This window comes from Triplophysa dalaica, chromosome 17 (genome assembly GCF_015846415.1).
Source record: "Triplophysa dalaica isolate WHDGS20190420 chromosome 17, ASM1584641v1, whole genome shotgun sequence".
Taxonomy (NCBI): Eukaryota; Metazoa; Chordata; class Actinopteri; order Cypriniformes; family Nemacheilidae; genus Triplophysa; species Triplophysa dalaica.
The window spans coordinates 18,134,406-18,195,353 of NC_079558.1; the positions used below are offsets into that span (position 1 = coordinate 18,134,406).

General features: G+C 38.5%; 6 protein-coding genes across 8 annotated transcripts; 3 read left to right on the plus strand and 3 right to left on the minus strand.

The window, feature by feature from the left end:
- The first annotated feature begins 29,626 nt into the window (after positions 1–29,626).
- Positions 29,627–32,021, plus strand: si:ch211-131k2.2 (uncharacterized). 2 transcript variants are annotated; one of them, XM_056772109.1, is made up of 6 exons: positions 29,627–30,400; positions 30,601–30,697; positions 31,410–31,442; positions 31,576–31,626; positions 31,738–31,809; positions 31,892–32,021. In XM_056772109.1, the coding sequence occupies exons 1-6, from the start codon at positions 30,116–30,118 to the stop codon at positions 31,930–31,932; spliced, it is 579 nt and encodes a 192-aa protein (XP_056628087.1). In that variant the 5' UTR covers positions 29,627–30,115; the 3' UTR covers positions 31,933–32,021. The 2 variants fall into 2 exon arrangements, with proteins under 2 accessions (XP_056628087.1, XP_056628085.1); XM_056772107.1 differs by having other exon boundaries at positions 31,738–31,900.
- A 123-nt stretch (positions 32,022–32,144) lies between these two features.
- kat7b (K(lysine) acetyltransferase 7b) lies at positions 32,145–38,086 on the minus strand. Of its 2 annotated transcripts, none has more exons than XM_056772106.1 (14): positions 37,893–38,086; positions 37,225–37,372; positions 35,598–35,843; positions 35,344–35,426; positions 35,030–35,113; positions 34,703–34,801; positions 34,417–34,527; positions 34,044–34,235; positions 33,616–33,705; positions 33,396–33,536; positions 33,145–33,238; positions 32,907–33,053; positions 32,715–32,821; positions 32,145–32,575 (listed from the first exon to the last, which is right to left on the minus strand). In XM_056772106.1, exons 1-14 carry the CDS (start codon positions 37,905–37,907, stop codon positions 32,474–32,476), a joined length of 1,659 nt encoding a protein of 552 aa, XP_056628084.1. In that variant the 5' UTR covers positions 37,908–38,086; the 3' UTR covers positions 32,145–32,473. The 2 variants fall into 2 exon arrangements, with proteins under 2 accessions (XP_056628084.1, XP_056628083.1); XM_056772105.1 differs by having other exon boundaries at positions 34,360–34,527.
- Positions 38,087–39,140: 1,054 nt separating this feature from the next.
- Positions 39,141–41,623, plus strand: ptges3l (prostaglandin E synthase 3 like). Its single transcript, XM_056771595.1, has 7 exons — positions 39,141–39,350; positions 39,491–39,604; positions 40,261–40,327; positions 40,493–40,591; positions 40,828–40,917; positions 41,062–41,124; positions 41,215–41,623. The coding sequence occupies exons 1-7, from the start codon at positions 39,322–39,324 to the stop codon at positions 41,221–41,223; spliced, it is 471 nt and encodes a 156-aa protein (XP_056627573.1). The 5' UTR covers positions 39,141–39,321; the 3' UTR covers positions 41,224–41,623.
- Positions 41,624–44,659: 3,036 nt separating this feature from the next.
- g6pc1a.1 (glucose-6-phosphatase catalytic subunit 1a, tandem duplicate 1) lies at positions 44,660–49,024 on the minus strand. The gene is made up of 5 exons (XM_056772055.1): positions 48,643–49,024; positions 48,090–48,199; positions 46,943–47,048; positions 46,699–46,814; positions 44,660–46,615 (listed from the first exon to the last, which is right to left on the minus strand). The coding sequence occupies exons 1-5, from the start codon at positions 48,858–48,860 to the stop codon at positions 46,119–46,121; spliced, it is 1,047 nt and encodes a 348-aa protein (XP_056628033.1). The 5' UTR covers positions 48,861–49,024; the 3' UTR covers positions 44,660–46,118.
- A 1,989-nt stretch (positions 49,025–51,013) lies between these two features.
- On the plus strand, positions 51,014–53,340 carry g6pc1a.2 (glucose-6-phosphatase catalytic subunit 1a, tandem duplicate 2). The gene is made up of 5 exons (XM_056772184.1): positions 51,014–51,290; positions 51,368–51,477; positions 51,551–51,659; positions 51,739–51,854; positions 52,587–53,340. Exons 1-5 carry the CDS (start codon positions 51,061–51,063, stop codon positions 53,087–53,089), a joined length of 1,068 nt encoding a protein of 355 aa, XP_056628162.1. The 5' UTR covers positions 51,014–51,060; the 3' UTR covers positions 53,090–53,340.
- Positions 53,341–54,199: 859 nt separating this feature from the next.
- Positions 54,200–58,922, minus strand: aarsd1 (alanyl-tRNA synthetase domain containing 1). The gene is made up of 12 exons (XM_056771393.1): positions 58,798–58,922; positions 57,719–57,847; positions 57,478–57,637; positions 57,190–57,247; positions 56,954–57,110; positions 56,711–56,827; positions 56,486–56,616; positions 56,345–56,411; positions 56,184–56,275; positions 55,979–56,033; positions 54,759–54,853; positions 54,200–54,595 (listed from the first exon to the last, which is right to left on the minus strand). Exons 1-12 carry the CDS (start codon positions 58,834–58,836, stop codon positions 54,457–54,459), a joined length of 1,239 nt encoding a protein of 412 aa, XP_056627371.1. The 5' UTR covers positions 58,837–58,922; the 3' UTR covers positions 54,200–54,456.
- Between the last annotated feature and the right edge of the window lie 2,026 nt (positions 58,923–60,948).

Consider the following 60,948-nt stretch of genomic DNA (forward strand, 5'->3'; position numbering starts at 1 on the left):
TCTTTACACCTTTCTATTAATTTTAATGACCTGATGAAACCTAGCACACATAGTCTGAAACTATTAATAGTAAATAGTTTTACTCTTTCAGCATAGATTATCTATCAGGCCACAGTAGAGGAAGGCGGTCAATGCGTTGATGTGATTTAATGCCCAGAAGTCTTCTTCCTGTTGTCAAAAACTAATTTCACGCCTCTGTGACCTGTTGCGTAAAATCTATTGTCTGCATTATGTACTAGATTAAACAGTGTTCACATGCCTCTTTTCACAATACACCATTATTTGTAGAAGCACAAATGCAATGACTTTGTTGTAAAATGTAATATGTCATGTACACTATGAAAAGCAATAATGTCAACAATAAGTAGCACATTGACACACATAATTAAGACCTCTTCTACAGCATAATAGATTAACAATGGAATAATAATTTCCCTAAATAATGTCATTATAGTGTAATTAATGTAATATATATGGGTAAAAAAAATTTAAGTTCAAATAACACTCCATAAATCTTGGCCATTGGCCCTATCCACGTTTCACAGGAAGAACCCTATAGGCAATTTAAAGTTGGGGAGACTTAAAGCAGAAAGAAATGGAAAATAGTTCAATATAGCAGATGCTGTAGATTGCGACAACAGCAGTGGTGTAAAGAAGTACTTTTCTAATGTATTAAATGATACTTTCAGAAGTTAACATTTCGTTATAACATTAAATTGGGTAGAAACCCACTTCTATATACCACTGCTGTGCTCCGCAATATACAGCTTCAGCTAAATTGAACTATTTTTCCATTTCTCTCTGCTTTAAATCTCCCCAACCGGAAACTGCCGCGGGTTCCGACCGTGAAACGTAGAAGTCACGCATGCAACCAGCCCACTGCGAGTACACAACTAAGCAACAACAGAGCACAAGATGAAATGATCAAGATTAAATCCAATTTACCGCCGAGTTCTTGATTTACTCGTTTTGTAGGACAATGTTTGCACCGGTGCATACAATTTCCATCACAAGCTGCTTTTCGAAATCAGAATGTCACAAGTTATTTCAGAACGGCTCCAAAAGAGAGAATCTAGAAGTTTTGTGACATTCTTCTGATTTTAATCCAACAATAATATTAGATTAGATGATTAGATTCAACTTTATTGTCATTACACATATACAAGTACAGTGCAACGAAATGTAGTTTAGGTCTAACCAGAAGTGCAATTAGTAAGTGCAGGATATACAGTGTGAATAAATACAGAATACAATTTTAGGAACATACTATACAATGGGTATGTACTATGAAAATATGACAGTCATATATGATGTAAAAATATGACAGTGGATGGTAATATAAACCATTCTTTAGTGTTGTTGGACTAAAAATAAGAATCTCTTTGATTTATATATTGCGTTTTGTTTTCACTAACCATAAACACTGTATTGTCTCTATTATTTGTGAACTCGTCTCAATGTTTGACATGCTGTAATTATTCAGTCAATATTAAAGATATGTTCTCTATATTGTGTAGGATGATTTATGTAAAAAACAGAAAATGACAAAAATGACTTTAGCTAGCATTTTGAAACTTATTTTTTAGAAATTAATCTAGCTTGGTCAAACTGCTTCTGCTTGTGAGCTTTAAATGACATTCTTTAATCCATCTGGCAACAACAATGCTCTACCAATTGAGCTAAACAATTAATTTCTGTGTTTAGAATGGCACAACAACCTACGTGGAAAACATACAAAGTATGTACTGAAGAAAATGCACTGCGTGCTATTCTGTGCAAAACCTGCTATCTCGTCGCTTGGGTGATGTGGATGGTTCCTAGAATTGTTAGGGTTGTCACTAGATATGCCTGAAGTCCATACTATAATGCAAGTCTTTAGAATTGCGAAGCACGTTTAACATCAACTGGTCAAAAATTGGAGATTCACTTAGATATCACTTAGAAAAGCAAAAGCACAAATATCTTCATGAAGAGCCCTGTGTGAAGTTTAATGGTGCTGAATGAGTTTACACCACATGGTTCAGAATCACAAAACTGGTCAAGCATAACCTTATCCCAAGATATCTGTAGCATATCTCCTCATCCACACAAATCTGATATTTGTAGACAAAAAGGAACCTAAGACAATATATAAGAGAAAAGTATGATGTAAGTATTATATAATAAGCATGTGTTTTCTACAATTACATGTTAATATTTGATCAAATATCAGATGTCTGTATGGGCAGAAATGTTTTTTTTCTACACTTTCACGTGTTTGAAGAGCAGGATGAAAACAGTGCTTTATGTTCTGTTATTGTGCGAAGCAGAAGGTGTTGATAAGAATGCTGCGAGTCGTGTTGACGGGACGTCTTCTTTGATCTTACGTTTGAGGTGTAGAACTATGCCACGCCTGTGAAGCTTCATAGCCCACACACCTGCGGCATGTGTGTACTACACACGCACACACAACCTGTACACCTTCACCACAGGAACTTCGCTTAAGTCACCATATCTTTTATAGTCGGTTTCATTAAGTTAATTATAAACCTCATGCACAATGAGTTTCTAAACATATTCACAGCAATACCATACTGCAGATTTCCTTGAAATGTCTTTTTTGAATTGTGTTTGTTGACATGTTGTTTGCCCCAATGCACTATAATGCAACACAAACTAATGTGTTTGTGGTTTCTTACTAAAATGTATTAACTTGTCATACTCCAAATCTCTAAGCCCTATTTGTCATCCCTTCGAACACCTGCTCCAATCCGGTTTGGAATGTCAACTTTTCACAATCAGGTCAGTTCATGCTAAATCTCATTACCTTGTGACCTTTACGTTTTCTTGGTAACATCTCGCTTCATTCTAATGTGTCCAATTATGAAAGTAAAAGGACTTGCAAATCCGGTTACACACAGATTTTTTTGAAGTATTTCCTTCTGTACGGTCCTAAGAAATAAGCAATAGAATTCAAGCATGACTAGATTTTAATTCCACAAAGAGACAATTCCACGTACATACAGTCATCAAAGACAGGCAGGTCCAGAAGAATGAATACACATGCACGCACAATATGAGAAAACATGCACACCTGGATGCCAAAGCACACCCATACAAACGCACTCACAGAAACACAGAGTCTGGCGTGTGGTACAGCTGGGAAGGGCTGGATGGTGGGAGGAGGGTTATGTGTGGAATGCTCCAAACCCGGGCTGGTGTTGCGACTCGTCCCAGACTCTGTGCCGTCACCACTGGGCTCTGTGGCCAGACCTCCCTGTGCCAGACCTACTGGCTCCAGAGACCGCCCAGGCCAGTAGAACTGAGCACAGGGCCCATAATTACACAAACCTACCCACCCTCTCGCTCGATCACTGCAGCAGAGAATTAGGCGAGATGTATGTGCTGTCCCAATTCAGCAGCCTCCGTAGGCAGCCTTTTAAGACATCACAGACAAGTTCCTGATGGCTGTTTTTTGAAACGTGGACCGTGGTTATCATAAGTCTACTGTCTCATCAAACACACGAACCGTTCACACTACAATTTGGTAAAATGTTCACTAAAACAACTGCTGTGAGCTACGACTTTTTTTATTGCATAACTATTTATTAGAATTGTTACACTGCATATTATCGACAAAAGATAATGTTTAATAAATACAAAACAAAAAGAGTATTCAATGCCCAAAATAGTGCATCAATATTCAACAGAAGCTGCATTACGGCACAAAAGGTACTTCTAAAGTCGACAGCTGTACCCCGTGGCCTACTATATAGACGCTTTAAAACAACATAAACAAACGTTACTGCTTATGCGCATGTTTGTGGACTGCCCTTAATTTCCGGTACACATTCGCAAAAAATAGAGCGCATGTAGATTATTTCACTTACATTTACATTTACATTTAGCAGACGCTTTTATCCAAAGCGACTTACAGTGCACTTATTACAGGGACAATCCCCCTGGAGCAACATGGAGTAAAGTGTCTTGCTCAAGGACACACTGGTGGTGGCTGCTGGGATCAAACCAGCAACCTTTGATTTACCAGTTCAGTGGTTTAACCCACTAGACCACCATCTCCAACATCTCCACTTAACAAGCAAACTGAGAAGAACCGTTACTTGGCTAAACTTGCCTCTCTTATATTTTGAATTTAGAATGCGATACCAAGCTCAACCACTAGATGGCAATGTATCATACGGTTTCTTTAAATGCGACAAAGTTACACGACCCATTCAACAAATCATTTATTTAATACAATTATTTTGGAATACAATAAAATAATAATATTTTTTATTTTAAAATAAACTAAATCAAATATAAATTCTTATATTATTAGACACTAGCCAGACCGATAAACACTCTAGGCGCGAGCGTCTGGTGACATGTCTGTATGGTAGAAATACCATACAAAAAACACTGTTCACCGCTGTAGATAGGCTGATAGTTTGTCCAAATTTTAAAATAACATTTTTTACAAACCAATCCCATAATTCTTTGCAACAGGCACCGTGAAATCTAGATTTTACGTTAGGACGCTTCTGGGCGTTTCCACTACTGTCGATGCTCACTGCAGGTGCTGAGCAGGGAAGAATGATGTTAGCTCCCATCTTCTACATTGGCTGTTGCTCCCAAAAGTCACTCCTCAATTGCATAAAGTTAAACATTTCTCAACTTTGTCATTTTTTGTTAAAATTACTGGGATCATGCTTTGTCGTTTGTAATCTGAACTAGGCATTAGGCAGATCATGTGACAGTGTGTGCCACTGGCAGCTTGACAAATATTTGTAAAAAAAATAAGTCCTTGTTGTTAATGTCATTTACTGCTACTTCATTAAAGATTCACATTCTTTTCTGTCTTTGTCGTTTTGTTATTGAAAGTGAAGACATGCGACAGAAATTATTCAGAAGGGAAATGGGACGACACTGAGCTGAGCTGCACCAAGGCTCAAAGTGTGAAAAGCGTGCGAACCGCTGTACCCCGTCTCTGACTTGTCTTTCAGATAATTGAAGAAATATGTGCTTCATTCTGCAGAGTGAATTTAAACGATTAAAGAATCTGATTACAGCTGTCACGTAGATCAAAGCAAGACAATGAGAAAATCTGAGCGTCTCCACCCAGAAGATGCTTGTACAGTACAATTACTGTCAAAGAAACAAAGTGAATCCAGTGAAAGCCGAAATAGACATGATGATACTATTGTTGTCACATTTATGTCTGTTTCCCTGTTTAGTTTTCTCTGGTTTTTTTTCCCTTGGACTACATTTTGCCACGATCCCTCACCTGTACCTCGTTTGTTGCACCGGCACCTAATGATCATTCCCTGGAAACTATTTATACCCCGTGTTTTGTCACGTTCTTTGTCTAATATTAACGTCAATATTGTTATTTTGCGTGTCTCATTTCCGTTCTGGATTATACCTGCTTTAGTGGATACCTGTTTTTTCCCATTTTTTTTCCCGGACTTTATTAAAGTCTGTTCACTGGAACTTTGAGGTGTGCTCTCTTTTGACCCGAAGTGTGACAATTGTATGGTGTGGAATGTTCCCAGTTCAGTGAAAGTAAAGCTATACTGTGTATCAACAGCACTTTTGAGTTCTGTGACAACTGAAAATAAATTTTGACAGTCAGTTGTTTGGCTTTATAGCAAACTCAAAAAAGGGGAAGAAATGTATTTAGCAGTAAATTGATTGATATATTTCAGAAATGTCATGCTTTTTGTTAGATCATGCAAGTGTATACAGCCACAGAAAAAATTAGGATAGCATTTGAATTTTCATTTTAATTAGCCTTTCTAGATGTATCGTGGTCATTCAAGTACAAGGTCTGTTGAATTTTAACAAAATCAAACCTCAAGAACGAAAAAAGTCATTTCTTAAAAGTGAATATGAACTTTTTTTCTTTGAAATATTTGAGGTCTGAAAAAATACAGAGCATCTTTTCTGTTATTTCACCTCCTTTTCATTTTCTCCAAATAAAACAAATTAGGTTGAAAAATATTCTAAGTAGTTCACAAAATGGAAAAAATTACAAAAAAAAAGAAATAGTAAATTTTAAAAACAAATTAAAATGATTTTGAAACGTCCTCTCACTCTTTTCTGCGGCTGCGTACATACATATAATACCTAAAACCAAATAGTTTACGTATATACAGTATATATACATATACAGTATATATACATAAACACACATACATAATATACACACATACATAATATACATTGATGATTCATCATGTCTGTAACCAGTTATGAGATTACTTGATCACACAGATTTGCTAAAAAATTTATGCAAAGATATGACAAAGAATTTTAACATGACATTAACAGTGTTAACTGTTGATTTGAGGCCTTCAAGCTAAAATAACTTCACTGGTGAGTAGTGTTACGAGGAGAAGGAAAACCTCATCCTCTAACAGAGAAACAAGAAAATGATACACCCCTCTCTCTCTCTCTCTCTCTTTTCATTTTACCACTACGGCTGTAATTTTCTCCAAGCAAAGCTACCTAAAATAACTTTAAGCTAAAAATCTCCATTCAGAGGCTTAAAGGGCTTCCTGGAGGTCTTTCTGGGTGGCTGGACGGTTTCATTCAGCTTCTAGGTGGCTTCAGGATGAACTTACAAATGCTTTAAAACAATAAAAGGGAACAGGTTCATAATTTAAGATTCATTTATAAATATTTGATGAGATTAATTATTAAGATCTTATTATTGTTGATTTCTTAATAATATGGTAAAGGGGTTATAAGATTATAGTGAGAACTGGGGTGTTTCTAATTCAGTTATGAATTTCCAGCTGAGATTATCTGAACCCATTATTATTTTTGTATGATTTCAGATTTTGTTGTCTTTGAAGCATGCATTAAGGTAGTGATATAATGAGCATAACATGCAGTCATACAGCAGTCAGTTTTGAAACACCCCTTAACACCCGTCACTGAATTCCTTCAAATGGATCACAATCTCAAGTAACCATTGTCTTGTTTCTTCAAGAGCTGTCAAACTTTATTAATCGTGATTAATCGCATCCAGAATACAAGTTTAGGTAACACTTTATTTGTGCCCTTGTTAAACACGTTACATGTATTTACTATAGTATTAACTATAAATTATGCATAATTGCATGTAACTAACCCTGAACCAAACCCTAATCCTAACCCAATAGTAAGTGCCCGTAGTTAATTTTTATAACTCAGTATTTACCTATAATTACACCGTAAAACGGTCACTGTAAAATAACTTGTATCCCAAGTTTTTGTTTACATAATACTGTCTATATATGTTCCCTTTCTGTGTACTTTGCATAATAATTTAGTATCTATAAACGCATACATGAACACTTATTTTGGAAGTATATACATTTATTTATATTTACCAACCGTTTAATTTATATATAAATGTTTATATTTTATTTTTCTTAAATATATGAATGTCACATCAAACTCAATATTTGCATTGCCGCTTTACAATTTTTCCATTACTCAGATTTATTCTTTAGAATAATATTTTTAGTTATCTATTATCCTATAATAGATTAATCACTCAATATTGAACAACAACAACAACTCAACAATATTGAATTAACACATTTTAGATTAAAATTAACTATTTTGTTCATATTTGCCAAGATAGCCTGGTCTTTAGTTGTTCAAATGGCACGTCATTTTAGAATATGCCAAATATAGCGGTAATGATTTAAGTCCACTCAAAAAAGCACATTCAGCCTTTCTCTAAAGCAACATCAGAGTCTCACTCCCTCCGATTATAAAAGGTAGTTCTTAGAAGTAACCACCAAACCACAGAGTACGATTGATGTCTGTTGAAACAGAGATGCCCATGAGCTCATTGGAAGCAAGTGCTCATTCAGTCTCTCTCTCTGTAAAATAAGTCTCAAATTTCTCGTCACCATCTCCCTCTATGCACATCCATCAACAATACAGCCCAGCGACTGCTTATACAGTCGTGGAAAAGAAAATACAAACCTACAAATTTTGGTTAAGGTATACAGACTTAAACGTGGCGTCAAAAACGTTCGCCTATGATTTATGCTTTATTTGCTGAGACACACTTTGCGGTTTTGTTGTTACGGCATGTGAGTTTTGTAAGGGAGTGAAATACAGGGAATACAGTCTCAGTATACTTTGTACAGAAACCATGGCAAATGTTAGCACGCCGCCTTTCAAACTCTAAAGTGGGTCACAGGTCTGTTCTGATAGAGCGGAAGGCAGCAGGGAAAAATGTGATAAAACTCAACTAACTAAACAGATGTAAATAGTAAGGCCAGCACATACAATTATTTTGGTAAGATTTTCATAATAATAATAATAATTGCATAAATCAGTAAATGTAAATGCATTTTCAAATATTTTAAGGAACCCATATTCTCGCCCAGCTGCACACTCCCACCTTTGTAATATACATCATCCCGTACAAATTCAATAATCATATATTGAAATTAGATGTCGGGTAAAAAGAAAAATAACAGAAAATTGTGGTATTTAAACGTTTGTGTATGTAAAGGCGTGAGTGCTCTTGGCTTTCACACACTGTCTGGTGGTTTTGATCCGCTCATTTCATTATTTAATCTGACTGCTGTTATTACCTGTTTTTGTAATTTATGATGCGAAAGTGTCTCTGAGTGAGAGGGCAGATGAACTGATAATCGACCTTGCCTAGAAGTTTGTTGTTATGGTAAGGGGCTTAACATTTTTGCCACACGCTTATGGTATTGAGCCAATCACAACGCACTGCTCAACTGGCCAATCAGAGAACAATGTGTTCTATATAATAATAAATAATTTCATTTTTCCTCCTTAAAACGTTGTATTGCACCAAAAATACAAATTAATGATGTTTTTAATCATGTCATATTGCCCCTTTAATTTGTACAAAACCGTATGATTATTCGATTAAAGCAATACTGAAGCCCCTCCACAAAGCACACATCTTATCCGAACCTCACTGGTGTGAAAGCAAATCTTACTACAACGTACGAATAGGATTGTAAGAATTTATACTAATTACCCAGCTAGTTAATTAGGTTTTTATGAAGATATTTGGAAGAATGCTTTTAATCAAGCAGATCTTGGCCACGATTGACAACTATAGTAGGGAAAATGTCTTTGTTCTGTGGAACACAAAAGAAAATATTTTGAAGAAAGTAGGACAGCAAACCGTTCTGGGTTCCTTCTGACTGCCATTTTCATTTTTCCTACTATTATAGACAATGGTGGCCAAGAGCTGGAAGGCGAGTAAATGACGAAGGAATTTTCGTTTTTGGATGAACTTGCCCTTAAAATGTGTTGCATTGCCACTTGATATTAAATGTAAAATCCTGACATAAAACGTTGGGGAAATGTTGCGGAATTACAGTAAAGAATAAACGTATTTAAGTAAAATAATTTACTCTCTTTTCCAACTCCATGACCGTGTGATCAACACAAGTAATTTGAAATTGACACTAAATTAAGAGAACAGAATGAACTAGAGCATTTTTATAACGCAAGTATAACACACACACATATATGCGTTGTCATATGGATTCTCGTGGGTGGCTCTGGAGAAGCAGAACGTTCTGGAAATAGCTCAGGAACAACCCATCTGATTCTCCAACCAAGATTTCCTTTTCTGAGGTCAGAGCGAGGGCTGGAAGTGCTGTGTTGCAAGCCTTCAGTCGCCATGGCCGACCGCAGTGGCTTCTCTCACAGCACTTCAAGGGCCCGGCGGCAGTGACCAGATGGGCCCACCTCACTGGAGCTTCTCTCTAGACTCCACACTCATTCACCAAGACTGTAAGACATTCTCAATATAGATGGGAACACAGAACTGGGCTATAAGCCACATGTGATGTTTGTATGTGAGAGAGGAAGCGCGTATGAGAGGCCAAAGAAAAAAATGGTGCCTTAAGTCAATGGAACAATTTACTCCACAATGAAAAATCTGTCATTGTCTCGAGACCACAGCTGTCTGGTCCCTATCCACAGCAGTTCTGACATTCTGCTTAACATCTTCTTTTGTGTTTGACAGAATTAAGATTATTAAATTGGAACAATATGAGGGTGAATAAATGATGGTCTGGCCCTTTAAGACTTCATATTGTTAGGACTCAAAATGACAAACAAACCAAAATATGTCAATCCATATAAGTGTTCAAATGTAAAAAGGTAAGAAAGTAAGTACAAACTGGATATTTCCATTTTTACAGCTATTTTTCCTGAGGCTAGTGTTTTTTTTTAGTTTTCCGAGGGCTTTACGTTTCCTTTTCCTGTGGTTTTCGGAGGCAGAAACAGCCAAACCCAAATGTAGATGCTAAACTTGGCATGCTGAGGTCTTGACTTGCTGGACAGACAAAGACTCAGAAGACAGATCAAGCCCATTTATTCGTATTTATTTCTTTTTTCTCGGCGGTTTCACATTTTGTGGCCCAGACATATGGACCCCGGGAGGATATTCCTGCAAGAGATGAGGACAGCTGATGGCTGAATGATGTCGGGATGAAGATACAGCACACTGATGTCATTCCCGCATGTTCAAAGCCTTATGTTAAAAACTGACTTTACTTCTTGTTTTAAAGCTGCAGTATTTGATAAATCAGGTCTTAGAAGCCAAATATTAACTGCAAAATTGTTTTTGCACATTAAGCTGAGAAAGGTATTTTAAAGAAAAAGATCACAGTATATTAAATATTTACTCTTTTTTTTTTCTCGTATAACAACCATGAGAAGTAAGGGGAATCCTTAAGGTGTTCTTTTATACACATTAACAGGAAAACGTGGGCAGACACAGTCAAGATCCTAAAATAATATAAAATGATTCATATATGGAACGCTGATGCCATAACCAGGAATGCTTGTCAAATTAAGTCAATTTAGAGAACACAGGTTAGAGAACAGCAAGCATAGTGGAGATGATTTTCTCTGTACCACAAAATAAAAAAAGTGACACAAATTAGAAGGTAAGCAAGTAGATGATTTTTAGGTGAACTACTCCTTTTAAATATAAAAAAATTGACACACTTTAGCTGCTTTCCATTACCCTTCAAGATGCGCAAATTGAAATACCGCACTGAAAAGATGCCCATTGGAAACACGTCAATTTCCCCCCAAAAAACTATCATTTTCCACAAAAAGGTTTTCACGCTTGCATGAGGTATGTTTCCAGGCAATACAATAAAGGAGTATTTTGTAAAACAGCAATGTAAACCCTTTTTGTTGCATTTCTGAATCACGTGGCATACAAAAAAGTCACATGATCATTCGAAGTGTGCTTGGAAAGATAGGATATAAGGAATTCACATCATATATGATGGCACCAATGTAGGAAATGGTGCATTAAAGGGATGTATTGGGAACAGTGGGTTCATATAAAAAATATAGGGAAATATAGACATTTCTCTTAACTCTTTCATCACAGAAGGTGGCATTATGCAACACTAAAGTTATTTCACAACCCCCCATAAAACCTAAAGAAGAAGAAGTTTTGCCATATGACTTCTCGCGAGAAGAAAATCCACTGCAGTCGCATAACATCGCCTAATGTAAACGCTGTCATTTTAACCGACATTTACAAAATATCGCTTAATTTTTGTGCAAATCTGTAATGGAAACCCGGCTTGTGTTACATCACACAAGCCTTCTGAAGCTCCCACACGTCTCCTGAAGCGGATGTGCCCACCCACCCTATAACTGTAACAGCCCATGTAAAGCATCGTAATGACCTCACTGTCAGCTCAACATATGGAACTAATTCCACACGCTCCCTTCTTCTCTTCCTGTGTGGATCTGTGCACATCTGGGCCGTCCTTCAGCGTTACGACTACCAGAGCCTCAGTATCAAGAAGAGCCGAGATGAAACATCAAAAAACAGAGAAACCACAACAGCGTGACGCAGCCAGCAAATATGCAAAGTCTGCACAAAAACTCACGGGAACGCCTCACAAACGGATGAAATTCCAGGCGTGCATTTTCATACACGTCATTACGTTTTTAGACAATTATAAGTGTTTCACAGAAAATTGTGCTGGGCAAAGTTTTAAAGAGTCACTCGGTCTAAATGCTGAACTTGTAACGCATAAACACACACACATGTAAATCAAGGACAGGCAGGTTGTGCTGTTTGGCACGCCTTAGATGAAGCTCTTGCCCTGAGGTAGATTCCCTTTCGCTGTCTCACACATCTCATTCTTTGGCCTGCTCTCACATGCTGTGGGGTTTGCTGGCTGCCTGGCCTCTCCGGTCAGGTCTGTTGCCAAGCCTCAGCGCTGGAACAGAGAGGCCCATGTTTGCCACACGGAGCCTGAACGCTCTCCATCAACCCCGTTTCTAAATACACTGCGGCTTTGGGGAAGAGCTTTCTCAGCAGCTGGGACAGCAGCCATGGAAAATGCAGGCGCAACAAAAAGGGCAGAAGAGACGTGTTTTGTGTTCCTGTTTTCGTACAACCTTGTGACTGGATTCATTTTATTGTTGATTGGCATTCTGACAGCATTTGATTTAAAGGGCTAAACACGCTATTATGGCCTGACTAGACTCAAGAAGATGTCACTCTTCTGGAACTTAGTAAATAACTGTTACTTATTTTGTACATGTGAGCTGATACATATATATTTTTTTTAAATAGATAAGAAAAGAAACAGAAACAACAGCTAAGAGTCAATCTAAGGTTTGATTTACTGCGAGTGTCGAACCCAGGAATCGAAACCATGACACATTGTTCTACTGTTCATAACTTTCTCATCTAAAAACTATAACATAAAAAAGCACATGGAGGGAACCATACATTTATTATGCTAAATTATTTTGTTATTAATGTTTTGATACAAAACGCTTTTGAAAAAGAACCATGGCTTTATAGTTTGATATCTGCATTATTATAGTTTTGTTACAAATTCCGATGTTAAACTAGGGTTTCTGTAGTAAAGTTATAGTGTTCATATTGATAGAAGTGAAATTGTGTTTAATGATGAACACATAATTACAGAGACTGACCTGCACTTGAACCCTGAACGTGTCAGTAATGTCGATACATTTCGAAGCTTCTTCTCGGAGGTTTGCAGCGTGTTTTTCTCTCAGTGATCCACTTGAAGCTTCCCCTCAGGGGCGTCACGCGGTAATACGATCGACGTCTCGGGGTGTCGAATCAAACTTCCGTCGTGCACCTCTGCGCAACGTCGAATGCGCTCGTGAGCCGCATACTATTGATAACTTTTTAAACAAAACGTGATTTCAACTCAACAATCCAGCAGTTTCACAAACTGCATATCTTGCCTGCGTTTCACAGAGATTAGCTGTTGCCCAGTAACTTTTGCTAGATAACTCTGGGCCTCTCAAGGCTGTCAGCTCAACAATGCACCACGTGAGAGAGAGTGAACCTCAATTTTCCTTCGTTTCACGGTTACCGCCGGAGGTGAGGTGAATTTTAGCTTTTTTATAGACCGTTTCATAGCGTGCGCGCGCGACTGAACTTCCGGTTTGTATTTGGCTGGTGTCTACGGAGCCCGTAACCTGTCACACGAAATTTTTTATATATATCGTTGCCACAAATTAAGTATTCGTTCCCACGAATTATTTATTATTTATTTATTAAAAACAGAATTTCTAGGCGCAGCCAGGGGCCGGAGGGCGTTGGGTTTGGGGACCACACGATTTCATCTCTGCTCTTTGCGGATGATGTCATCGTGCTGGCTCCATCAGACCAGGACCTTCAGCATGCACTGGGACGGTTTGCAGCCGAGTGTGAAGCGGCTGGGATGAGAATCAGCACCTTCAAATCTGAGGCCATGGTTCTCAGTCGGAAAAGGGTGGCTTGCTCACTTCAGGTAGGTGGAGAGTTCCTGCCTCAAGTGGAGGAGTTCAAGTATCTTGTTCACGAGTGAGGGAAGGATGGAACGGGAGATTGACAGACGGATCGGTGAAGCTTCTGCAGTAATGCAGTCGCTGTACCGGTCTGTCGTGGTGAAGAAGGAGCTGAGCCGCAAGGCGCAGCTCTCGATTTACCGGTCAATCTACGTTCCCACTCTCACCTATGGTCATGAGCTGTGGGTCATGACCGAAAGGACAAGATCCCGGATACAGGCGGCCGAAATGAGCTTTCTCCGCAGGGTGGCCGGGCGATCCCTTAGAGATAGGGTGAGAAGGATCCGCTGATCCTCCACATCGAGAGGGGCCAGCTGAGGTGGCTCGGGCATCTTTCCCGGATGCCCCCTGGACACCTTCCCGTGTTCTGGGAATTCCCCACCAGGAGAAGACCCCGGGGAAGACCTAGGACCCGCCTGGGAACGCCTCGGTGTCCCCCGGAGGAGCTGGAGGAAGTGTCTAGGGAGAGGGAAGTCAGGGCATCCTGCTTAGACTGCTGCCCCCGCGACCCGTCCCCGGATAAGCGGAAGAAAATGGATGGATGGATGGTCCTGTAGTTCGGACGAATTTAAAGAAAGCGTATGGTACATTGACATCTAGCGGTAGAGATTGGTATCGCAGTCTAAATAAAAATATTGGAGAGACAGGTTCAGTCAAGTAACTGTTCTTTATGGGTTCTTTTGATTGTTATCAGAAATAATCTACAGGCACTCTATTGTTTGTGAATGTGTAGCCGAAGCTCAGTCGGGGGTCATAAAATTGCGCATGCGCAGTAACGTTTGTTTATGTTGTTACGATGAAACCGTGTATATATATTTTTAATACCATTTTTTTAAATCAGAAATGAATGATCCGGTACATTTAGCAGGCAAGTAGTATAAATAATAATGATCCCTGCTGAAAACAACAATGGAACCCTGTCAAAAATACAATAGATGTAATAGATCAACCTGATCGCACCCAATTGCGTATAAATAACACGCTTTTGCATTATCGTCTAATACGTACGCCAAATTGCGATTTTGCGTGCATATGATACGCCAATGTTTGCTTGTACCTGGGTGGAGAGCAGCCATTTTAAAACGTACATGAAGAGGAAACACTGAAATAATTAAAATAATAAGGTTAGGTTTAGGGTTTGGGTTAGGGTAGAGGTTATAATATGCACGGACGCTAACATTAGGTTTAGGGTTTGGGTTAGGGGACAGGGTAATGAGACAAATTGCTGTTTAATATGCAAACGCGCTAATTGGCGTATCATATGAACGCAAAAAAAGGCGTATTTATGCACGCAAAATCGCAATTTGGCGTCCTTATTATAAGAGAATGCACAGCGCGTGTTATTTATACGCAATTGGTGCGAATGGGCTGAATAGGTAAACAGTGATGTGATGGATTTTATTGGTGGGATGTAAAATTATACATTAAAATATTCATATGAATTAATAATTTAGCCTAGTTTTTGTTTGTGTATTTGTTCACATTTAAAGCCACGACCGTTTGCAAGATGTCTCACTCTTGGGCTTATTCATCAAATCGAAACCAATCAGCTCACAGTGTGAAGCTCGGGTAGAGTAGCCCTACCCGTGGCACACTTGATATGTCATAGTTAAGCTGTTGAGTGCTATAATTATCTATTAACATTACAGAGAGAGTGATTGTGACATCGTACCTGATGCTCACATCGGCCTGTAATAACAGTCAGTGTCTGTACTAATGATGCGTGAAATGTGTTTACTTACTCACTTCAAAGAAATAACTCAGCACTTCAAGTTTAACAATAGTACAGCAATGTGAACATGCACTTCAATAATCACTGAAGTGTAATAGACAACAATACTTTATATGTGAGTGCTAGTTGTTCTCTCATACTAGACAAGGTCAGAAAAGTCCATAAAGATTCCTCCCTCGTTTTTGGATGATCTATTAATTTAATTAACTGTTATAAGCCATATGTCAATCGCTATCTTCACAAGATTTGTATTGGTCTTCTCTTTAGGGTTTGCTCCCAGTGACTGAAATGTGTTCATCCGGCCTGCCAGTGTAACTGCAGACTTGTTTAAACATGGCCTGAGATCTTAATCTCTCCGGGTTAATGATTTTACTTGTTTGTGAGTGGTCTGGACTTCTTGCGTAGCCGTATGTTGTTATGTGATTAATATGTCGCAAGGTAAATAGTTTAACATTCGTCTGCATCTGGTGAGGTCATAATCCTGATTAAAGAAACAAAAACACAACCTCTGAGAATGATTCGATCAGATGCAAAACTCTTTCCACCTTCTTGTGTTTTTTACAGACCGATACGTTACGCAGTATTCTAATGCAGCCGGTCCGAGCTGAGGCGAGATCACAAGGATGTCTGACTGCTCTGGGCACGTTACCAAGATGTTTAATGAACACAGCGAGTCAAAATCTTATAAAAGCTGTTTGGAGGTCATCCAACAGAACTCATACATCACTCACTGTCAGATAAAAACGGCACTAAACCACGGCTTATCAAACGGATACATCTGCAGTAAATCAGGAAATAAATCAAGAAATATTGTGTAATGCAAATGAAAACTCAATATTTATTCCATCCGTTATTATAGAACAGACATTGAGAGTATTGTCCATGTAAATATAGTATGTGTACTATGCACAGTGTGTGAGGGTGACATATCTCACAATATTAATCTCTATTTGATATTTAATCAAAACGTTAAAGGTAAAAAATGTACAGACACTTGCATAAAAGTACAAAAAATATGAATAATTATATATATATAATATAGTATAGGCAGAACTTGCAAAATTAGCCATTTATGCAATAACATTTTCACAGATTGTTCAGCAGCAACTCTGGCGACCCAAGTTCAAATCCTAGCTCGTGGTCTTTTCCCGGCTTCCGATTCCCTCTCTCTCATCCCATAATTTCCTGTCTCACTCTCCACTGTCCTATCCATACAAAGATGAAAAAGGCATATAAAAGAATTAGTTTGTAGCGTGAAAAGTGTATTTTGCTGTGTTATGCGTTTTTATGCTTTACAAAAAATCGTGATCAGTTTACAATATATTCTGTTTGCAAGCAGTTTGTTGGTATTCTTCAAAGTACATGACCTGAGTTCTTCCATCTGTAAACATCTGTAGAGGTTTGTTTGCCTGGAATTGTGCGGTTGCTGCTCTATAACTTAAGACGTTGGCTTACGTCTGTTTGATCTCTATAGGAGGGTTTCAGAGGCTTCGTCTGTAATCTCCAAATGGAGACCGGCACGTCAGACAGGAGATCCAACAGGACGTAAACCCCACAGGAGGCGAGGGAGGAGCGCTGTTATGTCTGCCGTCTCGTACAGGTGTACCCACACATCATAGGAGAAGATCGGGATGTGAAGGTTGAATTTTTTTTATTTCGCTTTCTTGTTTTCTGCATCTGAGAAGACAATTCACCTTGCGGCACTGCAACAATATAACATTCATCACTAGCTCAAATAGGCCACGGAATTTCAAATTAATCGAGCACTATTAAAAAACAGTGTACAAGTACACAACTATATAGATCTGATAGAGAAAGTCTAAGTTCAGACCTGTTGTGATTGTAGAGCATGCTATGCATGGAAATCACAACAGAAGAGCTAATATTTGTCCCCAATCCCATGAAGCTTTGCAAATGACAATCGAATCACTGCACACTCTCAAATTGTTAATGTTTATTTATTTATTTTTGAATCTGGATATTTTAAATCTATTATTTTTATACTCATAAGCAGTATTTCATTGACCTCTTCAGAAGATGTAAACAACGCTCGTTCAAAGGTGGTCCAGATGATCTTCCTTGTTCTTTAACCCTTCACAAATCTTTCAACAACACAATCTTTATAACCCATTTAAAATGTTAAACAAATATCTTAATTATATATACAATTAAAAAATAATTAATTAATGAAAACCAGAAATGCTTCTGGACCACTGTGTACATCTTGTAAAGTTGTCTATATTAAACTCTTCTATTGAGTTATCTGAAAATCCTTCATAGAAATGATGTTGTTTTAACATTTTCCTATCCCTTTTTTTCAGCTTTGAGCTCTTCATTGAAAACATTTCTAAAATCCTTATGTAGGAAACAATCTAAAAAATTACTGGAGACAGGGGCGATCGCTGTTGTAAATGAGCCTATATGTGTTTATGCGTAGATGAAATGTTTACATAATATCTCTTAACTACGCCAAGACAAACACGCTGAAACCAAATTAAAACAATGACTTCACAAGTGCAAGACACGCACACACAGGCAGGGTTTTGTGCTCGGTTCACACAGCATTTGTGTTCGTCCTGGTGTCTTTATTTATTTTGGTGTAGGTGCTGTGTGTGGGTGGATCGTCTGGCTTTGTTTGTGCAGTCTGTCTCTTTTTTTGTTTAGTGTATTTAAAGAGACTCAGCACTCCAGCTTTTTTTACAGTTATCTTAAAGGAGATGTGAAGCAGTTCTTTGTCCATAAGAATTTTCTTCAGAATAAACATTAAGCTTATTGGACCAAACAAAATGGCAAAAACTGTTTATGTGAGGAAGATTACTCGTTGCGCATAAGTCTTTTCAGTTTGGCATAAATGGGTGTGTGCTTCGATATTTTTTACTGGAAAGCATAAAAAAAACATTGAGGGGGAAATGTAGGTGTGTGCATGGCTTTAAACTGACTGTTAAGCATCAAAACATAACACACACACAGGGAAGCAGGAAAGGTATAACTGAGATATGCGTGTGTGAGTTGCACTTCCTGTCTACATTTCTCCAACCCACTTAGACGGTGAGAGAATCTGGGCCGACTGCCGGCCACATGACAGTTGTGTGTTCGCGCAGAGTGATGTGTTCAATTCGTCCCTCCCTCTCTGCTCTTCAAAGCCTCCACATGTCATCTCTCACCACAAAAACAGAGGTGGGACGACTCACTGGCGCTGCTGCAGCCTCAGGGTGTCTGGAGCTAAAGCCGCCTCCAAATACAGCAGCAGCAGCCGAGAAGAGGAAGAAAAAGACAAACCTCATAGATGCAGCTCAGACTAAATAGATAGATACTGCGTCCACATTCGTATACCGTGACTTCAGAAAGTCAAAGAAAAAACAATAACAAAGGATTCTAGAGCACGGATTCATCGCAGGTGTTGTTCGTCACATTCCACTAATGTTTCACAGGCATATCCACGTGAGAAATATAGTGTAGTATACAACAGTATAGCATTTTGTGATATTAACCAGGGCGATTTATTACGATAAATCGCATCCAAAATAAAAGTTTCTAAATACATGTCTGCGTACTTTGAAAATTAATTTTGCATTTATAAACATAATGACACAGTTACACATACATGTATACATATTTAGGAAATATTTACATATCTTTATTTATATTTTCCAGAATTGGAAATATATATTTTTTAATTTCATATTTTTCTTAAATATATACATTTATGTGTTTATAAATACAAAGTGAATATGCGATGTAAAAAGACATATATAATATGTAAACACAAACTTTTATTCTATACGTACTTTAATATTCACACACGTTCTAGGAATACCTACAGAATTTTGAATGTGAGAGAGACAGTCCAAATGTCTTCATTTTTTAATGATTTATTTTACTCCTAACTATCGTGAAAAATGAAATGCTTGACACATATTTTGTGCCAAGACTTTCATACAGTTGATGCAATTTAAGCATACAATACATTTTTCCGTATTGAAACTTAAGTCTGTCCCGAGCTGAAATGTTAAAGGAATTCACCAAAAGCAATCTGTGACATACATCCAGTGTTATTGTAAGCAGCGATGCGAGTTAGCGACCGTAGAAACACATTAAGGCACGTCAGATCTGATAATTACAGAGCAGGTCAGATAGACACGAGGGATCAGTCACATTATAATCTTTTCTGACATGAATAACACAATGCTCACATTGTGAATCGCTTCCCATTTTCCTCACAGGCATTTTAGTGAGACCAGCGCGTGCAGCAGCACTCCCATAATGCTCTTGGCTTTTGCACCTCTGTGGTTCACCAACACGAGAGCTAGTGGCTGGGACACGACGTAAGCAAATTTGACCATGCAAAGCGTGGCGTTACAGGGCGTTCTGCAACTACAAACACCAACTGTTTTTAATATGCGTGCAGTGTGACAGTTTCAAGCAATGGATGGGAAGATGTGAAAACAATCATGCAGGTCTTCCATTTGAGCATTAAGTGACACGACGGATCTGACGGGCAAACACACCGTGACAATCTGTGCCAACATAGGGTGGCAAATGCACGGGTGTGATGAACGTTACGCTGTTGGCGATATAACAGTGTTGACATGGAGTATACACAGCATGTGTATTAGTGATATCACAAAGGCGGGTGTTAATGTGGGACTCACATCAACACAATATCTGTGAGAACATTTCATTGTGTCCATGAAAGATGTTACTTTCAATTGTTTGTTGCTCACTTAACAGATCGAAGATTGATTTTTACATCCTATATCGTAAATAAAAATAAAAACTCATTAAAAACATTTTAAGAAATTTCTTTAAGTTGTCAAGAGTACTTTGACAGGTTTTGTTAAAGCATGAAATACTCACCCGCAATAATCTTGTGCCTTCTAATGACAAAAGTGTCATCATTTATCCACGTCATTCTACACATCTGTATAAGCACAAAAGAGGATATTATGAGAAATGTGATTATGTGTTCATACAATGGAAGTCAAGGGGGTTCATTTTTGTTTGGTTACCAACGTTCTTCAAAATATCTTCTTTTGTGTTCTGCAGTAGAAAGACAGTCAAAAAGGTTTGGAATGACATGAGATGACTACAGGAATCTCATTTTTGAGTAAAAACTCTGTTAAACTTTTAAAGAAAAGGGAGAAAAGGTGAGTTTTATCAGTCGTGTATGTTCATGTTCTGTTCTCACATGAAGAGACGTGACTGATATGAGAACTGGCAGCTGTCTCACAGGAACGCAGCGCTGTGCTCGCACGTGAGAAGCGTGAGACTGCAAAAGAAATGATAAGAAAACATCAAAGTGCTCATTTCATGTCGACGGGTTTAGCCGCACAAACCTCTATATGAGCCAAAGAATCCCAGCAACATGAGAGTCAGGCCTTTAGGAGCTTATATCTCCGCACAAGAAGTCTGAATGCAGCGTCCGCTTCTGTGACTTACTGTCAGACTTCAAGATGTTATATAACATCATACTGGAAGGGTTCTGGTCTATCATCTGATATCAGCTTTTTATACAAGAAACGCTTACATTTTTAGTGTGAAATGACATGAATGTGTATTTTCATCTCGAAATGTAAAGAGAAACGTTTCAGGTTACTTAGGTGTGTGTGTGTGTGTGTGTGTGTGTGCATCCGTGTAAACTACAGTTAAAATTTCGCTGGCAGGTCATAGTTGTGTTGAACGTTTAAAGGTCAAAAACATGCTGACACTATGCAGACTGTAAAATCACAAACAACTACCTCTCATAGACACTTTATACAAAGCTAATGATATTTACTTTACCCTAAACCGAACCTTTACATAAACCTGTTGACATTATTAGCTTTTAAACCATTTATGAGCCTTTTAAAACGTGAAGACCACTTTCAAAGACACTTCCGTTTAGTTTCCAGTGCTTTTCACTGTATTTGTGATGCCAATTATGTTGGACCTTGACCCAAACTACACACACACACGCAATTATAAATGCATGTAATGCCTTTCTTTACTTATTTTGTGAAATGAAGGTCTTGTTGTCTATTTGTACAGCTATCATGAGAATTACATAAACGTATCATTTTACCAAACATCAAATATTCGTATCATTTTTGTTAAAAAACAGCAGATAGATGTTACATGTAAGACTTGTGTCAGGTTAATGTTAAACCCAGAAGGTTCTGTCAGGACACGCGTAAACTCTTTAAATGAAACAACACTGTCCTCCAATGGCAGAAGAACAAACTGCAATCTCCCAACCAAACCTGTCAGGAAGGATATAGAATTGTTTTGAGATTTTATTTTCAGCCACACTATTTCAAGATGCAAGTCAAAGGAAAATGTCGATTTTAGCTTGAGGCTGGAAACCTTTTATCTGGTTTAATTATCATTTGGTGGAATGGCTTTACTTTATGTTGCAGATTTTACATTTTACCTCATGTGGTGGCACAATACTGCACCAGTATTGTTTATCATATACAATGTCATCACAATTGTCTTTAAATGTCCAAACTTTTTATTAAAATCTAATATTATTCAAACAAATGGGCAAACAATAACACTGATATGAAGACGACTGTAAAATGTAAACCTTCATTTAAATGTTAGCTTTGTGCACAACTTTTTCTTGAATGTACAATTATTGGAAATTGTTCTGGTATGTTGTAATTTTACATTTCCAGTGCTGATATCAATATACTTCAATTAAGTAATTTACTTTAATTGATTTAGAGTTTTTTAACAATCATCTATAGCATTTTTTTCATTTAAGTTTCATCAATGTAAATTGCAAAAAGAGCTCAAATCTGGTAATTTTGGATTGTCATCTGGGCTGACACTTTTTAAAAACGTTGTTGACTTTTAACCGTATGTGAGCTTTCAGTTTCAGACATTAGGTGTAGGATTGGAGTGGTAGGATTGAGATCTGGTTTAAATTGATAATATAATTTGGCCCAGTATAAAACCTTGTTGGACTCCAAAGGTGAAGTTGTTAGATGTGACAGTTAAACCTTGGTATAGCGTAAGAAAACAAGATTTTTAAAGCAGAGATGGTCAGTGAGAACATCAGCTATTTGACAACATCAACCTCAAACTGCGTGATTGATTAAATAGAAGCATCCACTCTAGTGAAACATTTGCCTCACCCTGGTAAAATCACGCTTGAAAAATGAAGACCGACTCGGATTATTATTTTTGGGTATAGGTGATGACTCCATGGGAGGAGATCGCAGGATTCCTAGAAGGTTATAGAACTTTGTAAACTTGTCAGACAGGAAATGTCCCCACGCGTGGGTTTACAAACTGGTCTTAATACCCAAGAGCTGAATCTAAGAGAATGTCAGATTACAAGGAAAAACTCATTAAATCTTCTGAACAATGCCAACCAAACCTACCTCCGCGAAACACACACACCCTAGAATGAAGTACACATTATTCTCAGAAAAACCCCATTAACAAAGTGAGATACAACTGTTAGCACGTTTCATTTAGCATAAATGTATTGTTGTCACGCATTATTTAATGAAGGATATACACGCCATATATATTTGTATATCATTATCTACATTATAAACTGTGTTATGTTTTAACTTAACAAAACATAGAGGACACTGGGACTTGTTGTCACACCGGGTAATATCTCCTATCAAATTCAAAATGTTCAATTCATTGCGTGCAATTCATTGCTTCATTGCCTCCTGTCTCTGGTTTTGTATGTTTGGTTTTGATATATATTCAAACTTGTATTAAATCTGTTGTACACGGGCAATAATACAATATGTGCCAATACAAAGTTACTGATTTCAACAATAGCTAGACCACTATACCTCTTGAGAGAAAGAGAGTTTTTTTTCTGTCAAGTAGTCACAGAAGAGATGGGTCTTAAGTAATTTTTTGAATGTTGTGAGAGATGTGGTTGACCGGACTGAGTTAGGAAGAATGCTCCACCAGAAAGGAGTTGTGAATGAGAATGAGCTGGAAAGCTATTTACTGCTCTTATGGGAAGGCAATACAAGACGCCGCTGGTATGCTGAACGCAGGGATCTTGATGGGGCGTAGCAGTGTAGGATGGTGTGAAAGTATCCCGGTGCAGATGCAGTGACTTGAATCTGATACGGGATTCAACAGGTAGAAAGTGGAGAGAGATGAAAAGGGGTGTCACATGAGCTCTTTTGGGCTATTGAAAGATGAGACGTGCTGCTGCGTTCTGAACCAGCTGGAGCGGTTTAAATAGCCTTTGCAGTAAGACCAGCAAGGAGAGCATTGCAGTAGTCCAACCTTGAGATTACGAGGGCATTACGAGGGCATAGGGTCTGATCTTTCTGATGTTGAAAAGTCTGTGTGATGTGATCACTGAAGGACAGCTGTTCATCAAATATGATGAACAGCTGTCCATCTTGTCTATCTTTACTTAAAAACATTACGATATTCAATAAAATGTTATCTACATTAAAAATAGTATAGTATATTCTCTTAACGAATGGACGGTTCAAAAGGTTCTTTGTGCCAGAAAAGGTTCTTAAGATTATAAAAAGTAAGAAAGAGATGGTCCTTAAAGAACCTTTGACTGAATGGTTCTATGTGGAACCAAAAATGGTTCTGGGGTCGCCAGGTTCATTCCTCCGCAGGACACCCGCACTCCAGAAACAAGTTTGTTCTATGGCATCGCTGTGAAGAACCTTTTAAGCACCTTTATTTTTAAGAGTGTACTACAGCAGATTCCAAAATATACTCAAGTAATCATAGTAAATTTACCACAACATACTATAATATTCTACATTTGCTTGAAATAGTAAGCAATATAGCATACTGCAGTATTTGTATGTGACTAATTGTCCGAATAAACCTGATAAGTGATCATTTGTAAATGTGAGTGTGTGCTTTCTGTTACAGCATTTTTACCAGTTAAACTGCTATTAGTGAATTACAAAAGAGCATTTGAATATGCTTAACGCCTCTGCCGTAGGCGTGCACAATCACATTCTCATTTTATTTACTATGACAACGAGTGTTTATGCATCTGCAATTGACTTTCTGGGATGTGAGTGATAATTTTTAAGAGGCTGTCAAAAATTCCAGAAAGATTAACCATACGACTGTATGAGCTGCAAGTCAATAAACGGAGATGGTGATGTCATTCTCAATGCGCTATAATTAAAGGGATAGTTCATCCAAAAATGAAAATTCTGTCATCATTTACACACCCTCATGACATTTCAATTGAATGGTCACAAAACCAATGCAAATGAATGGCTCCCATCACTGTAGGTCAACAACATTTTTCTAAATATCTTTTGTGTTCTGAGGAAGAAAGAAACTCATATAGGTTTGACATGACAAGAGGGTGAGTACATGATGACAGAATTTTCATTTTTGGGTGAACTATCACTTTAAAGTTACAATAAGAACTCACGAAATCTGAAGGGACGAAAAACGGATTGTATGAGAGTAGCTCTGGTTTGGTCTTGCACACACACACACACACACACACAAACTGGCATTTGGCCAGTCCAACAGGGTACATCTGTCAGTGTGGAATTAAAGCACAAAGATTTAACAGAAAGAATCATATAACAAAAGAGGTTCTTGGTGTGCCGAGGGCCTGCTGCAGGCTACTCTGACTTGATTCTGCTTTAAGACACTGTAAACACGTCCATCTTCTCTTTGTTCCACAAATGCTTGCTCGCAGCATGTGCCGTGTGTCTCTCCATCAGTGTTTTCAATAAAACCATGCTGTCTATCCAGAAGTTTTTGAAGTCAGAACACAACAATTCTCAGTTAAGCAACCACAGTTAGTCCTAATGTGTTTAAAAAGATAATTGTCCATATGCTTTTATTTAATGTCTACAAACCACAAATTATTGCTCAGACATTGCTCTTTTGTGGCTTGGAGATTTAATGAGGTTCTCATTATAGTCTTTGTCTTTCCTGACCTTTTTAAAAGAATGACACATATGAGGCAACTGTTGATACAGATTGGATTTGGTTGATCCAGTAGTTCTCAACCGGGGGGGGGGGGGGGGGGAGGCGCAGGGGTACTGCAGGGGGGCGAGACGGTTCCCCGAAAGCCCAACCGTTGGAACTCGATCGCGAATGCACGGAGGAACTCGATTGCAAATTACATCTGAAGCTGCGCGCGCAGGCTCATTGTAGGTCCTGCGCAGAGTCATTTCAGATTGCGCACAAAAGCTTAATATCCAAAAAGCTGGCAACGTCCACTCGGGAAGCAGAGTTATCTATACATTATATGTAGAAACAGCAAATCATGTAAGTATTTTTGTCTTTCAGACTATAATGTAATTTCAGAATAAGTGACACCACACCGCAGGCTGTTATTAAAAACTGCGAATAAACTCTCGCTCGTGTTAAAATCAATGAAAGGCGCATCGATCTGGCAGATGAATCCTTTTAGAAATCATACCCAAAACACTACAATTTCGTCATTGTTTTAACGCAAAAAGCGAATGGTTCACATTGGGACTTTAATGGGAAAATTTTCATTTCTGTGATGGTTTCTTTTGGGTTTCGTTTGTTTTTATCAGCAGGGTTGTCACACGTATAATCTGATCTCTGGAAATCAGTCATATATACGTATTTTTTTCTTATTTATATATATACATACACAAAGAGTTTGGTTGCATAAATAGATAACTCAGTTTTAAGTTAAATTTTCCAATTAAAATCAATCCAACTGCAGTTGGTTTGTTTTGACTTAAGCCATAATGACTCAAAAAATATAGCTAACTAACACAATAAAAATATGAGAACAAAATAATAAACATAAACGAAGTTATCTCATTTTACAACCAAAGTCTTCATATATATAAACTATACGGAAAAAAACATAGCGAGGTCTTTAAAAGGGCCCAGATTGACACATTGTTGATATCTCATGTGAAACTATAGAGGAGACAATTGAGATTTCCATCTTTATCCTCACAAATGTCAGGACTGACTGACAGTGGAATGAATGAGGGAATGAAAGTTGAAACGCTGTCTGAATGGGAAACATCAGATGAGAGTGTGCTGGCACGTTTCTTCATTGCTTACGTCAGCTTTCGGTGTCACATTGAAACTGCACTTGAGCTTTTGAAGATTGGCAGAAGATCCAGCACACGCTGTCCTGCCCCTCACCGAGCCCGACCGCACCGCATGTACCCGGACACTCCAGCTTTAATCGACTTCAAAATAAAGACGATTCAACTCGTCGATTTGAGAAAGGTCCAGTACCAGATAAGTTGAACGAGGATAACAAAAGCGGGGACAGTCTGATCGTGTCTATCAATCAGATGATGCACAAAGGAAATTCAAAGTCCTCAAGAAGAAGTGAAAGAGTGGATCAGCACACATACAGAACACACACGATCCTCAGTCACGATCTCTCATCGCTGCAACATTATGTAGGTAACAGTAGCCAGGTTCATTGGCACAAAACTTAAGATAAAGCATCCATTAAACCATGTCAAAAAGTGTATTTGGTTTCTTCCGTATTTCTTTTTGTAGGTTTTATGGCAGGTTGCGAACCAACTTTAGTGCATAGTGCCACCTACTGTGATCAAGAGTGAAGAGAAATGTCTATTTTCCTTATGAAATATTTTCATATTACCTCACTGCTCCTAAGAAATCTCAATGGTCATGTGAGTTTTTGTACGCCACGTGACTTGTAAATACGACAAAACCTGTTTCCATGCAGGTTTGTGACATATGCCTTTGTCGTATTGCCTGAAAAAACACCTCATGAGCGTGATATAATTTCAGTTTTTACTAAATTGACGTGTTTCCATTGGGTCTTTTCTATTTTAAATTCTCCAATTGAAGGGTAATGGAAACGCAAAGTGTGCTTTTCTTTGAGGCAGAATTATTCAATTCAATTCAAGTTTATTATTTATATAGCGCTTTTCACAATGTGCATTGTTCCAAAGCAGCTTTACAGGGGCAAACAGGAAAACAGAAGGTAAAACACGGCACAGTGCATGGTGTTTATAGAACAAGCAAGATCATTCTAATAAATAATATCTAATTAATAAACAAAAACAGTCTCCCGGCGAGCAAGCCAAGACTGCCCTGCTGTGGCGAGGAACCCAAACTCCAATGATTGATTAATGGAGAAAAAACCTCGGGAGAAACCAGACTCAGCCGGGAGGGCCAGATCCCCTCTGACGTGTCATAGCTGCACTCATTGACCCCGACCAAAAGCCACAGAGCAAATATCCACGAGGAAGAGGGAGAGCCCACCATCTGCAACCCAGAAGTCCCACTCAACGAACACCGTGCAGGTTCAACTGGTCCCACTGCACGATCAACACCAGAAAACAGAGGAACAACCAGGGAAAATAGTACTGGCATATAAATAGTAATTGTAACTTTATTCCTCTGTTGTCCAACATCGACCACAAAACAAGGCCAAACCGGACCCACACAGCCCCATTAAATGAATCCCCCAACCAACGAGCCCCCCCACTCCCCACAAACACCCACCCAACAACATCCAATCAGTGCCAATGAATGCAGCTATAACTTCAAACTGCTGACATGTGATGTAAATTTAGCATTAATACCAAGTATTGTAACTTCAGCATAATGTGACAAGTAGTCCATCTTTGCTCTTGGTTGGGGATGGAGTGGTCTGAGCTGGGATGTTCAGATGGTCGTATTTCTCTTGGGTGGTGGTGGAATTGCCTTAGATGGAGCTGGGATGGTCAGTCAGTCTGCAGCTGTAGCTGGCGTAATCTCTAGGTGGGGATGGGCATATGTCGATCATCTGGGTTCAATTATGAGGTTCTATTTATTTAGTGTTTATCTTCCTTTATGTTAATCCATTGAAAATGACAACATCTCACAAATCAGGGTTTTAAAACGAATATAGGTTCATTTGTGCAGCTCTGCTCCGAAACAACAAACGTCTGACAAAGGATAAAAAACAACTCATCCCAAAAAAATCATTTTGAGAAAACTCAGAAATTTTCTTTTTGTTCATACAATGGAAGTCAGTGGGGTTCAGTGTTGTTTTGTACATTCTTCAAAATATCTTCTCTCATGTTCTGCAGAAGAAAGAAACTCGTACGTGTTTGGAATGAAAGGAGGATGAAGAAAAGATGAATTCCCCTTTAAATTTGGCCTCCTGAGATTAGCAAAAGTTTAAGAGTTTTTGACCTTTTTCACATACAGTATGCTGTCAGAACTGCTCAATGCATGTTAAAATTATTTTTTATATCATCACGCAGATCCTCCTGCATATGTCCAGAACAAGTACAGTATGAAGAGCATGTTGTGTTTTCTGAATCTGTGCCTAACACGGCAAAACAGTTGAGTAAAATATGGTTGAATATGCTGTCAGCATTGTGGGAGCTCATTGAATGAAGCAGTTTTCATATGGAAATGAGCAGCGTCTGATTCTTTTTGATTCAGCACTCAACGTTAGACCTCTGTGGGTTTGGAAGCGCATGAGTGCCGTTCAGGTGAAATTATCGAAAATTGGTTTCTTGCTTTGTTAAGCACCTGTGATGAGATCAAAGGCCACGGATTCGGTGTGTCATCCAGATCTGAGGTGTTTGTGCAGCAACGGAGATGTTACTCATTTGGAAACAAAAAACAGATCTTCTTCTAATCTAATTGTCGAATTAACACAAACAAAGCATCACGTAATTGAGTGAATTTTAATGGCCTGGAATGAAAGATTCTCAGACGTTTGCGTAAGAGAAGTAACAGGACAGAGAGATCTCAATGTACATGTTCATAAATTACACAAACACTTGAGCGTTTCTTCATGGAAGACGAAATGCTTTTTGTTAATAATCTCTTCTCACCATTGTAAAAAGGTCACAAGGTTCCCACACAGTCTTTAATAGAATGACTGAAGGGCTTCTATGATCTCACACAGAACATGAGGGCGGAAACCTGACAGACAAACTCATCTCAACCCTCCGCTCAACACCAGACTCAGAGGATGAAATCGACTTACACCTCTGTCAATGACTAAAAGATTATATATGAATCAATTAAAGAAAGGAAAGTCAAATGAAAAGCACTCCGACTCTTTTTTTAACATGTAAATTATAGGAAACAGTTAAGGTCAAAGACAGCCAATGAGCTTTCATCTTACAGGCAGCGAAGGGTGTCTGCATGGTTATCATTCTGGAGACGTTTTTAAGGATGAATGATTTAGTCAGCAGCAGTCGCTCAACACAAAGACTGACATCAAAGACATTTTAGTTTAGCTATTTAAACAAAAAATTAAAAGAAACAAGTGAAATCCACTTTACTGGTTATACATGTTGTTCATGGAACAGCAGGTGAAATATTTAAACAACACATGGGCAAATACAGAATTATGAGGCTTCAGCGCTCTATTTGTTTAACCTGCCATATTTTCAAATAAGTCCTTGTAATAAATCTGTGCTTTAAGCCAAGAGCTTCTGCCATTGGACAATCATCCTTAAACATAATTTTTTTTGAAGTTCGTTTGATTTTCATTGACATGTGTGCTCCATTAATCCAAATCACCGGAAAGCCTGACAATTGAATGTCATCAATCACTCAAGTCAAGTGCTCTGATAAATTCACTGTGATCGTGTGCTGATGAGAGAGGGTCTCAGAGCCGGGAGGGGTCGCCAGCCGTATGTCTATAAATGCATCACTACTAAGTGCAAGAACACAGAAAGAGCTTCAGAGATTTCAGCAAAACCTTCTGCAACCCAGAGAGGTGATACTGAGTGGGAAAAAACATTTTTCTTATTTACACATATATTCTGCTTCCAAATGGAGATTTGGAAACTATCAGCATTGATGGCTACAATTCTTGTATGCAGCGTCCAAAGTTTGTCTTTTACTCTAAACAGGGAAAACTGGATTTCAGACTGGGGGGTGAGTATTCTTTACCTAACTCATCATATATTTTTCATTATGTACATACACCACAATTAAAAAAAAATTCTATTGTATTTCTATCTTAATGCTGTTGGGACTTAGAGTCAACACTAATTCTAACATTGTCTTTTCCATCAATCATTCAAATTGATCTGATTTCTACATGGACAATGAAAATGATCTACTGGATGTTTCAGAATGATCCAGTGGAGGAAGAACTCGCCAGTCAAGCGGCTGCTCCGCTCAAGAGATCCAAATCTCATCAGTTTTATGGACTGATGGGAAAACGCTCCGGTAAGAACTTGTGTCTAGTTTTGGTTGAAAAACATATTTCATAAAACAATTCCTTTCTGAAACAATGTCACTAAGAGATATTGACATCAGATGCATTTTAGTTAGTTGACAAATAAATTGTAAATCTGTCCTATGATGTTAAAGTCTGAAAGCAAAAATGTAGAAAACAAGCTGTAATGATACATTGTTTTATATTTTAAGCATAAAATAGCATAAGAGAGATTTATCCTCATTGTAAGTTTTTTTCCTAAAAGATGTATGTCGTCACATCATAGAACATATGCGGTTTATCTATCAAGTAGCATGCATAAAATAAATTATTGCTAAAATATGATCATTATTCGCACTGTTGCAACATTTATTTATTTTTTACTATAAGTCAACAAGTCTGAGATCCCATGAGAAAATTATTTGTATCGAAAAAAAAGATAATTTTATAAAAATGGAGGTTTATTTGGAAAATAAAAGTGTTGTTTTGCAATAGAAATGCATGGCCATCATGATACTGTGAGCTAGCGGCATGATTTTATGTGGAAACAAAAGAAATCTGACTATGTTGCGAAAATAATTCCTCACACTAGTTTTCTCCTAAAACATTCAAGCTTATTCAATGCATCAAGACAATCACGATCATACTTTTAGACATGTCCATATATCAATATATCTATTAACATATAAAGTAAGAGAATAATGTTGTCTTTTGTTGTGCTAGGGATCCTCCAGCCTGTGAGAATGGATCGAAGAAGTGAGTAACTCACATAATCCTGTGTGGTGAAGTGTAATAAACTTTAGAAGTCCCCTGAGATTTGACTCATTTCTGTTCAGCATCTGAACATCCTGGTTTTAACGTCTCTTCTAATAACACTATTACTTTAAAGGGCACAAAGGAGATATGTTTGTGGGACTCATGGGCAGGAGATCTATAGCAGGTATGGCTTCAGATGTACACTGCTTCTGTTTAATGTGCTGATCATTCATTAAGACCAAACATCCAAAGCAAATAAAAGTGTTTCCTAAAACATGAACGTCTCAATCTGCAGGTCCAGTGAGAAAAACACTTTCAGAGTCCAGCACGAGCATGGACAAACCTGTAGTACTGAACAAAGAGTCAGGTATGACGTTTACTGATTCAATGCGTGTCTGTGTGTCCAGCTGCAGTGTGTGAAAGCACATCATCTCTTTCTGACACCTCAGATCTGCAGGAGGAATGGGACAAACTGCAGTATTACCGATGATGGAGAAGAGATCACAGTATCGATGCTGTATTTAACCCTGTGCGTCTACATCAAAGTATTATTATCTGCTCAAATGTTAATAAAGAAACACCATTACATGTCTGCAGTTATCAAAAGTGATCTAATAAAATGTGTTTATCACAATGACATGTGTTTGCCTCATTCAGTAACGCTTACCGATCTTTCAACACAAGGGAACACTAAGCAATCCCTGAAGAGAATAAAAGTGTATTTAACAGATTGAAAATATTGACGCTTTTTGCAAGGCCCCAAATCTTTTACTACATTCTATCGAATAAAGATTTTTTGCTTTAAAATTTTAAAACAACATACACAGGGGCACAGAAGCAACTTGCCAGTGAAACATTCTGAAAAAGTCCAAAAATAAATAGCACTGTAAAAAACAAAAGTGAGATTTTCAGTGTTACAAAGGGCACATAAAAAAGACAAAAAAATGACACCAATAGCTCAAATCTTTGCAAAAACACATTACTGAAAGAGTCAATGTCATAGAAAGATCTGATGTACGAAAACAAGTCCACTAGGTTCCTTTGGGAGGGGTCCACTTCAGACAGCTGGGGTCTATAGTCTTGTTGTTGTTGCCCCTTTTGGTCTCTTTGGCCTTCCACTCGTCGATAAGGTCCTTTTGCCAAAGAAAAACAAAGTTTGATCAAGTAAAAAGCTATTAGCAAAAATGACTCAACATGACAGATCATCAAAAATGTTGCTTGTTATAGTCCAACAATAAAGTCAAAAAAGAGCAGAAATGAATTTCCTGCTACCTGTCTCTTTAAGACCAGATGCTTGCCCTTCCAGTACTTGAGCATCTGAAGGGACTGCAGAGTACTGACGATGTCCACCGGGTTTACGGCCGTCTCCTGACTGATCTCTAAACACACACAGGACACACATTAAACCCTCAGCACTACACAATGACCTGACACGCTGGCTACAGTCAGCTCTGACATGCTTACCCTTAATTGAGATCTCCTTGCCCTTAAAGTTGCACATGTAACGCAGAAGCACCTCCTTCCAGTAGCTTCTATAACTGATGAGGCCCAAATCTGAAAGAGGCCGCTCCGGAGAGCCCACCTTTTCTTCTACCTTAGACAGCAGGTAACCTGAAGTCATGGCAACAAAGCATCACAATGGCATTACACTGACATGTAAAGAGACAGACGGCATTTATAAACTATTCTGTGTCATTCTCACTGAAATCGATCAGCATCTTCCCGTAGCCCTGCCTCATGTACTGCGGCATAGTCAGGATGCAAGACACGTTATAATTCAGGAAAGAGTTCTTCTCCTGCATTAAAAAACAAAAGAGGAAGCTCAGCCAATGGAAATGCAGAAACATCATTTAGATGGATTGTAACATTTTTCTTTTTTGTTGAAAATGCCCTCGTGCTTGGATGAAGTAGATGGTCAATGGGGAAGAGCAAAGAGCTCCGGAATGACATTACCTTTGAGAAATATCCCACCAGGTGACAGCCAGTGTTATCAGCCTCAGTCATGACATAAAACAGGAAAGGCTCCACGTCATAGTACAATGTCTTATGGTCCAAAAACAGCTTGGCCAGCAAACACAGGTTCTGGCAATAGATCTGTCACGCCAAAGTATTTTATAAGAGACAAGAACTCATCACAAAATAACAAATACACACACACACATTTATTACACACCTTGTTCTTTTTTCCATCGACCTCGAACACAGAAATGGCACCTTTCCTGTACACCTCATCACCAGGGGGATGTTTCCACACACACTTGGCCTGCGTACACACCACACACACAAATGAGAATGTCTAACTTCTCTGAACACATTTAGCCAAACATTCATACTCGACCATAGAAGAGGCACCCGTAGTGATTTTTCACATCATAGCACCATGTAGCTAAAACTAAAATAATACAAATAATGTGTCGGAGCATTCTCAATCTCAACCTTTTGATGGAAAGAAAGCTGCTCTAATTTCAGAGAAATGTCAACAATTCTGATAATATGTTATGTAGAATTATTCACAGTATTTTGAACAGCCCACATAACCATATTGTGCAAATCAATTATCCTGAATAAGCATATTATTGAATACCGGCACAAGTCCCATACCATGTGTCTGCGCAGGATGGTCTGACTCTTCATGTACTTGAGGCAGAACTCGCAGACGTACAGACGCCCCAGTCTGGCGTACTCTTCAGGGTAGGGCGAATGATACCAGGTGTCCAGCTCATAACGACCAAACAGAATGGTTTTGATCATGTTATTGCCTTCTGTGATCTGACCCTGTAGACAAAGCTTCTCCTACAAACAAACAAAATCAAATAAACTCAGATTAACACAAACATGTTAATAGACCAACAACACAACACACTTAATTAATTATTCATTTATTGTTTGATATTGCAGAATTGTATTTCTAATTTACATTTTTGTCATCTAATCTTCCATTACGGAAATGCTCTGTTGGGTTAGAAGATCGTACCAGATCCTCTGATGCACGGGCCTGTGCCTTTCTGAAGAGCTCCAGGTCATATTCGCTGGTGATGTTCTCCAGCAGCGGCTCACGACTGTTCCCATGTGTCTGACGGTGCTCCTGATAGAACAAACAAAACCTGCAATGTCACAACAGACTGAATCCCACAGTGCATTAACACTAGAACGGGACTGTGCTGGATTTCAGAGTTAAGAAGTGTAAATTTCTTAACTTAGTGGGATGAAAGTTTACATAAAGACACCAATAAACACAGTCTTTAAAATAACAGCATTACCATATACTTTTCTTTTTGCTCTTTTGTCAGGCCAGAATCCCTTCTTTTCCTTATCTCCATTACTTTCTCCTTGTATCGAACCTGTCTTGGAGTTGGAGCCTGTGAAAAACATTACAAATTAATATTACGTTTCCCCTTAATAAAAGGTCAATTGTGACGTTACAGAAAGTCCTACAGGAGCACATAATTTAGGGCAAACAATCACAAGCTGGTTTATAATTCATAATGTCTTCAAAATCATTGTTGACATTAGTCGATTCCACACACCAGTCTTTTCTGTAAAAAGCATGCGTAAAGACACATCGAAGAGTGTTATAGGAGAGGTACCTGATGTCGAGTAGCATGTCTGTTCTCCTCATTCTGACCCTGACTGCGTTCTTCCTCTTGTTTCTCACGCTCGATGGCTTTAACCTGCTCAAAGACAAACGCCACAACACTAAACAACACAGAAGACAGAGCGCACAACAACGCAAAACCAATACAACAACGTAGAGCTAACATACCCACTGCTGGGTTATCATTTATATCACAAATACAATTTCAAAAAATCCAATATCTATTATTCAAAAATATCTTTCACAACCATTTGATAATATTCACAGTTTGAAGGTTAACAGTGGGAACAAATAAGCCAAACACACCTTGCACTCATCTGCTGAGAGGTTATGGTACAGAGGACAACCAGAAATGGAGAAATGTCGCTCGTGTTTCCCAGTTAAATGTCCTGTAAAGACAAAAAAGCATTAAGATAACCAGTATGCATTTGAATTAACATATTCAATATTTTTTAAGGTTTTGAGCAATCTGAGCATCACTTTCGGAAATAATCGCTTCAAACCATTAGCACAGAATTATTAAACAGGTGCAAAAGGAAATGAATGTGAAGAGCGATTACCCAGAGAATTGCAACCAGGTGTGGGGCACTTCATATTGAAGTTGTAGCTCTCATGGAAGCGCCGGCGTTTGGGCCGATGAGAGGGATCGCTGCCAGAGTCCTTGTGGTCTTTAGTCACGCTCTCGTCGTGGGAGGCGTTGGGGCTGGAAATGTCAATGTCCGACTCAGATGATGGGGCGTTTCCTGTGGGCGTCCTGGGGGGAGACTCATCCCTCTCTGTCGCTTGCTTCACATCTGCCGGGGCATCTTGATGAAAAATAAACATTCACAATTTGTGAAGTGTTGAATAAGAAATGCTAGTCATTTAAAGGATAGAACAGATGAATCAATAATGCAGCCGTCACATTTACTAAACCAGTGCATGTTGTGCAATTTGTAAAGAGTACTTTGAAATTGTTGCTTGTCACAGGTGCTGTGTCAGATTGTTCCACAGTCTTATCTCTTTCAAAACAAAAAAACACACAAGACGATTCATTCCGAGTTTTACGCCATATGTTGTGGAACAAGAAACAATACAGGAAGGCAAGATATGCGGGCTGTGCAAAAATATCAATAAAGCAAACTTTCGCAATATTTTAGTTCACAATACATGTTGATACATTTATTAAAATCACGTTTTAATGTCACATACAGTACATACGCCCATTGTCTGAAGTGGGAAGGAGCATGGCACTTCAGCTTCTAGAGCTGACGCGTGGGTGCGCTTTGATTTTAATGATGCGTGTTTAGAGCCCTCATGAATCGTGTTCATTGTGATGCGCGATGTGGAGCAAAGACAGAGTTTTTTTTTAATTGACGGACAATGAGGGTGTTGCTGCGGGTAACACATGCCTATTAAGTTGCAAAAGTGACTCTATCCTTGTGCTCTGCTGTCAAACAATAACTGCGAGGAATTAAACATTCTTTCTACTAATATGCATTACAATTTAAAGCTCCAAACTGCAGAGCACCAAAAATAGATTTTATAGATTTAATCGTTGTAATGGAAATTGTATTAGTTTTGGTGGTGTCTACTGATTCTATCAGTGGGATGTTAAGAAAATCCCAGGGGGTCCACAGCAAGTTGTATTTTGAGCTCTATTTTCTTTTTTACATTTTGTATTTGAGAGGTATTGCAATATATTGCAATTATGTATCGTATCGAAATATCTTCAATATTGTATTGTAACTTATCTATCGTGATATGAATCGTATCAAAAGGCCCTTGCCAATACACAGCCATCCAAGATATTGAAATCATTTAAATATCATAAAAGCACATAGCAAAGGTTTGCAAACACTGAAGGATTTTAACACTTCAAACTCTTTTCAGAAGTTGAAGTGATGCTTTCTTTATCTAAGCTGTGAAGTGTATGTAGGTTTATAATGGTACAGTTCTTAAATATTATTTTTATGTATCTTAAACTCATTTTACAGACTTAAAGTATTATTTGATAAAATATGCCATTATTTAGCAAATCGCTGCATTTTTCTGATCAAAGGCTACAAATTTCGACCTTGAGTCTTTCAAGATTGTCATGCTCATTTGTATGATGGTGGTAGCTTATAAATCACCCCTTGTGATTTCTAGCCACAGCACGCAATCTTAGCTTTAGAGAAAGAGCAGACACACTCATTATGTTGATACCTTGTGAGCTTTGACTCAGACGCAGTGACGCTCGGGTCATACGGGTGTTATTACGCTGGTTGGCTTCACTGTGAGAGCTGTCGGTCTTCTCGTGATCTCCAGAGTCATCAGAATCAGCTGTCCCATCTGAACTACTGCCTGCTGTTCTCTGCAAAACGTGTAGAACACAGAAAGTTATATCACCACACACAGAGCAGACCCACAATAACATTACAGTCAACAAAGACACTTTACAGATGTTAAAGGAATTAATGCAACTTTACTGCTTTGTTTTGCAGCACTTGTATACCAGGGCTTAGCTAACCTCATTTGTTTTTAAGAATGAACCAGACCCAGTTTCCACGTGCATTCTATCAATAAACGACTTGGACAGCTTAATAAAACAAAAATCTAATAGAATGAACACATTATTATTATGTACTATCATACAGCCTCACGCGGTTGTTTACACTGTAGCGCTTCATCTTAAGTCAACATGCTAACATGCTACGCATTTTTACAAAACAAGGTCATTCTAAAACACAGCAACAATTTTAATAAACAACCCACAACTAAACCTATATTTACTATTTGCGCATATAATTTTTTTTGGTCTTTTCGCACAAAACAAAATGCTTTTGTGTATAAAAAGGAAGCTAGGCGTCAGCTAGCCCCTAGCCTCCTCTCACCTTCCTCCGCGGCATGATCCTCCACAAATAAACGCACGCACTTCCGGTTCACCAACACGTTTAACTTGCGCTTTTTCAAAAATGTGTTTTCTCTCAGCTATCCAGCATAACAGAGCAACTGTACAATCATCACTTTGTGTGTTTGTGTTTTGGTCAATTGTTCATTTGACTCGCGCCACACAGCGGGGAGCGGAAGTGACGCTATCACTTGCAACATGGCGGCGCTGACGTCACGCACCTTCACGTTTTCTGTGTTAATGCTGTTTTAGTTTGTGCATGAAAGTAATATATACAATTATTTTCAAGGTAAAATTGTAAAAGCAACCATATGACAATTAACAACGGTTTAAAAAACTACTAGATAATTTATTTTTGGTTTCATTCAAATTATATATATTCAACACTAAATAAAGATTCAGTACAGAGACAAAAAGGTATTTTATTTTTGTAACATATTTTTTGCATTTGCCTTTATCCGAGCTGCTAGTAAAAAAATAAAATATTTACAGAGCATTGCGGAGGAACAGTATAAAATTGTGAAGTGTGATTTTTTTTATTCAAAACTACACAACGCAACTATAAAGTTTGTTTTTCAACTGTTGTAAAACTTTTTTTTGGTTGATTTTCATAGGGGGCTCTGTAGTTGTATATGATACAGGGATGTACACATATGTAGCCAAATCGTTTTAATGATTCAGAAAAATGTATTAAAGGTATTTTTACACAAACACTTGAGTGTCTTGGAATACACTGTTTGTTGTTTCAGTAGTAATTAATTGTCAAATATTACTTTCTAATTTGTATGAATACACAAACTCTACAGATGGCGCTAAAAGCAAAAGACATTAAAGACTTCATAGGAAGTTCAGTATACAGCTGCAGACCTGTGAGTGGTAATGTGTAACGTAAAGGTGCAATATGGTTTCTGTGAGGGTAATGTTTAGGCAGTGCGGTAGGGGATAAACAATGCCATTAGGTCCGTATTAAAAGTCTATATAAAGTACCATGAAAATATCAAAACAAAACCAGAATCTAAACATGTTTATAAAATAATGTTAATGAATATTTTTTTCTGATTTAACACCTTTGGCAGATTGCCACACCAAGGTTTGCGTAAGTGTGTGTGTGTGTGTGTGTGTGTGTGAGAGAGAGAGAGAGAGAGAGAGAGAGAGAAAGGGTGGGGGTTTGGGGTGAGGGAAGAAAACACTGTGATTTTCCTGAGTGTTCCACCCCCACATATTTAAAGGGGGGCTGGGGGGTTTAGTGTCCCAGCAGCTGATACCATCCATCCTAAAAATAGAGTCAGCTAACCACACCGACAGGCTGAGCTTTCTCCATTCCATTCTGACTTCTCTGAGAGTTAAGAAGACCCCATTAACTACTGAAAACATTTATACAGAAGAGCACGTCAACTACTGGACATCACATCATGCCAAAGATTGTTCGACCAGAGAACTGGTAAGTGTAAACGTGAAGGAGTGTTTCAATGAGCAGAAGCCACATGCTCGTGAAGAGTACTTTTAGATTGACCTTTCTATGACTGGTTTATTGTATTTTTTAGACAAGCAACTTAATGTGAAGTATTTGTTTTTTTTAAGTCAGCCAGCCAGAACACTGTGGTATGACCGGAAAAAATACGTCACCATCAACTTTCAGGTTCAAAATCCAAAAGATGTACAAGTAGATGTCCAGGACACAAAAATCATCATGAGGTGAGTGAGGAAATCACATTTTATCATATCATGTTTAGTTTATGTTCCATGAGAAAAATCTCACAAGGGATGTCTGTAAAGGGATTCTTCACCCAAAAATGAATTCTGTCATCATTTCCTCACCTTCGAGTTTTTTCCAAATTTATAAAGATTTTTTTGTTCTGATGAACACAGAGAAAGATATTTGGAAGAATGCTTAGAACCAAACAGATTTTGACTCCTATTGTAGAAAAAAAATTTTTTTTACATTTAGCAGACGCTTTTATCCAAAGCAACTTACATTGCATTATTCTATACATTTTGCAATCCCCTGGGATCGAACCCACAACCTTGCTCTTACCACTGAGCCACAGGAAAACTTTATCATTTCTTTGTTCTGCCGAACATTCAGTAAGAAGACTTTATGAAGAATGTAGGACATCAAACAGTTCTGGGGCATTTGACAACCATTGTATGTTTTCCTACTATGGGAGTCAATGGTGGGCAAAATTGGTCTGGTTATAATCAGTCTTCCAAATATCTTTCTTTGAATTTGACTGTAAATAAATAATTGTCTCATTTGTGTCTGTTTTTGTTACATCATGAGTAAATACTGCAGTTCTGTAGTTTATTACGAGCAACACGTGTGATAAATAAAATCTTTTTTTATTTTTCAGTTGTAAAGATGTGGATGACAACAACATTTACAACGAAATTGAATTTTATGATCGAGTCCTCAAGTCAGTAAGTGTTTGACGTTTTTTGTGATTTAAAGCCTGTGGCACGTGTTTGGGAACCATGTTTGTGTTTATGGAAGAAATCAATATTTTCTGGATTGTTTTGTAGTACCAATTTTAAAAAAAAGTTTTGTGACCTTCATGAGTAATTCTGTGAAAAATGTTCTTTAAGGATGCACGGGAGAAGGTTCTGGATCGCACCATTAATATGATGATAAGGAAAGGCAAAGACAATGTGCCATGGCCTAGAGTCCAGAAAGACCTTGCGAAGGTATTGTATCTGCTCTTCACGGAACCAAATCATGTGTTAGAAATCAGACGATTGAACTCCATCCCGAAGACATTTCGAACGGGTTTGGACAGTGTGTTGAGTTTAGTTCCTGTATACATTTAAATCAGATTGCAATGCTTAGCGATATATACTCATTGGATTTAATTTAATTAAGGGTGCATTACTATTTCAAATGAAATATTAACATTAATTTGTGTTTCACTGTGCTCTTGCAGCCCGCGTGGCTGTTAGTTGACTTTGATAACTGGAGAGATTGGGAACACGAGGAGGAAGATGGCATGGCGGAGTATGAGCATTACGTTGATGTAAGTCCCTGTTCATTGTAAATCTGTTCATTATAAATGATCCCTAACATCAACAATCACTGATGCTTGAGTTTGTGGTGTATTATTATGTTATCATAATTCATAAATTGACTAAAAGAACACAATGACTGTTTCAAAATGCAGATGTTTAATGACGTTAAGAATAACAAGGGAGAACCTCCTGCCATGGATGACCTGGACGACCTCGTAAGTGTCTGGACACAAAATTACCACAATTCTGAATCGTTTTTTGGTTAGTTCAGTCTGCTTTTCATTGTATGGTACATTTGTTTTTAGAGTGACTGATTCGAGCATCTTCATCTCCCAAGAGGAACCTTCCCAGTTCAATTATCCATGTCACGCTGCCCAACAAACACACGCTGGCTTTTATCCTTCACACAAAATATAAAATGTCATGTTTAATTTAGATTGTCTTTCTTGCCAAACAAATTCCTTTTTGCATTGTGAGAAACAAAATCTGATTTGTATTTATTTCTTTTCATGCTGTTCAATGCATACATTGATTGTTCATTTATTGTATACTATGCATTTTTTCTACATTAAAGGTTGTGAAGATTGTCATTGTTATCTCATATGTTTATATGCAGATTTATCACAGCGGTAAAGTGTTTCAAAGACACAATTAACATGAATTGCTTTCATTGCATTAGATAACAAAACATTAAACCCTCACTTCTTAAACCGATGAATGATGTCAGTTGCATCTTTTTTCAATATATGGAGGTTCTACAAATGTTCGACAAGCACATCATCTCTAAATGCATTCTGTTGTCATTTTAAATATAACGTCTATGAAAAATAATATACAACTAAATAACACAATTTATTAATTAAAACATCCATACCACTTTCTTCCCAGTGAAATTAGAAATGATAATTCGTTGTTTTCATGAAATATTGCAGCATTTATAATCAAAGTGGGTAATTTTCTTTAAAAAATTCATGTACCCTCATATTCTTCAGTTAAAATCTGAAAATGGACTTCCGCCCTGAAATGACTATACATCTCAAATAATGTAAACTAGACGGCTTGGGCGGAGCATCCGTTAACTCCTCCCCTTCATCTCTCAGTCTGCTGCAAGTTTCATTTCAAAATAAATGCAACAGCTGTTTTTACACAACCAATGAATTTGCATGGAAAAACACAAGTCACACCCACTAATTTTCACTTGGAAATACAGAACATTTACATTTACATTTAGTCATTTAACAGACGCTTTTATCGACTTACAGTGCACTTATCACAGGGACAATCCCCCTGGAGCAACGTGGAGTAAAGTGTCTTGCTCAAGGACACACTGGTGGGGGCTGCTGGGATCGAACCAGCAACCTTTTGATTTACCAGTTCAGTGGTTTAACCCACTAGACCACCATCTCCACAGAAGTAAAAACGATAGGAACTTCTGGTTCAAGTGGACTTTAACATTGTTTTGGCCATATACATATACTGTATATAGCCTTTTGTAATACATTTAAATATGTTAAAATATCTAAATACATTTGAATTTTATAAATGATTATTAAATTTGAAAAGCAATTCATATTGTTTTAGAGCATTGAATGTCTTGTTTCTATGCAGACAGAATACATCATGTGGGCTCACCTTTGGTCCCCTCTGGAAGCACAGTAGGTCTGTGCACTTCTGTTACTCATGGAGAACTGTTGCTCAACACTTCTGATGTAGCATCTTTCATTCAATTATGTCATCCGAGGTCATGACCCCGTCAAGTGGACCTATACGTCAATGTGTGTCTATTCCTGTGCTGTTTTTCATCAGATCATTCATGCAATAGGAGAAAAACATCTTGCTAAAGTTGATCATATCTGGTTTATCAGTGAGCAGAGAGGAAGAGACCCACGGGAGCAGCACAGAGATAACAGCCATAAACATGAAGAGATGTAGTTCAGAGAGGTAAATGACATGGTCACCATGACTGCATTTGAGATTAATTGAATTAATTTGATCATTTATTTATTATTCTACAAATTTATATTATAAATTAAAGAGTCGGTTTAGCAATCAAATAATTAACACCATTCATACAAATATTTGTTGTTTCAGGTATGATTTGAGTTCTATTAAAACTGGACACTCCTACTTTAATTTACCTTTATTTTTGGGGAAGAAATTAAATGTTTCAGTCATTGCAGTTTCATCAAGACCTACAACATGCAAGTAAAAAGTTTGTCCATCCATCCATACATCCATTTTCTACCGCTTATCCGGGGCCGGGTCGCGGGGGCAGCAGTCTAAGCAGGGATGCCCAGACTTCCCTCTCCCTAGACACTTCCTCCAGCTCTTCCAGGGGGACACAGAGGCGTTCCCAGGCCAGCCGGGAGACATAGTCCCTCCAGCGTGTCCTAGGTCTTCCCCGGGGTCTCCTCCCGGTGGGACATGCCCGGAACACCTTCCCGGGAAGGCGTCCAGGGGGCATCCGGAAAAGATGCCCGAGCCACCTCAGCTGGCCCCTCTCGATGTGGAGGATCAGCGGATCTACTCTGAGCTCCTCACGAGTGACCGAGCTTCTCACCCTATCTCTGAGGGAGCGCCCTGCCACCCTGCGGAGAAAGCTCATTTCGGCCGCCTGTATCCGGGATCTTGTCCTTTCGGTCATGACCCACAGCTCATGACCATAGGTGAGAGTAGGAACGTAGATTGACCGGTAAATCGAGAGCTGCGCCTTGCGGCTCAGCTCCTTCTTCACCACGACAGACCGGTACAGCGACCGCATTACTGCAGAAGCTGCATCAATCCATTCTTCCCTCACTCGTGAACAAGACCCCCAGATACTTGAACTCCTCCTCTTGAGGCAGGAACTCTCCACCAATCTGAAGTGGGCAAGCCACCCTTTTCCGACTGAGAACTATTTACTAAGCGAATAAAACCTACGAATGCAGAAACGTTGTTTGGAAACCATGTGGCACTCTTCCACAGACAGGGGATGGGTCGACCCAAACACAGAACTTGTAACCGCTATGAGACGGGAGTAGAATTTCTCCAGTTAAGAGTTGTTCTAGCAATGTAATAATGTTAGAGACGTTATTTTAAGGTAAACAAACTACAAAGTGTTGCTTTAAGATATTTTGTGCATAGTTACCTCCCACTGTCTCTTGATTTAAAAGTTTAATTAAATGAGGAAACTCGCATTAAGATGTGTTTTGGCAAGATTCTTTGACTTTGAAAGCTGCGATCTGTAACTTTTTTGGTTAAAAATAAACAAAAATGAGTTATAGAGCTAGTAATATAAAAACTCAGTTTTGAAAATCATCTCCTTAAATTACCTCAATTCACAAAGGTACACTTATTATAATGATTTATAAGTTGAGCAGTAAGATTTCACTTTTGTGTGGTCAAAAGTGACAAGTTGCAGCTTTAACTGAAATCTAATTTCTCATGACTTTTACACTAGCTGGTGGTTTGTTCTGGACAGTTCAGTATTACACACGTTTGACGTGTAACCTTCAGTGAGGGAGAACCAAACAGTGATAAGGCTGTTTGTGCACTCAGTAACAGGCCAAACTGTTTCTCCAGGCCAACAACCGCATAAACAAGCTGTTCTGCCCTTTGGCCTCCTAGACCGTCACAAGCCCACATATGTAATATGTATAAAAGAGAGTTCAAGAAAACTAGGTGATGCTGGTTATTGTTTAATGCTGACCTCAGGACAGAGAATTAATTAATTGATTTTAATGCAAAATATAACAACCGAAACAGAAAGGATTTGGCTTTTTTAACCCTTTTTTATTGCAATGCATAATAATAAATTCATTTTCATTATCACTACAACCCACTGCACACGAACATGAACAAAACTGCAGATAACTACAGACGTTGTTACAGTACAATATAAGTATCGCTGACACATGTTAGGTTGATTTACTGCATGCACATTCCTACGAAATAAAAAAAGGAAAACTTTGGCAAATTTCTGTGATAAGACCGTATTTTATAAAAGTATCAGTGATGTAACATTTAGCTCAACAATCTAAAAACAGTAAGTTTATAAAGTCTACTGTGTGTTATCTTCAGATACTTTCTGGTCTCTGAATGTTCAAATTCATGTTGCATTGATCATTAGCTAAAGAATAAGGGCTAAAGAATAAGGGCTGTGACAAAAAAAAGTGATCAAATTCAAATTAGTGTTTGTACCTTTTAAGAATTCTTTGAGGAAAAAAATGCCTGAGCATGAGCAGATGCAGGTGTTTTCCTTTACAGTAGCAGGGGAATTATTTCAGGTTAAAGGTTCTTTCACTCTCTTAAAGATGAATGATGTCAACAGCAGAAGTCAGCAGATCTATGTACAAAACAAGCATTTAATGTGTCTAATGTTCAAAGCATGACTGAGAGACCTTTGAACGCACCAGATGAATGAAAGCTATTTAGTGAATGGACCAGCCTTCTTCAAAACCATTCACAGATAACACGACATGCAGGGAGGGGTCAGAATAGGAGTATTGCTCACCAACAGTGATGGATCCTCATTTGTAAGTCGCTTTGGATATAAGTGTCTGATTGATGACATTGGCCAACATTCATTTAATTTGAAGAAGGCTGTGATGGTTCTTTAAGCCAAAGAAATGAACCACTGACATGAATGAGAGAAAGAATTTCATAAACCCAATACAAAATAGTTTGGGAATATGGTTTTAGAAGTGTAAAATACAGTCCAGGGTCTTAACACCTGCATGGGTCACAGCTCTGCTCTAAAAGATTCAAGATAAAGCTATTCCCCAGCTGACACAGAACGTTCTCTAAACGTTCTCTCAAAGTTCTCAAAAATGGAGGTAATAAGAGCTTTCAAACAACATAACATGTATTACTAAAAATGATAAATTGATAGTTGAATGCTTCAAACATGCAGACATAATGTTTTCTTGACTTGACAGCAATGTTGGAAAAACGTTGTTAGAACGTTTTCTTGTCAGCCTGGTTTGATTCTACACAGCTTTTAGGTAGGAAAACAAACAGTTCTGGCAATGTGTTGGCTCAGCTCTGGTTCCCAAAGTAAATCACAGCTTAGTTTGAACAACAGTTGCAATGATTTGTATGATTTGTTTTACAGTCACCCATCTGAGGTATTGTCCAACAGTCGTGCCACTGAAGCACTGAATCACTTTTACGTTGGCGATGCAAAACCGCACCATTCAGCAGCATCCGATGCACCAAGATAAACACCTCGTCACATGTCCTTTTTCTCTTCACTCCTTTGAAAAATCCAGGAGAATACGGCAGGAACGAGAGCGGTGGGCAGCACCGGGGCAGCGGCGCTCTTGCAGAATGACAGAAGGTAGAAAAGGAATTGGTTGGTCGAGGAAAATGTCAAGGAGTCCAGTACCTGCAGCAGTACCAATGATACACAAATACATCCCAACCTGAAGGAGGCGCTGTTGTTTACCCTTCGGCATGACAAGTGAAGACCGAGCCCCAGACCAAACAGCGTGCCCATGTTCCGCAGGAGGCTGGCGAAAGGGGTGGAGTCCATAAGGACCCATTCTGGATTGACGCACCACTTCTGAGCTTTCTCCAGCGTCCAGAGCAGATCCACACCCAGAACCTTTAGCAGCACGTAGAAGCCCATGGCGAAAGAGAGGAGGAACAGAGTCATGCTGATGTATTTCTTCAGACCGGCGCTGTAGATCCACTGCTGTCTGGAGAAGATTTCTGCCACAGTTAAACCTGGTAGGAAGAGAGCAAGAGCTCAGAAATGAAAGATCTGGTGTGGAAGCAACAAATCAAGACAGAATGAAAAAGAAACGTACCTAACATAACTCCGCTGATGACTTGGTGTGGAAAATGGGCTGCCAGATAAACTCTAGACATGCAAACCAGCAGTTCCACAAAGCCCAGCAGCATCCAGAGCATCAACTGTAAAAACCTGACAGCAGACATTACTGTCACATGTGATGTAAAACACAACATTGTGTACGGTACATGCTCATTGTCTTCCAATGAAGGTCACAGAAAGAGACGAGATGTGAAATGGTCTGCATGTGTCGTTCTCACCTGTAGCGCAGAGCTGGTAGTTTTCTTTCTGCACCAATGGAAATTAGTGCAGTGACCATCACATACCCAACTCCTGCCGAGCCCATGGCATGACCCGATGGGCTACCTTAAAACAAACCAACCAGACAAACATGAGCCTTGAAACTGAACGGACGTGTTTTCTCTCTGCAGAGCCCACACACCTTCATAGTGCCAAATTAAAGATCCAAAATGATCTGGTGTGATCTTGAACAAACCCAACGCCAAATACAATGCCAGTTATAGTGAGTTTTAAAAGCATGAAAGGAGCAGTTCACTTGAAAATAAACCCCAATGACTTCCCATAGTAGGGATAAAATGACTATGGAAGGTCAATGGGGGATTCTTTTGAAGTGAACTCGTCCTTGAAGGTCCACTAATTTAATTCAAGTTTATTTATATAGTGTTTTAATAATGTTGCATTTTTTCAAAGTAGCTTTACATGAAAAAGAAGAGACAAAAGAGGAAAATTAAGTAAAGAATGCAAACATAGAGGACCATCCCAATTAAAACAATGTTAATGGAATTTGCTGAATCTAATATCAGCAGTCTCCCAGTGAGCAAGCCAATAGGCAAAGGTGGCAAGGAGCCAAAACCAGGAGGACCAGTTCTCCTCTGGCATAATAATGAGCCATTTGGGTCATAAATGAGGTTAGGAATGAATGGACTCTTGGCAGCAGTATGTGTAATGGTACTATGATATGTAATACGAATGACTTTATTTAAAGAGGAATGATAACCAGGATTAGACCCATTGCCACACAACCTCTCCTTACATGACTCCACGGAGCAAGATTCGTTTAGAGATTCAATGTGAAGGAATTAGAGATTGCTCAAAGTCAGACGATTTTTTTCTTTTTGCAACAACGACCGACTGACTGTACATGATCCCATTTATTATGCCAATAAATCAATGAATGGACATGAGATATTGCTTTGAGATTAAATGGTTTTATAACATTAAAGCGTGTTACAGGACGCATGAAACCAGCACAGCTATGTGGAAAATTGATAGCATCTGTAAATTATACAGTTTAGCAGTCGTGAGATAAAATGATTTGAAATAGCGGTCATTGACCAATCAGAATCAAGTGTTCCGGTGAGCAATGAAATAATTCTTTGAAGATACCTGGTCCAGTTTCACATGTGATGGGGAACTGCTGTAGTTCTGGATGTTTGATGGGACCGTAAAATCTGGTCTCATGGACCCACCAGTACGGACGCTCGCCAAATAACACCCTGTCAATATCAAAACCAATTAGTCAACTTTATTTATAACTCATGTATATGTATGGTTTAAGTTCCTGGAGCTCAGTTGCAAAGTATTGCATTGCACAAAGGTTACGTGTTCAATCCTAAAGAAAAAACATACGATGTTGACCTTGAATGAAAGTTGCCAAATTCAAAAGTGTCAATTTTTTTTAATTCCTCATCATGTTTTTACTAAAATTAATGGAAATGCATCAATTGATCATTGAACCTTAAATCACGTGTAAGCGAACAGGACAAGAATAATAACATAATGCATTTGTAATGTTCGGTGCATTTCGGAAAGTATGTGCACCAAAGCATGTGCTTCATCTGTTTACTGAACTGCTTTCACTCAAGTTGAACGTTTAACATGACTGAATCAACCCGACTTTAAGTTACAACATTAAGAACCACACAAAAGAGCATCTCACCATTTCAGAACGAGGTTCAGCCAGTCTCCCACCACAGCCACCCAGATGAGTTTCACACCCACATCTCTCCGCAGATGAAACCAAATGGGAAAAAACACAAAGAAGGTGGTGTGGAGATCCGCCACCGAGGAGACCCAATGAAAGAGCTTCTCAAAGTTTCCGTGCTCCGTCTGAAGATGGACGGCGACGTTTACGCCCCAGCTGTGAAGCAGGTCCATGTCTGCAGGCTGAAATGAGGACGGAAGAGCACCAGAAGCTACACTGGAGAAACAGCGGCAGGCTGCCAGTACTATTGACGTCCAGTTTTCTGGACTTTATTCAAGGCTATCTTTGGTTTTGTTTGCATGTCTGCTGGAGAACTCGGGGGGCCTCACATCTCGTGACCTTCCACCTGTGATGATACCGATCAAATCATGAAGGGACACTCTGATTGGTCTAGTCCTCAGATGTGACCTCGGTGACGTCACGGTGATGAAACATTTAATGCAAACAGTTTTAAAGGATCTGTCTGTCAATAGGAAAAAAGTTGTTAGTACAACAAACCTCTATGATATCACTGAATCAATGATTATGTCTTTTCCTCTGATCCGTGCCATTTGTTTTGTTGACAGTCTCAGCATTCAGAATCTCAGAGAAGACAACTGTTTCAAACACTCCTAGGACATAAAGTGTTTCCTTTTTACTTTTATGGAACCTCCTGTCAGTATGTTTTTTGCGTATGTACTAATTGTAACACACATGTAAACAATGCAGTTCAATACAAACGAGAGATTGCTTATGTAAGCAGTCAGAGGAATGCCTGTCTGACAGCGATATGATTCCAGTAGTTTGAACAGGATGATTCTGAACTGTTTGCTTTAGTTCTGCAAAAGTAAAACATGACGTAGGCTAACAGATCAATCAGAGAAATGTTGTTTGTTCTGGACACTGTGAGAGAAAAAAACATATTGATTTTCAAACGTCAATCATAGCATTTCTATGCATTGCAAGAGACATTATTAATCTCAATTCAAATTTATTTATATTGCACTTTTTACAATGTGGATTGTTCCAAACAGCTTTACAGGAGAAAAAACAGAAAAACACAGAAAATGTAAAACCCAGCACAGTACATGGAGTTTATAGAACAATGAAAGACCATTCTAGTTAATAATGTCTATTAAATGCACTGTCCCGGTGAGCAAGCTGTGGCGAGGAACCCAAACTCCAATAATAAATAAATGCAGAAAAAAACCTGCGGGAGAAACCAGCCTCAGCCGGGAGGACCAGATCTCCTCTGACGTGTCACAGCTGCACTCAGTTACTTTGATTAAACGTTACTGAGTCAATGTTTATGAAGAATAGGGAGTTTACCAGTTGTGATTTAGGAAGTTTTGTTTGTTGAAACTCTTTGGGTCTCATAACCTCATATATAAGGATGACTGAGAATAGGCCCGCCTTCACTCCCATCCATGTGGATGAAATGAAAAAACATCATATGTCAAGATTATAGGCCTATTGGTTGTGAATCATATCATTGTACTTCAGTAATATACAGTAAAAAGTTTGTGATTTAAATGAAAACTGAATGTAAAATCCCTACTGCTGAGTGGTTAACCATAAATAGCACTCACAATGCAATGTAAGTCGCTTTGGATAAAAGCGTCTGCCAAATGCATACATTTAAATGTAATGTAAGATAATGATCATTTTTGGAAATATAAAGTATGATAAACAATATTTTGCATAACATGTGCCAACAAGATGCCACTTTTAAAATAATGCTAACATTTGTGGTAAAAAACAGTAAATAGATGTTTCCATGATTTACAGACATTTCTGGCAACCACACAATATTTTTTCCCCCTTAATTCTCTTGTTTTATACTACTTTATAAATCAGATTTCAATGAGATATTGAAAAAATTACAATAAAATAAAAATGAGAAACTCAACAGTAAAATCCAGACACATAGTGAAAATTACAACTACTAGAGGAAAATGCGTCTTAAAGTAATGTTTGTAAAAGAACTGGACGAGTTCAAATCCGAGTTCATGCTAACAACATAAAAATCTGACAATATTATGAAGATTCATACAAGAACAAGATTCATCCATAACCATACAAACAGATGTGTTCTTGGTGATAAAACACAATAGATATGCAGAAAGTCTGTAAACAGTGAAGTCACTGGAGTTCAGCGTTGTGTCCCCTCTCTCTCTCTCTCCTGAACTTGTTTGCGTGTTATCTGCTGGACAAACACTCTCTTAACTCTGACGGCTTATTTCTGTGTTCCTCTGTGTTTTATTACACATGTGCTCAAGGTTCAAAGATCGCTCTGTCCATGCGTTCTGGTGGTGGGTCAGCAGGTATAAAGCAGAGGCGGCGTGTGCAGAGTCAATCATACTTCAGCAAGCATTTGAATAAACCTTGAAAAATATGGACGGTGTGATGGACACGCTGCACGGGTTCGGGGTGAGCAGCACTTATTACCTGCAAAACCATTACAAAGACGCCCAGGGCTGGTTTCTCTTCGTCTCCTTCGCAGCCGATCTGAGGAACACCTTCTTCATCTTCTTTCCCATCTGGTTCCACCTGAAAGAATCCGTGGGCATCAAGCTCATCTGGGTGGCGGTCATAGGAGACTGGCTCAATCTGGTCTTCAAATGGTATAAGCGCAGTTTTTCCTTAAAGAGCAGGATTCTGTTAAAATCTCGTGACCTAATGATCACTTTTGTTTTTGAAGGATCTTGTTTGGAGAACGTCCGTACTGGTGGGTCCATGAGGCTTCTTACTACACAAACAGCTCCGCACCTCACATTGAGCAGTATCCCATGACCTGTGAGACCGGCCCAGGTGCGTAACACACACAAAACATTCCTCAACCTGCACGAAAAGCACAGCTTTGATCACTGGCTTCCTAATGCAGGTAGTCCATCCGGTCACGCTATGGGTGCTGCTGGTGTTTACTACACGCTGGTCACGTCCATCCTGACCATAATGCTGACAAAACAGAAGAAATCCTCATCTAAGAGCCTGTAAGTCTTTTAAATGTAATAAATGACTATATATATATATATTTCATGATATTTACCACCTGTGTGTTTCGAAATGCAGGTACTTGCGTACCTCGCTCTGGACGATGTTCTGGATGGTGCAGGTCTGTGTGTGTCTCTCACGAGTCTTCATCGCAGCTCATTTTCCACATCAGGTCATTGCCGGTGTCGTTTCAGGTCAGTGTCTCAGAAAACCGTCCCAGAACTCTGAACAAATGACAATTTCTAAACTGGTTTGACTCTCTGTCTTCTCTGGAACACAGAAGTCGAGGTTTTTCTCTCTCATGCACTCGTGAAAGTAAAATTTTTTTTGGCTGTGCGATTTATTGTTGCACGCATGGAAATGGTTACAAATAAAAAGGTTTTTCGATGAACTGAAAATGCTTTTTGTAATGCCATTGCTGAAAAGAACAGTTTTAGCAACTATGAGCAAACCCAAGTACCTGAGACTGTCAAGTGGCATAAATATCTCAAAAACACCAAAGATTCATTGTAAAAGTTGTATTTTAACGAATTCACGCTTCTAAATGTAGTAAAACGAAGTCAGAACTTTTATGTGCGAGTGCCCTGTTGAAAAGACCAGCAAATGCTGGTTTGGTACTTGGTATGTTTTGATGCTGGTATAAGCTGGTCATGTGCTGGTCAAATGTTGGTTTAATCTGGTCAAACCATCATCAAAACATACGTCACACAGCAAATACTGATCTTTTCAACAGGCTGTGCCTTTAAAGATGGCTTGTTCAACATTTAATCATGTCATGTCTGACTTTTCTCCAAAGCACCTTACAGACTTCATATTGCTAAATGACTAAATGTAAATATTGTGTGGGATTCAAACCACCTGGAACCCACAACACACATCTTAAGCCGAAAATACATGTGAAAGAACTTATTGTTGTGTTTTTGCAGGCATGATCGTGGCGGAGGCCTTTAACAGACAGCAGTGGATCTACAGCGCCAGTCTGAAGAATTATTTCAACACGACTCTGTTCCTCCTCTCTTTCGCCGTGGGCTTCTACGTGCTGCTGAAGGTTCTGGGTGTGGATCTGCTCTGGACGCTGGAGAAAGCTCAGAAGTGGTGCGTCAATCCAGAATGGGTCCACATGGACTCCACACCGTTCGCCAGCCTCCTGAGAAACATGGGCACGCTGTTCGGTCTGGGGCTCGGCCTTCACTCTCCGCTCTACACCGAGAGCAAGAAGAGCACAGGCGCCGGCGTCAGGACGGCCTGTATCGCCGCCTCTCTATTCCTGCTTCACCTGTTCGACTCCATCAAACCTCCCACACACACGGCCGCTCTCTTCTACCTCCTGTCGTTCTGCAAAAGTGCAACCGTCCCTCTGGCCACCGTCAGCATTATCCCATACTGCGTGTCTGGAGCTCTTGCTTTACAGAGCAAAAAACAGCTGTGAATGACTGAAACACATACAGCAACATTGTGCGTCTGTTGTTGTGTAAGACTTGTGAAAGAGTCTTTTAGGATTTTTATATGTTAGATCCTTTGGGTCTAAATGAGGTTTTGTATTTGACAAAACAAGTTCTTTTTTGAGAACCGAGAGAATAGAAGTGCAATCTTTAAGAGGACTCATTTTGTCCTTAACGTGTGTATTTTTTTTATGTTTTGAGTAATAATCTATTTTTTAATAAAATACTGAAAATAAAACTCATCCAGTGTTGGTTTCTGTTGCACATTAAAAACACAATCCATGTCCTCTATAATCTACATGCATTGGAGCATTATTTTAATAGCTTCAATTTATTTAATTTCACGATCATTTTTAAACACCCTGCTACGACTCTACATTGAGTTTAAAGAACAGTTCCACGGGACAGAGAATTAGTGTTCCAAACCCTGTATGACTTTTAATGCAAATGATGTTTAACGGATTTTTGTACAGTTACATTTCTGCCTGTTCCACACACAAAGCTTTCACTTCATATAACTTGCAATATCCACTTTTATTCACGAAAAAAGCAGCTTGATTTCAGGTTTGTTGAAAACAGAATGAGGGCAAGCTATTAATGACAGTATTATCATATTTTGATATAAAACTCTTCCTATATCTTTTAAAGATGAAGTATCTTTATATCTTTATTCCTAAATCTAATCTGTTCTGGCATTTTGTCACTGCGTACGTCATGACAAAAAATGGAACATTATAGGCCTGTAAATCACTAAAATGAAAATGTAGAAAACGTTGATGTTCATTGAAATTAAATTAAATATTGACCTAAACATTTTGGGGAAATATTAAACTAAATGAAAAATGTAAATGTTGCCTCAAAAATAAACTGAAATAAGTGTAAAGTACTAAAATTACAATAATAAACAAAATCAAAAATATTTTTTAAACAGCAGCATAAAAAATAAACAAATTAATTCTAAGATGTCAAAAGCATACATCAAAATTGCTAAAATTAACATAAACTATACATCTAAAAATAATAGCGAAATATGAATAAAACTAAAATCAAAGTATAATAACTGTGATGTGCATTAGCTCAAAGCAACAACACAAAACTTAATTGTTAAGGGACCTGCCATTTATTTCACACCAAACTAAGATGATGTTTTATATACAATAGTACAAGCATTTTTAAAAAGAATCACATTCTGTGATTACAGTAATGACTGTAGCTGTCAGGAGTCAAATCACTTGATTCTTAAGTGAATCTGAATCATCTGTTCATCTGAAGGTGTCAGTGTGTGCCGACTCAACTCCTTCACTCCTCTACCACAGCTGGTTTACACCTGTACCGCGGTGAGTTCACGGCCGGTTTACTCCTCTACCAATGCGAGTTTGCAGCTGTGCTCCTGAAGTAAAGCTTCGGCTTCCGCTCTCCTCACCAGACTGTTGGATTTACCCTGGTAACGTCCTGCTTTTCCAGCACCTTTACCCTGCAGCAGCTCGGACACCCTGTGCATCAGCACACACACAAAGACAGATCTGTTTCTTAAAAGAGCCACACCTGCTGGAGCATTTGCCAGGATATTGAATATATAGAGTTTGGAGAATAAATCCAGTTTGGAAAAGACTAAGGTTCGATCTATAAATAGATTCAAACGGACGTGTATCTTACCGAGGTCCTTGTTCAGTCACGATGTTCTCGGGCCCTGCGAGGAGGAACAGTCCTGCGCCCTTTTCCTCTCCTACGGTCAGAAAGATCATAGTGTCCTGCAAAATACAGAACAAAACATAAAGAGATACACAACATACTTCTTGAGGAATCTTAGAAAACAGAAGATCTGTATGGAGTAGCGGCTTAGAAATGGTCATTCGTATGCATTCACACCTCTAGCTCGAAGATGATGATGTCAGGGTAAAAATCAGACAATGATCTTAGACCGATTATGTTTGATAAGCTGATAACAAGTAGGTAATGTTAATGCGTAAAACAGTTTTCTTCTATTGGGGAAAGCTCATAAACGGCGTATGCGAAACGCGCTGGGCAGAAGTAGTTTTTTGCCAAATACTCGAAGGTTGAAAATATTTTTGACAAACTTTTTCCGTGAGTTATAGAGAGCGTGGAACGCGAATGTTCGCATTTGGTGTGAACCCAGCCATAACGTCTTTACCGGTTTTCTCTCGGTTCAGTTTATGTGCGCATGTCTTACCGCGCAATAGTAACACACGGTTCACACCAAACGCGAATTAAGCGCTTTGAGCAAGCAAATTACATATAAAGTCATTGCATAGATGTGACCTCGCGGCAGGCGGTGGAAATGACGCGAATCGACGGTGCGATTGTCGCGAACGCCCATCAACCTCGTCTTCCGCGAAGGTTGAAAATATTTGTCAGATCGCGTAGCTCACAAGAAAACTTTTTCCACAAGTAATAAAGAGCGTGAAACGCGATTGTTCGCGTTAGGTGTGAACCCAGCATAAAAGTCCCAAACAGAAGTAATAGTAAAATAACACATAAAAGACCGCTCTCGAATCATGCAGTTGATGTAGAAACATCAAAATGAAGAACTATTGTTGAATATGCATATTTCGAATAAAGCTTCTGACTGTTTTTCCTCTGCATTTTTAAATACTAAACACACTATTGATGGTGACGTCACTGCACGCAAGAATCCCGGAGCATTTGCATTTACTTTTTACGTTATTTACACACCCAAAACGCTTAATTCTCGTTTGGTATGAACCCAGTGTCAAACTCCCATGTAAACGTTGTGTTCTGTTGAGCCGGTTTATTACTTTTTAAGCAGTTTGTGATAGATATCCGTTTATTTGACGCACGCATTGTAAATTCTGCTTCACTAAAACCGCAAACAAAAACATCCAAACACAGTTTACCTGAAATCCAATTTCATTTGCGATGATGTTCATGAACTCATTGTCACCATCTTTGCTGTAAAGATGTTAGAAAGTGTTTAGGTCAAACCAAATCAAGTGTTATTTCTCTCACCAAATATTCCATTTTACTCAAGATTACAGTTTACGTTGTCTTTCAATAACATTTTGTTCATGAGACCGTAAAATGAAAGTTGTAATGACACACTTGTGTAAGCTGAAGAAGTGTCCTCTGTCTGGTTTGTTTTTGAAGTTCTGCGCTATCAGAACAGCCATGTCCCTCAGGACCGTGAGATGACTCTGAAAGAGAAAAGCCTTTTGTCTTCTGCCGCTAAAAATGCCTCTTCACATTTCTCTCTGAAGCTTTACCTTCTGGAGACGCTTGACTGTCTTCTGTAGTTTGTCCACGGCGTCGACGTGATCCTCTGCCCCTGTTCTAACACACGACACGCTAACATTAGCACATGCTGGAGGAGATCCGGAGATGAGCAGATGATGATGTGAACTCACTTGAGGAGGCCTGTCAGAGACTTCTCAATGCTGTAACTCCTCTCTGCGTATTTCAACACTCGGTTCCCCGCCATAAACATCAGGTTGGTTTTATTTTTCTTGCCTTTCTCGGTCCCCAGAATCTTTATAACCTGTGGAGCGCATACACACGGAGACACAGCTCTGAATGACACAGCAAGATCACGTGTGCAGGAAGTTAAACTGACCTTGAGGTGACCTGCTGACCTGTAGGTGACTGAGATTAGAAACGTGAGTCCCACAGCACATGTTGGCATCTACACCCTCAATGTCAATGACTCGGATGGGTCCGGCATGATCTTCAGGAAGTCCACGACTTCTCACCTGTGCCAACAACGTTGTCGTTAAAAACTAGCCGCATGAGCTTATGCCGCCATCATTTGACCGCTAATCTGACTCAAGATCTGAAATGATCGCTTGTCACGGGTGATTTTTTAAGTGCACGCTTGCCTTCTCTACAGCAGGATCATCGGTGGACAGGAGATGGACAATGACTGGAACGTGAGCTCGGATCTTCTCATTTACAGCTGCCTCCAGAGCCTCCATCTCTCCGGGCTTCGCTGCCGCCGTGTCCAGCTCGATAGAGCTCCGCTGACGACCCAGCTCCCTGCGTCAATTCACAACCAGCGGGACTGATTCACATCTCAACGTCTCGGTCTAAACCTGAAAAGTTCTGTTGCTCTTACCAAGAGGTGGTTTTGTATCCGAACATCTTGTCTGCTAAAGCCGTGATTAAGTGTTGTCCTTTAAAACACAATAATACACAAAGAAATCCGTTTGTGCTGTGATGCATTATAAACAAATGGTTTTGTCACCGTTTTCTCAAATGAAGCAAGATTTCAAGTAGAATGTTGAGATATTGAAAATCACCACCTGATTCGCCATAAAAACGAAATAACACAGGTTTGGTGATGAGTACATAAAGACAAAGGCAACTTGACACTGACGACAAAGTCTGTCCGTTCCTCCCTCACCTGTATGCTGCTGCATGTGGTCAAAGCGTCTCTCCCAGTCGAGCTTGATGTGGACCTCCTGACCCTCCTCCAGAGCAGACGTGATGAAATGCACAGCTTCAGTACCCTGCCTCATCACACGCAGGACAGGGACGCCCGCGATCGTCCCGAGATCATCAGGCTGGCCGCCAAAGAGAATACAACAATCATAAATACAGTACGTGCATGATCTAAACGTTGTGTTGAGTCACATGATGCTCACCTGCCCTCCGCCCTCTGGAAACAGAATAGTGTCCTTCAGCTTCACATTAAACCCCTTCACTTTCTCTTTCTTACCGTTGTTTTCAAGTTTTAAGTCCACAGGCTCACATGACACAACAGACGTGTCAAACTGTAAACAGGTAGAGTATAACAAAATGAACAATATTCCAACATTAAAACAAGTCAACACTTCAAACAAGATCATTTTAGGACACATTTTCAGTGCTTGAAACTACTACACTTTTAAAGTCAATTTTTGTGAAGCAGATTTTTCAATTCTTTTATTTCGCGTTTACTAATAATATTTGTTTACTGATTTTTAAAACAAATACATGACATCACAGTCCTAACTAATAAGGGAATAAAAATAGCAACGTCAGAGAGCTGACGCATAATTGTGCAAAACAAATATTATGCGAGTCAAAGACGATAAAGGGTTTAAGCACAAAAACATTACGTGTAATACTGCTTAAGATTGTCGTTGTTAAAAATAATTGCATTTTTGTTTGAATTTTTCTGAGCCAAAAATAAATATAATAAAATTTTCCCTGATTTACAGAAGACACTAAAATGTCATTCACTGTACCAATCTTGTCAGTCATATTTACAACAAAACACAATTTACGACATAATAAAAGACTAATTACTTTTACCCCAAAGGCTAATAAACTGTAATTTTTCGACATGTGCCACTGTCTTAGGTTTTGCACATTTGTCAATAAGAGTATTTTACTCATTTAAAGCACAATAAAATGTAATAAACTCCCTCATTCTTTTATATATTTTAATATGTGCAGGTCACAATAGGCAATTTGGATTGGTACATAAAAACATTTGTCAGATATTGAAATGACATACACCAAATACTCAATTTATAAATATAAACCAAAGAACACATATGAATACTATAATGTTACTTAACCTAAAACTGTAATCGCTGTCTGTGCAGACTTCATTGAGTCAACTGTGTGTGTCTGTGTGTGTGTGTGTGTGTGTCTGTTCATTCATTCAAATAAAGCCCATCATACATTGCGCTGGAATAACAAACACTGACATATAAACTACGACATGTTCACATACCTCCTGCATATAACTGTCTCTTTGACACTGAAAAGCCATTCTGCGTACAATTCATGTGACATGAAAACGAAAGTCTTCACTACAGTAATGCGACGCAAACACGCATTAAGACATTTCAAAATAAAAGTCTCTGGACAGCAAAATACAAGCTCACGCTTGCTTGTTTTTCTTGATATATTCTAGCGGGTGTACATGTGTACTTATGTTTAGGCATGCATATATATGCTTATACTTTTCTCATGACACAATGGCAGTGAAAACATAATTAGAAACAAATGTATAGTATAATGCAATGTAAGGCGCTTTGATAAAAGCGTCTGCCAAAAGCATGAATGTAAATGTAAACATTAATATACCGAAACTAAATTTGAACCTATATATGCGCAATTCCTTTAAAGATAAAATATATACGATAGTGAAAATGTTAATGGTTAAAATGATGCCAGTTTATATCTGGAATCCCTGAACAAAACTCGAAAAATGACAATTATTTATTTCAGGCTGCAGAGATAATGCTCCCACATTGGAGGAACTCAAAAACAATGCCTGGAACCAAAGAAAAAAAGCAGACATCATTCTGAAGAGCTTACAAGCCTCAAATGATCGACCAATAAGTGGCACAGATCTCTCTTCAAATTTGAAAAAGCATTTGTTTTATTTTTACTGCATGATCTTTCATAGTCAGGTAAGTGCCATTGTCTGCATTCACATCCATAATGGTACATATTTCTCATAAATGGACACATAAAAATGAATATAAAGTAACTATTTTCTGTTCTATAAGTTGCATTCCTTCTCCATTCATTGGGTATTTTTGCTACAGGATTGTACAAGAAATTCCTCAAAGTTTATCGTTTACCGCATCCTTTTTTTGTCATGCATGTTTATTTCCCTTTATTAAATATCACTTTTTTCATAGACTGACATTTTTTTTATGTTTAGACTCTATCAAGGGTTCAGTAATATATTAACAGATGGTTCAATATAATCGTGACAAATTCATTCTATGAGCATTTATATGTCACGTCCTTAACGCTGGAATTGCCCAACTACTTCAGCAACAAAAAGGAATCGTTGATCTGGATGAGAAACACATAATTGCTGAAGACTACAAGGTATTAAAGAATGTGAACTTCTTCAACAAATGGCCTAACGTCTTTAGAGCATACAGTATAACCACTGTACTGTGTAATATCTAATACAAAAATACATTAATGGCATTGTTGTTGAGTACATCCAAACCCTCTGGTTGTGCATGTAAGTTTTCTGCTTAAATCCACACCTGTTCTACAATTCAGCTCAGGCAGGTATAGAGTGAGATTAGTGCTAAGCACAATAAATAATCAATAATGCAATTTGATATACAGTAAACAATTGTAATTTCTGATATGATGAATATTGCTTTTCAGCATGATATTGGAACCACATCCCTCACTAATTAATTTCAAGAAATAATAAAAAATGCATTGCTTGATCTTGACGGGGAATCCAACATTCTTTATGCACCAACATTCATTTCCAGTCTGGCCAAGTACTTTCTCCCACATGCCACCCTGTGGTCGGGAATGATGCTAAGGTAGTTTTAAGTCATGTTAATAATTTTATTTAACTTCTTAATCAAAACACCAGTACACTATTTGCATCCAGTTCTTTCACAATGTTTACATGTACACCTCTCCTCAGTAAGCCCTTATTCATGAGTCTATGACAAATGGTGAGAGACGAGTTACCGAAGTTTTGTCTAGAACAAGAGTTAGAATTACAATAAACTCACAGAATAACAAAAGTGATGCTTTGCAAGTAAAAAATAAAGCAGAAAGGTATAGTTTTTACAGAATGGAAATTTGACAAAAATTCACCAGTTCTTTGCATGTCTTATTCTCTTGTAGAGTGCACTCAAATGCTTGTACACTGGACTTGACCCATGGCGTCCTAATACAAGTTAGTTTATTGTGCAAAAGAGCTGTGTGAGAGTCTGTACGATTTACACACAAGTTATTGGATGATTTTATCTATTTATTGATCTATTTGTTGTGTAAGTGCTTATTCAATTTAAATATGGTTATAAAACTTATGGTTTTAAATACTGTTTATTTATAAAAACAACACAGAGAACCGCTTGACTAACAGCAAACTCTTGTCTCTCATATA

Excerpts from the sequence above, each read along its gene's own strand:
- si:ch211-131k2.2 (XM_056772107.1), top strand. The coding sequence starts at position 30,116 with ATGAGAGAGGGTCTCAGAGCCGGGAGGGGTCGCCAGCCGTATGTCTAT. Across the intron at positions 31,443-31,575 it reads TGTGAGAATGGATCGAAGAA|GGCACAAAGGAGATATGTTT; the intron begins GTGAGTAACTCA and ends ATTACTTTAAAG. Across the intron at positions 31,627-31,737 it reads GGGCAGGAGATCTATAGCAG|GTCCAGTGAGAAAAACACTT; the intron begins GTATGGCTTCAG and ends CTCAATCTGCAG.
- ptges3l (XM_056771595.1), top strand. The coding sequence starts at position 39,322 with ATGCCAAAGATTGTTCGACCAGAGAACTG. Across the intron at positions 40,592-40,827 it reads TCCAGAAAGACCTTGCGAAG|CCCGCGTGGCTGTTAGTTGA; the intron begins GTATTGTATCTG and ends GTGCTCTTGCAG. Across the intron at positions 40,918-41,061 it reads AGTATGAGCATTACGTTGAT|ATGTTTAATGACGTTAAGAA; the intron begins GTAAGTCCCTGT and ends TTCAAAATGCAG.
- g6pc1a.2 (XM_056772184.1), top strand. The coding sequence starts at position 51,061 with ATGGACGGTGTGATGGACACGCTGCACGGGTTCGGGGTGAGCAGCACT. Across the intron at positions 51,291-51,367 it reads CTCAATCTGGTCTTCAAATG|GATCTTGTTTGGAGAACGTC; the intron begins GTATAAGCGCAG and ends TTGTTTTTGAAG. Across the intron at positions 51,855-52,586 it reads CATTGCCGGTGTCGTTTCAG|GCATGATCGTGGCGGAGGCC; the intron begins GTCAGTGTCTCA and ends GTGTTTTTGCAG.
- g6pc1a.1 (XM_056772055.1), bottom strand. The coding sequence starts at position 48,860 with ATGGACCTGCTTCACAGCTGGGGCGTAAACGTCGCCGTCCATCTTCAG. Across the intron at positions 48,200-48,642 it reads CTGAACCTCGTTCTGAAATG|GGTGTTATTTGGCGAGCGTC; the intron begins GTGAGATGCTCT and ends TGATATTGACAG. Across the intron at positions 46,616-46,698 it reads CATCAGCGGAGTTATGTTAG|GTTTAACTGTGGCAGAAATC; the intron begins GTACGTTTCTTT and ends TCTTCCTACCAG.
- kat7b (XM_056772105.1), bottom strand. Across the intron at positions 35,844-37,224 it reads TCTGAGTCAAAGCTCACAAG|ATGCCCCGGCAGATGTGAAG; the intron begins GTATCAACATAA and ends TTTTTCATCAAG. Across the intron at positions 35,114-35,343 it reads TCTCAGCAGATGAGTGCAAG|GTTAAAGCCATCGAGCGTGA; the intron begins GTGTGTTTGGCT and ends GTCTTTGAGCAG.
- aarsd1 (XM_056771393.1), bottom strand. The coding sequence starts at position 58,836 with ATGGCTTTTCAGTGTCAAAGAGACAGTTATATGCAGGAG. Across the intron at positions 57,848-58,797 it reads GAGACAGTTATATGCAGGAG|TTTGACACGTCTGTTGTGTC; the intron begins GTATGTGAACAT and ends ACCTGTTTACAG. Across the intron at positions 54,854-55,978 it reads CAAATGAAATTGGATTTCAG|GACACTATGATCTTTCTGAC; the intron begins GTAAACTGTGTT and ends TGTATTTTGCAG.